General features: G+C 45.4%; 2 pseudogenes; both read right to left on the bottom strand.

The window, feature by feature from the left end:
• Positions 1-2,493: 2,493 nt before the first annotated feature.
• LOC121833760 lies at positions 2,494-40,599 on the bottom strand (annotated as a pseudogene).
• Positions 29,009-29,537, bottom strand: LOC121045791 (annotated as a pseudogene).
• Positions 40,600-62,601: the final 22,002 nt, after the last annotated feature.

Genomic DNA, 62,601 nt, shown 5'->3' with positions numbered 1-62,601 from the left:
TCGTGAATCTCAAACAGCTTCAAACTTTTTTGCAGAAACAAGGCAACCGACTTCTGCCAAGTACTAACCTCCAAAACAATGACGCGCAAAGGGCAATCTACCTTGTGCGTTTTTGCCGCGAAGAAAAGCTCCAAACTAAGCTGTTTTGCTACGTCGTGCTACGTCCGTGTCACTTCTTTGTCTGGTCCTCGTCTTTCCGCGCTGTTTTTAATTCCGGAATACATTTCAGAAAAGCAGGTAAGAGCCCAGACACAAGCTGGTCAACGTCACTTTTCAAATAATAGCACTGATCATCGTTCATGGCACATTATTTTCTAAAAAGTTCATCTGCAGCGTACTTGCGTTTTCTCCCCCCTACCTCCCCCCCCCAAAAAAAAGCGTTGCACACTTGAAAGGTTTGAGAGGTCGCACTTGTCGAAGTAAATAGAATCTTCCTGCCCCTTGTTCACAACAACAAGTACACCCATGAGCGATATGAAGGTGAACAGCCCTCTTCTTGTTTTTTGCACTCTTGCAAGTTTTGGAACAAGCTCTGTTCCAGAAGAGGGCTAGATTGCAATGTTTAGACCCCAAGCCACGTACCATTTGAGACGTTGAGAGTTAATATAGCTTTAGGGAGCCGTAAAACAGGCAAGAAACCAGGTAAGGTGTTCACTTTCATATTGCCGGCGGTTGTACAGAGTAATTTAAATAGGAACACAAGTTGGTCTCAACCAACTGACCTTTCATGAACCCATGCAGTACAGCCGTTAATTTCGGACGAAAATAAAACATATCACATTTATGCATCAGCTTTTAAAACGTCTTCGAAAACCCGCACAATAACGAAACAGGGCAATAATTACCGACAATGGAAATATCACCCCTCTTTAAAATTGTAACGACAACCGCCTTTCTCCGTAGCAATGGGAATGCACCAGAACCCAGCGATAGATTAAAAATGTGCTTCGAAATCGGTGCAAGCAAGTCACCACAACCTTTGATAATAAAACAAGGAATGAGATCTGCTCCAGTAGAAAAATTTGGCTTTAGGTGTCTGATAGCCTCTAGGATTTCTTCGTTATCTACTCTAAACCAAGAAAATGTGTCCTGGCAGTTAATATGAGCGTCACAGGGCTGTGCAACTTGCGGACCAATCATGTAAGAATTGCCGAAGTGGTCAGCAAAGACATTTGTGACTTCTCCGGGTGAGGTAATATAACCAGCATTTTGATCTGTACAATTTCGCAGTGCAATTCCCTATGCACCGTAACGAATTTGTTGCTTTGCAAACTTCCAAAAGTTTTTAGGGTCGCAATTTAAACTATGTTCGACTTCATCATTGTGTAGTTGTCTATCGTGCGGATACAATTTTTTAGCAAGACCACAAATAATACTAAATTGTTTATACCAGAGATTCAAGCCAGTTTTCCTAAAGCGTCTATGAAAATGATCTTTATTTCTTTGGCAATCTTTATATCTTTCAAAAACCAATCAGGGTAAATAGAAAAGCGTTCCGGAACAAAAATATTTATGCCGTCGTTAACAACTCCAGTAAACACCTCTGTTGCCAGATAGGTATCAACCATTGCTAGAACCTAATTCCAGCTGTAGTTGTGCAAGTGCTTATACATTCCAGAATAATTGCCTTTACTCTTACATTAAAATTGGGCATCTGCGACATGCGTAGCTTGCATGGAAAACGAATCTAAACCGCAAAAGGTCGATAGAACACATCCATTCGTATTAAAGGGGATGAAACTGTAGTAATGTTGCAGTGAACTAGAATAGGGGGTAGTGGAAAAAGCGGCGGCCTCTGCGTGAAGCACTTCGTGTAGAATCTACCATGTGGCGCTGGCACTCCATTCCGGAGCACCTCTGCCAGCGGCGAGCCCGTTTCAAGCGTAGCTGTTTTCGACCTTAGCGGTTCATTACTGTGGCCTATATGTGTTTTATGGGTGTTGCAACATCTCTGAATTGATGTTTAGTTTACTCGCGCAATGTAGCGATATTGTGTCTTTGGTGCGATGTAGTGTTTGCTCTGGCTGGCTGCGTAGCAAACGCTCCGGCATACGGGCCCGTCTACCTGCCTAGCTTTGCGAGGCACCCAGAGGATCTCGTCTTTTCCTAATAAGGACCATTATTTTTATTCTGCTCCGATTTTCAGTTATATGCCATAATAAATGCATGTCCCACTCGCCTTTATTAAAGAATGTGTCATTGTGAACAATATTTGTTGAAAAGCTACAGTTCGTTTTGGAACGTGCTGAACGCAGGAAAAGTAGGTCAAATATGCGTGCTTGTTGCGGCACTTTTTGTGGCACTATTTCTGGAGCGTGCAATATGCGTAGATCTTTTTAAACAAAAACCTTTGCAAACACAGTTTATTTCACAGAGCATGGTGCAAGACAAATCAAGCTATCCAAAGCATACCATTCATATTCTTTTTACAAGAATTATGAATGCACAAGGCCAGGATCTATTGTCGACTGACCTGTAAACTGCCAAAACATTCTATGTACAGCGGCTCATTGTCAGATACCTTGTAGCCTCACGCCTGTTAGCTCTCGCACGGTTTAGGGACTTGACAAAAAAATGTAAACAAGTAGTAACATAAAAAGCGATCATCTGAGCTGTCAATGATTGTGAATGGGGATCACATCCAACAGTGTCATTCTGTTGTTGAACAAGGGCGACTAGGTCCATTACACTCTCATGATGAAGTTCTTGCGTACTAAAACAGCTAGATAACAGAAAGTATAAAACGGAGGGAGGACGAAACACAGACGAGTACATTCTTTCAACTCACAACAAAGTTTATTCCATGGGGTGCGAACGCATGCTCCCCTGCGCAGACTAAAAGAAAGGGGGAAGGGCAGAGGCAGAGGGGGGGGGGAAGTAAGAGGAAGGAAGGGCGGGTGGGAGAGGCGGCTGGGTGTGTCGACCCGTTAGGGTCGGGCCGCTCACTGAGGTCGTCTAATAACCCCGGACAGCTCTTGGCTCAGATAATCTATCTCTCTATCAAAGAGGGCTAGCGAGGGGGAAGAGACATTGACTCCGGAGTTTTTTATCACAAAAGATTCAATAACTTCCTTGCCGAATCTCTGAGGATGGCGCCCGAGCACGCACATTTTTTTTAACCCTGGCTCACATCCTCCGCATGTGCGGCGATGTGCTGCAATCGGGTGCACAGTTTCCTCACTGGGATCGGCGACCTCTCGGAAGTGCTCCCTCAGGCGGTCATTTAGGCACCTGCCCGTTTTCCCTATATATTCTCCCCCGCAGGAGAAATTTATGGAATTGATTCCCTCTCTCCGGCAAGAGACTAACTGCTTTTCATGTTTCTTGGGAGAGCGATTTGCAGGGGAAGGATTATTGACCTGACGGCACATCCGCTTCAGTTTGAATTTGCACTTGAAGACGACTCCTACGTCGAAATGTGAGGCGAGCGCCTTGTGCGAGTACGGAATGACGGCGAAGTGTTGTGCGTGTAGGGAATGACGGCGAATTGTTTTCGGCGGGGTCGGGGTGTAGAGGGAGGTGTGTTGGAGGAGGTAATAAGCCTCTTTAGAGTATTCGTCAGAAGGTCTTCTGGATAGCCGGCTTTCCGCAGTCTATCTGTTTGGTGGATAACGCTGTTTGTGACTAGATGAGGGCAGGACCTAGATTGCGCAGTCTTCAGGAGGGACTTAACCAGGCCTAGCTTGACTGTTTTTGAGTGGGCGCTGGTGAAGGGGAGAACTGGTTTTTCTGATCTTTGTTTGAATTCCATGCACAACCCCCCGGATCGGAGACTAAGTTGAGTCCTAAAAATTGAAGGGTACCCCTTACCGGGTCCTCTCTTTTGAACGTGAGGTCGGCGGGGCTTGATGTGAAGGCTTTCAGAATGGTCTCAGGTTTGGTCTGTTCCTGGTGCAGCACAAGATAATCATCTACGTACCTGAACACCTGACACCTGGGTGCCGTAGACTCCAGTTTTGCCTTTGAGAAAGATTTCACTAAGAATGCTCGCCAGGCAAGACCCGATGCAGATGCCTGCCTTCTGGATGTAAATTTTTCCTTGTACACAACGAGCGTCGGGCGGAGGTAAAGGTCTAGCAGAGAAAGGAACTCTTCAATGGAGACTCCCGACGCGTTTTAGAACTTGCACATGCCGTGCTCATCTATGGCATTGTTCACAGACTGGAGCACGTAATTGACATCTAGATTATAATACAGGTCTTCAATATCTAACGAAAACAGACCGAGGGGAACAGGCTAATCATGGAGAGGGGTGAGGTGTGAGATTTGATCAGAAGAGTTGGTGATGTGGAAAGGTTGAGGGAGATTGAGAGAAATTAGGTGCTTGAGTAGAAAGGATGCCAGGCACTTCTGCCAACTGTCGTTTTTTGATATCATGGCTGCGGAGCGGAACATCGGGCTTGTGAGTTTTTGCTGAGAAAAAGACAGTCAGGTACTGTTTTGAGGGGGCGCTATCGCATTCCTCAAGGCTGGCAAGTCAAGGTTCGTGCACAGGTCTTTAACCTTGGATCTCAGAGACCCTGAAGGTCTTTTCTTTGAGCAAGATAAAGTTCTTATCTAGGGCAGCTCCCACCTTAACACCGAAGAGGTCTTCTTCCATGATGACAACTTCTGAATGTATCTGAACAGGTATCCAGAGGCACACAGCAAACCACCTTTATCCCGCAGCCTCGTGTAATCAGCTACCTTAAGCAACTCAACAGACTTTTTCTTCGTTAGCAGCAATGCATGACAGTTGTTGCAGTTTGCCTTGAGGACGAGTTTCCTGGTAACATAGCCGCAAAAGTAGTATATCAGCCGCTCGTCACTTTTGGCTGAAACACATGCAGCGTGGTCTGGAGCTACGTCATGTAGCTGCTGAATGGCGGGCTCTGCGCTAGATAGGTCCCCATCTTCAAGTAACTTTTGTATTAAATCATCTTTGCCTGGCTTGGTGTGCCCTGTGCTTAGCTCAAGGAGTGCCGTCAGAGCTCCTGGGCCAGCATTGCCATTTGATACAGACCTGGCAAGCCCATAAAAGCTTAAGCAGGAAATGGTGACCAGAAGCTTCTGGGGAGTTGGATGCGTATTACACCCAGAGGACTGCCTTGCTATACCAAAGAGATTTTCAACAGGGTCCTGACTAAGTTTGGAAGTCATAACATACTCATAGCTTACTTGCTGCATCAGGTAGTTGAGCAAGGACAAAACACTTGAAATGGTGACCCCAAGGCCAACTGCAGTAGACGTAGACGGGAAGCCACCCTGGTCCACCCGCATGGAGGTCCCATTCTGTTAGGTATGCCAAAAAGGACAGCAGCTTGCCCTCTTCATCAGATCCAGGCCAGAGGGCTTTGCGAGGAATCCAGGACGTCATGATTTGAACCAAGTCCCAAATAATCCTGCAATAAAAAAGCACAGTAAATCCCTATTAATTTATTTTAATTTGTAGACAGCAATAATTAAATCAGATTAGTTGTGATTGTTTCAGTCTTATTTTTGTATTACAGGATGGAATTCTTCAAAAAATGAAAAACATGACAAAACTCACAGCGCTCAAAAACCGAAGACTAAGAAAAGGCAGACATAAGACAACAAACGTTGCATGTTTCTTGTGCATGCCAATCCTCCGCAATATTCAAGCATCAAAATTTCTGAAGAAATCAACTTACTTAAAAAAGATCAGCACAGGTTCTATGCTCCCGTTCCTGGCTTCCAGTTCAGTCTTGTAAAAGCGAAGTTCGTTCAGAACTGTGTCCCCAAATAGCTGAAAAGCATAGCTAACACGCATCTTCTCAGAATTGTTTATGTTGATGTGGCAGCATGTGATCCCAGGCATGGCTTGAAGTGTGACATTGGAACCGTCAAGTTGTAATACTGCTCGCACAAGACAAAGCGAGACCTGAAATGCACAACAAACAAAAGGGTTCCACTTTATTACAGATACTTTAAGATACTTTTTATATATAGTCCAATATTGTTTGTTTCAAGCACTCTGAACACTAATGAAATAAAAAAAAGCTGCATTATTACCTCGCCCACTGGAGTGTTGAAACTTTGCTTCAGCAGTTCATTCCTCACTTTCGTGTTGAAGCCAAACCCCGATCTGTACGACCTGAGGTAGTTTTGTAGCGTGGCTTTTGTTTGCAAAACAAGGATTTGTTGCTTGCCTAGGTGTTCATAGAGTCTAGGCCCTTTCATTTTCATGATTATGCACTCCAGAATCCAGTTCCTTGAATAGGTCATTTCCTGCATGCCTTTGCGCTTGGCTGCTGCAAAAATATGGAGGGCTGCTTCTTTCTGCTTTGGTGACAGGCTTTCAATTCTAGCTCTGAAAGCTTCATCACTGACATGCGAGTTCTCTTCTTGCATTTTGTGAAGCTGCTGTGGAAGTGTGGACACACGAGAGAAAAGACGCCTTGTTTTTTGCCGTGAGAGCTTCAGACACTTTCAGAGATTCCGTTTCACCGGATTTAAGGCCTTTAGACGGGATCTTCTCGTCTGTAGCACTTTCCTCAGATACCGGCAGGCCATGCAGATGGTACCTGAAAAAGATCAAGGGATATACATGGGACAATGACTATGTACTAAATACTGACAAAAAAATCTAGTATTTATCATTATCTAGCAACAAGCAGCAACTTTATTGGAACACCCCATTAAGAAGCCGCAGGATATACGTTCACCTACCGCGGATTCCCAAAAAAGAGAAAAATAGTGTTCCTGAAAAAAGAAGGAATGCGTGCGAGGCGGCTTTTTTCAGTTCTGGAAGGGATGCACATGCACCGATGTTCACGCCAAGTCGAACGTCGGACGCTAGTTTGCTTGTACGGTATTCGTGATTTCCGTCGCTATTTTATCCGCTCGGGAGACCACTTCAGCTTGGGTGTGTGTCTGAGCTTTGGAGAAGCACGGTCCAAGGGGGATCCAGCGGGTCCTCTTCTCCTTCTCGAAGGTGGGCGACGAAGTCCCGTAGAGTAGGCGAGGGAGGGTCGAAGGGACATTCCCAAAACAAGTGTGCGATGGTGGCCTTGGTCGGGCCAGTTGGCGGTGTCTGGTGGCGGGCAGCGGGCGCACCTCCTGTCGAAGACGGTGGGATAGATATGCCGCAGAAAGGTCGGGCAGGAGGGGGCACGGGTGTGACATCTGCGCCAATTGCGCCATTTTGATACAAACCGAAATTTCTGCGCCTAGTTGTGCCAAAAACTCGAAATCGGTCTAAATTGCGCCACACTGCGCCAAAGTAACTCAAAACTAAAAAGGAATGTTTGCGGCGACGCTAGGTTTAGTGTGAAGCGAGAGCTTGATTGGCAACATTCAATCTCGTTGAGTAAAGTACATGGCATAGGTTCGGAGTGGTACAAGCAACCCCCGAGTTCAAAGATTTCAGCTGTAGTACCCTTCTGTACATATGATACATGGTCCTTTCCCTGATTTTCCTACTATTTTTCGGTGTCATTTGTGACTGCATGCTACAGGTGTGCTGTTACGCGGTCTCGCTGTCTGGCCACGCGAGGTATGACGCACAGGCTATCAAGATGAGCCGGTATTTCTTTTGTTCTGAAAGTAAACATTTTCTTAAAAGTGATATTGAGTGCCTCAATTGTGTAATTGTTCATTCGTGTCGGAACCTTCTCGTCAAAATGGATGGCGCCGTTGCCGTGAGTACTTTCAGTTACCTCACACGTGCTTCCAGTGCGTGAACAATCGAATGAATCGGTCACACATCCGTACTTAGCCAGCATGTGCTGCTCATAGTTTTCCTACCAATTCACTATTTACTTTGGGACTCACTTTTGTAGCGAGTTTTTTTCTATCTGCACATGCTTTCTACGAAAGTCAATGGATGTCTCGCTGTAGTAAACCGTGCTTCCCTGTTCATGCTCTTGAATCACCGCTTTAATAAGTTTTGCACTACAATTGCTCTTTGGCACCAGTTCGTATAAGCTTGAGGTACCTGGTTCCGACCTAAGGTTGCAGCAAGCCTGTGCTTCTTGTCTTCATCTGTGCGCATTGGACTCTGGTTTGCCTTTTCCGTTTTTTTGTTCTTTTATATATTATCTCCGTGCGTATTGGCGCTGATGACTTATTGACCAGGGTGGAAAAAAATAATGTATAATGAAGAAAAATTTGATTTATGTGATTTAAATCAGATTTCTTATGATTTCAGTTGCTGATAAGCTGCTCTAACATTTTCTGCTCCTACTCTGCTCCAAATTGTAGACTCTTTTGCTACAAAGTTGCTCCAAGATGCATAAACTGCTGCTTCAAAACGAGAATTTTGTGCTCTTAAGCTGCTCAAAAATCCAGATTTCTCTGCTTCAAAACCTGTTTCACCTGTCTCACCCCTGGCGGGGGGGGGGGGGGGTATTTGTCTGCAGCTGTCTCCACCTCACTGCTGGAACTTGGTAAGACTTTTGTTGGGTGGTCGATACACTCTGCGCTCTAAGCGATAGTGTTGCAAGATCTCTTGAAACACCGTCAGGCAGTCCTTGGACATCGAAAGGTGGTGGGATGCCGCCTCGTCGACACCGCTGAGGAAACTTTACAGCGTGCCGGCCGGCATTCAGAGGAAAGTTGCTCAAGTTGCCGTTGCTTGTGCCGTTTTGTTCCCCTCGTGAGTCGAGTGAGCGGGGACCTACACTGAGTTGCAAGTGTACCCTGTTTTGACACCTTTCTTATTATCCCTGTGTAGTTTTGGCACTTTGTATGTGATAACAGTGGTTGGCAATAGACCATTTCCAAAAACACCGGAAAGCCTAATGCTAGGAGTCTGTCTGCTCACCCCCTTCGTTGTTGCTACTACCACGTGGCACAAGTAGAGAGAGAAAGTCATTGCAGACAACAGAGGCTGCCGTGCCTCCATCGCTTGCTACGACAGCATATCCCATAATGCCTCTTGGTGCCTGAGGAGAGTGCCCAAGCTTAAGTAAACGGTAAAACGTTGATGGTGCTTGTTACGGATGGTACGGATGGTGGATATTGGCGAGGATTATGCAAGGCAGCTTAAAATAGTGTTTTCTGCCACCACCCAAAACGCAAAATTAGTGCTGCCATTTTCATTCACTGCTTTGAGGGCAGTCTCCCGGTGATTTGTTAGGAGTTTTAAAATTTGAGTAGCACTAGGTCCACCACTATAATCTGGACAAAGTTAAATTTAAAAACCTCACTATATAAGGGTTTATTTTATTTTTCTTTTATTTAAGAAATGCTGCAGACCACACAATTCTAGCAGGGAAAAAGAATACAATACCTATGTATCAGGTACGAAACAAAGGAAGTCTTATATGTAGGGTAAAAATAGTCAAAGCTCCAGAGTTTAGTTGGTCAGTGAAAGTTTCAAATTAAATTGTTTCAAATTAAATTTTGTCCAGATTCTAGTAGTGGACCCAGTAAATGATTGAGCACTGCAATATTGCTGCAGGATGATATTTCAGCATCAAATGTGATTAATTGTTTGTGGGTAAAAAATGTGTTCATTATGCTAGTAACTGCAGTACATGAGGGGCTTGCAAACATTAACAATTCTTGATATGAACGTCTGTTATTTTGAGTGGTGGTCAGAGGTGATAAGGACCATATCTTGTAGATTCCGGGTGTGATTGCCACCCTGATTATGAACACTGTCCATCATAACGTAGTATTGAAAAGGAGACTTACCCTGGCTATTGAAGGCAAAAGATGACGCTTTTGATATCTGTAGTAGGTGCGATTGGAGATGACTTGAATGTTAATGTGCCGCAGCATCCTCAGTGTTATGACAGGGCTTGCCCCACTAAAGAGAACTGCGGTGGAGAGAAGGGCTTCCCACATTCCTCCCTGACACACGGGGCTCACTTGTCCACTTCCTGACATGTCCATCTTGGCACTCTGTGGTTGCTGTCAGGCCAGTGCCGTCAGGATGCAGTTCCGCTGTGCAGGGCTTGTGGCACTCTCTACAGAACTTGAACAGCACCAACGAGGATCTTTCATAACTTATATACTTCCTTTCCTTGTCGGGTGTCGGAACTGTGCTTTCGCCTGCAGACCTTTAGAGAGTTTAAAAAAAAAGCAACATATAATGTTAAATGCTTTGTATGTCATGTTAAAACTACTTGCAAAACTATTTCTTTTTTATTTGCAATTTCAAATAATGCAACATCATGTATTGATAAGTATCTGAACCAAGAAAATGGGGGAACTACAGTTATGTGCCATGCAAACTAGTGCAGCTTAGTTGTCAGATTGTGAAACATTGGAAGTGGCATTCCGAAGCAAATAGCAGCATAACAACTGAGACAATGTATGAAGGAAACCAAACAGTTACGACGAAATTTGCAAATCACATAACTTGGAATAAATTATTTAGAGCTTCATTGCAGTATACCGAGCAAGGTGAACCTGTTTATTCTGTCTTGGTCCGAGGGGTGGTATGTGCGGTCTGTGGCACCATATGGCTCTGCTTCAGAAGGGGGGCGGCTTCGGAGAGAAGGTAACCTTCAGAGGGGGGTCTGCTTCTGAGGGGAGGCAGGGTTGGCTTCAAAGCAGTTATCTCCTTCAGTGGGGAGGTCATCTTCAGGCAGCTGTGATGGCAGTTCCATCTTTGAAGGAAGCTCTACCTCTGGTAAAACCTCCATGTCTTGTTTTGTTCCACAGAACAACCAGTCAATCTCTGTCAGTGCAGCTGGCTCAGGTTCCACTTGAGGCTGTGATTCCATATGAGGCTGCGGTTCCTTTGTGGGCTGAACCTGATATGCCGGGCCTATAAATGAAACAGGTGATGTCGATCCAAAGCCAAAGTCTCCATCTCCCACGACGAGTGGTATTCTCCTGACAGCCTTTTCATGGTCAAAACCGTTTCCCATTCAGTTACGCCACCCACACCAAATTTCCACCTGGTTTCCCTATGCCACCTCTTTTTGGTATAATAAGTGCTGTGTCATGTTACTCTCAAGTCCAAGCACCTGTGTGCCCAAATCTGCACTTTGCACAGCCCGCTATAACACAACATTTTGGGTCTAATATTGGATATTCCGTACAGCTTTATTTTTTTATTCGTTAGAAACATAACTTTCACACCTGCTGTCTTAATGCAACTGAGCGCACTTCGTGCATAAACTTAATGAACATCTCACTCATATCCAATTATCATTGTTCCAGCAGTCCTACGTTTACAGTGACGAGCGAAATCGATTTCTTACTCAAAGCAATTATGGTGGCGGCCGTCTTGCTTTTTGGAAAATTGCTCCAACTCCTTTTTCGGCCGCAACTAGAGAAATTACCCCTGATAACGACTCAAACTAAATATATAAGAAGTGGAGAACAGCTGAATGCCCTTCTGCCCCAGCACTCGTGCAACGTCACCCTCAATGTATCGGCCCAAAAAGCAAAAGCTTCATCCGTGCGCACTTCCGCCGCCACAGCTTGGCATGCGAAAAGGCGCCGCAGGCTGCTGAATGCACCTCACTGTCGAACTCCAGCTCTTCCGCTAGTGGCGCTGCGCGCCTTTTTCAAAGCGCCCCCTATAGTTCCCGCACGGAGTGTAAAGTCAACGAAACCAGACTGTGCTCTTTAATAAGCATGTTTGACCCAGGTTTCGGGGTCGCAGTCCTAAACAGATTGCACACCTCTGGTACAGATGATGATGCTATTTCAATAACCTCATCGTTCTTCCATCTTGTAGTAAGGGAGACAACAGGTGTTGAAATGTGTAGGCACAACTTACCAAGTGGATATCCTCGGAAGTAGTACTTGGAGATGTTATGTCCTCACGCCAACATTTCTGGAAGTATGAAATATCCCAATGTTTAGAATACGACATGGCGTCTATTTCAACCACTTTATTTTGTCAATTTGCATAATTTTTCGTGAAATTTAGATTTTTTTTGTCAGGTTAAAATTCTTTATTTCTCTACAAATTAAAGAGGGGAGGTGGGGAAGAAGCAACTAAGTTGTTTCAGTTACACCTCCAGGCTCAAAATATAAGGTTTACTCACGAAGAAAAGGGAATTAGTTGCATTACGCTTAATTTACCCAAACACAGAAAAATTCATTGCTGGAAGTGGTTAGTGTACTGCAACAACATGCTTCTTAGAAACAGTGCTTGTGGCTATCTAAATTGAAGGTCATGCACAGGATAATTTCTGGTCCACACCTGTCACAGATTTAGGTGATCTTTGTTTTGTTGTTTTTTGGCACTGACCACGCTGTCTGCAACAGTTGGTTACCCGCTTGGGTGGTTCAATCTTTCGATCTTTAGCACACCTTTCTGCCCCACCCCAGTGGGACGAGGTACTGTGTTTTGGGTCAGAAAGAGGTGTGAATTTCTGTCTGGTGAGGAGCCACAAAGATCTTTTTTTATGTATAGCTCTTCCGTCTTTGGGTTATCGTCAGGGACGGTTGAGTGTGAGAAGCATTCGGTCATGTGGGTGATGACCCTGATGTTTGTTTAAATATTTAGGAATGTTAGCTTCTGCCGAGGTTTTTCTCTGGCAAAGCTGCACTTCAGCTGCACTGGAGCTGCACTTCATGCAGCACAACCGTGTCTTGCGCTTGCAGCTGCACCGTGAACTGCAGAGGCCACGGCATCTGCAACCTCTAACGGATGGGCAGCGCTGTGCAGACAGCACAAAGTCGCATCACACAGAGTTTGGACAACTATTGAAGCCACTAGCACGCAGAGGAGCAAATGCCGTTCGCTGGATGCGCGACCTACGGTTTCACAAGAACACTAGCAGTGGCAAGCAAAATATATGAACCTCAGTTAGTTACTGCATTTTCAATTGGTTACTTCTTTACACCTGGCTCCATTGCAACCAGAAGTAAAGACCCTTCAGGCATCCTTCCAGTATCCTTCGAGAATCCAATTGTTTACTTCACGTTCGATTGGATTACTTTATTATTTCTGGCTTCATTGCAGCCAGAGATAAAGGCTCTTCCAGAATCCTTCCGGATTGATGCGATTTTCCCAGAATCTTGAGTCCTCCGCACGATCCATGACATCGCTGGACTGGAATCTCCTTCCCGCATCACCGGGTGCGCTGGCATTAGACGTCATTTTTTATTCTGCTTTGTGTTCTGATAAAGAGTGTTTTTTTGTTTGTTTTTTATATGTGAACTTGCTTAATATTTTTTTCTATGTACGCCTTTTCGACATACTGGACAGTAATGCCTTTGGGCCCCCAAAGAATAAATAAGTAAATGAATGAACCATTTATGCAAAAATGACCTCTTACAGACATCCTGGCCACCGTTCCAGGATCAGGCTACACTATAAATCGAGAATGAAATGCCTCGCATTTAACGTTTTCCTGGAACAGGCCGTGTATGCTAACGGATCTTCAAACCAGTTGTTCTCAAATGGGAATCCATGGATCGGGCCCGAAGGCCTCGATTGAGCAATAAAATTATTTTTTTAAATTGATGCCGATTGTTATTGTTGAACCGTGATGAGTTTGACCTTTTTCATTTTCTATCATCCGTGAAAATATATGAATTGTGTCTCTTAAATTTTCTATCTTGTTCTACCACAATAAAACTGCGAGGTTGTTCTGGGGCATGAAAATAGAGAATCGTTATAAATATTATGTACACCAAGTGAGTAGGGTTGATTATGATTAGTCTATGCCGAAAAGCTTAGAGGCATCCCAAAACATTAGTGGTTGAGAATCCCTGCTGCAAACGATGTGGACAGAATGCTTGTCCCGATGGCCAGGCGGAACCACACTCCAGGTTACCAGTAGGAAAGCTTAATCGTCAAAGCTGGAGGTGAAACTTCCGCATTGCCTAATTAGATTGAACACGGGCTGCTGCGTCTGCGTTTGGCCAAGATTTGTCCAATTGGCGAGGGCGCAAGTCCCGGCCAAACTCCGACGAAGCGTTTTGGTCTGCTAAATCTCCCCATCCATGGTTGACTGGCAGCAGCAATTCATCTTAGTCTCTGGTGGCTCCTTGTGCTCAGCCTTCCTCCTGCGGTTCGTCTGCGTGTAAAAATGAAACAAGTTTGAAGTGCCCCGATGCCACCAATCCAAGCGTCTGCAAGTCTCTCTGCCATATCGGAACTAAAGTCATCGTCAATGCCTGTGCGTCCCTAGGCAACAAAATGGCCGTGCCCTAAAGCCCACAACGCATAAAAAGCTACTATTGGCAACAGCACCAAAGTGAACGGTTCATCTTTCTTCTTTCCAGTTTCCTTTGTCGAACCTCCACCCTTCAAACAATATGTAGTTTGGTAAACAAAATTTCTGTTCTAGCCTTTTCCGGGACCATAACATGTTCCAAAATTTGTAGGTACATAAAAAAAGCGAGGAAGTTTATTCTCCTTCATATTGTTGCCTACAGTACTGTGCAAAACAAATGAATGTATCATCGTTGCGGCAAAGATTTGTACAATGGGGGTTTGGGCAGAAAGAGAACATGCTATACTACTCAGTTTCACCCCAAGCCCAGATGCAGCCAACACTACGAGTCAATGGGACAAATCAGACGGTATCAAAAATGCATCATCATGGTGTTCGTCATGCCATCGCCGAACCAATTGTGAACAAAAAATGCCAAGTGACGGGACTTGTTGCAATCGAGACTTATGTCTCGGTTGTAAGGTAGCATAAGGGCCCTCCGTGATGGCACTAAGCGGCTGATACGGAAGCTCCACGGTCACTCGATCGCCAAACTCACTCGTTAGCTCAGTCGTGGAGCCCGCTGCCTCATAGTCAAGAAGTAGAGGCTGTCGAATGACAGTAATGTTGGCCCCGGAGTCCACGAGTGCAGTAATGTCCACATCTCCACTTTTAAGCGACACGTTGTGTCCGCCACTGTCCTCTTTAATGCGCCGGTCGGGGCTCAACCTCGAATATTATCACATCAACCCTGGCCACCAACGTGCAATCTTTTTCATCGTTATGTTTTCCCAATCTGGTCACCACCGGATTTGGTGTTGCAGGTAGGGCAATCTTTTGCGATGTGACCCGGCTTGTTGCAGTCGAAGCAGCGGCGCCGGACGGTGCAGCTGACTGTCTGTCTTTGCTGCGTGCTTCTAGATTCGGCTTTTCTGTCGTACCGTCCTTGTCTTAACCGAACCCCCCTTCGGTCTCAGACTTTCATCAAAGTTCTCCGAGAGCTGAGTTATCGCGCTCGGGGTCAGAAAACCTTCCTTTTCATTGAATATGATGTGGGCTCTAGCTAGCGTCAGGTGCAAGACACTCCTTCATGTGGTCGTTAACCATTAGCTGTTCCAGCTCCTCCGTGGTCTGTACCTTGGATCTGTTCAAGTGGCATTGCAGGTAGTTTTCTAGCCTGACTGAGAACTCTCGGAGCCTTAGTGCCAACTGCTTGGTAATCATCCATGCCTTGCAAGGCTTGAAGCTGTTTCTCTGTCCCTATTTTTTCCGATACAATCTCTCGAAAAGACGTTAGACAGGTCAGCCAGGAACACCACGGCCTCTTCATGCTTAATGGGATTAGCTTCGTTCATTGTAAGGTTGAATGAGCGAGAGGTCATGAGTGAAAACTAGTTGTTCACGAGTTCCAAGAACCAGGCAGTGGTTAAAGCCTCCTCTGCCATTTTCCCCTGTAGAGCAACAATCTTGATTGCAGCTCCGACAGTGTGATTGAGCAAAGCATGTGCTCCGTACATTCATTTTATCAGTGTGTGAGGGGTTCAGATGTGCTTCTTTCAACTTGGCTACCAGTTTCAGGTCATGCTTGCTGGTGATTGCCACTAGCTCCTGCACATGCTTCAGGCAAACCTGTGAGGCCAAGGGTTTACATCATCGCTGGACAGCTTCCGAACTGGCATTTTCACCTGTTGGATGATCTCGAAATTCTGATTGCTATCCTCCTTATGGTACTAGGATAGGACCAACTGAACTCGGAAGATGAAAACGTGAAAAGTTCAGCTGGCCCTATCCTGGTACTGTGCACCAACTAGCTCAACTTAATCCCATTACTCCTTATAGGTTGGCATCACTTTTCAAGTTAATTGCAACAGACCAGGAACATGAATTATGAGAAGGAGGATGACTAGATGACAAAAGCACAGAAGCTTTTCAATGTCATACTCCAAAGAAGTTAGATCCCTTTCTTTCATCCACATTAGGATCGCATGTCTCTTCCCACAGTCACAGTTCATTTAATCGTTTGAAAAGTTGGTTCCCCCACCAATTTTTTTTCTCCATTTTCTAGGTCATTTTCTTTTAGTGCAAGGTGCTTAATGCTGCACCCCCACAGTATCTTTTGTGTTTGGGTACCCCCCACCCCCCTCCCGGGTCTTTTTTTGTCCGGGTACGGGCACGCTGCCCCCTTTCGGCCCCCTCCTTCTGCGCATCCCCTCCCCCTCCTTTCCTAGGATGCTTTGTGTACTCATCCGTGCACAAACCCCCCAACCCCCCCCTTCTTTCCCCCTGTCATCCCCTCATCCGCCCTTAAAGTTTATCGCTTCGCACTCACTCAGTTCTTCCATTAGCAGTTCGGCACATTTTTTTTTATCATTGTCAATCTCTGTTCTTGCCTCTGTCTTCATTGTTTAGGCTGTCATTGCAACTGTTTAGCTTGGTCAGTTAAGATTTACGCTGCCTCTCTTGGCGTTTCACAAGGTGTCCTCGAATGTTCTTAAGAAGGTGGGCAACATCCACTAGATAGAAAAGTTGCCTGTTCATGTCTCCAGCACAAGGATGCTTGCAAGAGACTGCTTCTGGGACTGAGCATGATGCATGTTATACACAAGTGCACCAAATGCCTTGGGTACCTGGGCCCATATCTGATACGACTGCATCGACCACTATCTGGAGGCCTTCAAACTTCTAGATGATGTCGAACAAGATGCCCCTAACTTCCTTGGGTTTGAAGGTATTGCCTGAAATAAGATATATTTTATGGTGTAAACCAGGGGTTCTCAGTCTGGTCTGTCTTAATGGACCTAGCTTTCTTGATTGGTAGCCAATGAGCTCCTCCCACTCTCGCCATTGCTGCAATAGGGGTGCAGGAGCTCATACACTTTGTAAACAATGATCCACGCACTAGGGAATGTTGGGCACATTGTTATGCATCAATGTACAGACCAAATACGTAGGATAAGGCCAATCATAGGAGCTTCCAAACTTGGAAAACCATCCAAGGTACTGCGGGAGCGCCTGGGTTCGTAGGAACGCAGCTTGAGAACACATAGTGTAACCAACTACATTTTATCCATTCATGGCAGACAGTGTGCCACACATACTATTAAGTGGCACTTTACAAGATCTTGCCTGTGAAGTGATAGCCGACGACCTCTTTTTCTCTTGGTGCCACCCTGGCCAGCATAAACACTAGGGCATGTGTAGCATATGGTGCAGGGCTTTCTTGAGCTGATGCAGCCCCAGGCTGCACACTTCATTCAGGAAGAATCTGTTCCGTTTGGGGCAACGCAGTCCCAGGCCGCACATGGCATTCAGCAAGGACCTGTTCCATTTGTGGTGACAGTACCAGGTTGCACTTGGCATTCACCAGTAATTTGTTCTGCTTCAGGTGATTCAGCCTTAGGATGCGCAACACTGGCTTTAGGAATCTTTCGTTTTCGGTGGTAAAGGCGGAGGTTTCACAGTGCAGGCACCAAGAATCTGTTTTGATGCTGGATCTATGTGATATCCTACGTGAAGCGGTATTCTACAATCAGGTGGATTTGAATTAACTGGCTGAAGCATCTAACGATCACTTCAGTTCACACCTCAAACTGCTGCACTTGCTATTTCTGTATTGGCAAACGAAGAGTGTAATTACTTTAGTTTTTCACTTCCTCTGAAGAATGCGAAAGAGCAGAGGCAGTGTTGCATCGAGCAAAGCACAGGGGAACATACAGAACTGTTTATTACAGAATCATGGTGGATGACAGACTGAATCGTGCTACAAGATGGCGAGGCACACAACAATGCTGCAGCTCTTTTTTTGTGGAAAAGTCCCCGGAAATACTAGCCTCCTGATAGCCTAATGCAGCAGGCAGGAAGTTATTAAAGGGTGACATATTGCTAGTATGGTGTTCACCTTCTGTTATTGAGCAAAACGTAACATTACCTTATTAATTTTGTTTGTACATCTGTACCATTTTACTTTTCTACCTGGTGTAACTTTCATTTCATTCATTCATAAGCAGAGCTATTAGAAAGTTCAAACACCAACCAAGACCCTTTATAGGGATCCTACGTTTGGAAGCCAATTCGGCCTTTTTTTTAGGGGCAACTACGGCTATGGCCGTTGAAAAGTGTCCTTTTTTTTTCTTCTGCGGTGGGTATCGGGTCTTCCTCTACGGCTGTACTGTTTCTATAAGGCGACGAAGCTCGTTCACATATGTGGATGGTAAAGCTCCGAGAGACCGATTGATATTCGGTGGCGTTGTTTGAACATGCCAGGATTCGAGAAACGCGACAAACAGAAACATCAGTGATGCATGTTTTGTCAAAGTCAATACAATGATCCTTGTTGTCGCAGTGCTCAGGGACTGCGCTACGCTCATGATCAAACTTACGCACGTCATTTTTGTGCTGATGGATTCTTTCTGTAAAGTTCTTTGTTTCGCCGATGTATGTGGCCGCGCAAACCCCGCAAGGGCGTATTTATGGAGTTGTGAGGATGACATGGCAAAAACAATCTTGTTACTGATTTCTCGTTTCACATCAGGGAAGCTTTATTTCTGTGCAAGTTGGCCTAATAGGGTGTAGAATGCGTCCACTGATCAGCTGTCGGGCTTGGCAAAGATGGTGCACTTTGCGTCTCCAGCTTTCTGTGGGTATAATCGTATAATGGAGTCGAGCTTTGCACCATTGACGCTGAGGCTGTTGTAATTGAGCCGGTTGAGCTTGGCAGCGTCGACACTGAAGCTGCGGTCGATGCAGATATTGGAACATCCAGAAGCGAGATGAACAGTTCGTGCACCTCCTCCCCAACTTAATGCATCTTGTACGAAGAAAACTTATGAGAGCTGTTATTCACACCTTCCCAGCTTTGTTGGTATAGCCCCAGTCGCGGCGTTTTGACGGGAAGGCAGGGTTCTTCCAAAACAACACAGATATGCCTCTTTTGTTAAGCGACTTCTGCCTGCACTCCGAGACCAGAAGTGCACCTGAAGCGCCACCGCCGTGGCGTGAAGTAAACAGAGTTGAGTTGGTGTATACTGGGAAAACAGATTCCAAGGTTGGCTGTGGCTGAAATTCATTTTGATATTATTGAACATGCAATTAATTCTGTTGGTATATGTGCACTTCTGGAACAACATGATAGCACCTGCTATATACCAATACACTGTAGTGCACTTTGTTTTTGTAGAGAACTTCAAACACCTTGTTGGTAGAATAGTGACAATATTTTAAAGGCACCTTCGGGGTTTATTTTAAGATGGAGCGTGCCAATTTAATAAAACCGTGCTGTAGAGTAGTTGCCACATAATTGCGTTGATTGCTAGACATGATTAGAGCAGCTCGAACTTGACAAATAAAAAAAGGGAATACATACGACAGGACTGGCGCTGACTTCCAACTAAGTTTATTGCATCATCAAACCAAGCAATATATACATTGCATGTGGACATAAAAAGCAAAAATAGTTTCACGTTAAGGTTACCATGTCTGCCACTCGCCTATCTTCAGATAAAACTATCAAGAAAGGATAACTATTTGTCAATGAGACACACCGACGGCATGCTGATGCACTTGTCTCCCGCTTTTTTTGATAAAAAACGCCTCTAAGATTTCCCTCTCTGTTTTGTCCTTTGCTCTCTTCAGGAACTTAGTTAAATTCAAAAGCGGTTTACATCCACATCATTTGACGTGCTCAGCAAGATTTTTCTCAGGAGAGTGCTAGGATGTATGTATATTATACCGCTTTTTTTTTCTTCATTTATCTACTTTCACATTTTTAGAGCAACCCTGTCACAAAATCATCTGATAAAAGAAGCAACCATAGAATATTTACTTTAAATGAATGGTAGCCGTTGGTTTCAAGTGATCAACTGATATTTGCTTGAAGGTAACGTAATAAGGCAGGTGAGCTGGTTAAAGTTAAACATTTCAAAACCCAGGACGGAGGCTACAAAGAGGAGACAAACACTAGACGTCTCGATTGAGACGTCTTGTGTTTTTCCCTTTTTTAGAGCCTCCGTCTTGGGTTTTAGAAATGTTTGATTTTTGCTGTTTTCTTTTGTGCTGGAATCTACTACTACCACTCTGCCATCCTTGGCAACACTGTTCATAGGTTTCTTCCTTCTTTTTGGCGGCGTCTTTGCGCTAGTGTTTGAGTTGCAACTCGCCGATACTAACGTTGGTGTCACGTGCATTTTTTTGTGTGTTGGACTTACATCCTTCTGCTGTCAAGGAAGTTTTCTGGTATTGGGTTCCCGGTGGCCTTCTTCATTAACCATCATATCCATTTCGTCTACACTCGTCGCGTAGGATTAGGCCCCGATGAGCGTTGCAATTTTTTGTCCTCCATGGCACACTTTGTCGGCGTGGGACCTGGCTGGTGTGCATGGGTAAAAAGTCCATTGTTCGCGGCATTTGTCGGCGATGAGAACGCGTAAAAGGACAATTATTTTTTTAGGTAATCCTTTTCAACGATCAAAGTAGATTTTTAAAAGGGCAGGAACAAAAGCATGTTTAATGCCTAAACAATAATTAGTAAGAAAAAAAATGAACAAAGCTGATAATAGACCTACTGCTAAATTACCCAAGCATCAAGAAGAATGCAGGGATTGGTGTTCTACGTGCCACACACGCACGGCTTCCCCATATAAAAGATTCAAAGTAAATGACCAAAATGAAGCATAGATGAATTTGTGTGCAAAATGTAATTTGTTTTAGGCATTTGCTTTAGAAAAGTTAGTACTGCTGAAGCCAACACGTGCAGCGCGTGGAACACCAATTCTTACATTCTTCTTGATGCCTGGGTAATTTAACAATAGGTCGATCTATTGGGCAGACCCTTCCCCGCCAGTTCCAGAAAGAGAGAAGTCCAAGTTCCTCATTATAAAGGCTGAAAAGCGGGTTCCCTTCTGTGTAATGTTGCTAAAGTTGAGGCTTGGGCTAGTTAGTATGACATATTTGAGAATTAAAACAGTGCAAAGGATGAGGGGCTGTATGAATAAAGACACAAACATGGCACTGACTAACAACTAAATTCTATTGATCGAAGCAGCACTATATATATCAGTGCAGTCAAGGACAAAAGAAGGAAGACAGGATCAGCCTATAAAAACACACATACCTTTAAAAAGCACTAAGAAAAACCATGAAAGATGATGAGCACAACACAAGCCATCATTGTGCAAGGGAAGCAGTCTCTTGAGAGTCGTTACAGAGTTATGGAACATCATTGTAGTCATTATGTGCTGCTTTTCATCAGCTAGCCAGCTCTAACCTTCTTAGTTGGAAGTGGCTCTTTGAGGAGTTGTGATTTGTAGGACAATGAACCTGAAATATACTTGGGAGGTCTTGTTTATCACGGTCACAGTCTGCTCAGCAAAGGAGGAAAACCTTTGTATATGAAGTCTCCTGCACGGCTACTTGGAGTTCCGGGCTTCACCTCGTAACAGAGACACGGATGGAAAACTGCTGTTGAACCACTTGGTTTTGGACTGTATTCCAAGCACTTTGCCTATCAGTGTATCGTCCAACTTGGCTACGCTTTCAGTATTGGCTCAGAGTTTTTCTGTGTTTCAACCAGAACCTAGAAAATATGGAAAAGGTTTTAATTGGTTTGACTATCTTCGTGGATCATTGATGTCATTATTAGGCCAAGGTCTGCAAGTGAGGCTTCCATTGACAGTGTCTTTTGTGATTTCTGCTGGTTCCCCTCTTGGTATGCGTCGTCAGGATGACTTCTGTTATAGAACACCATGATGCAAGTGTCCAGGTTCTCTGACTCCCAGTCCCAATCATCTTTAAAGATGGTGCCTTGATGTCTTCTCTTGGTGCATCAGAAGGAAACTGGTTGGGGAGTTTTCTGACGTGTAGCGGTGGACTGTTGTGGTGTTCTGGAAGGCTCTCTCTGGCTGCATGAAGATAATGGACGTCTTTGCTAGGCCTTGTCCAACTTTTGCCACACTTCTCTTGGACCCATCTCTCTGTCGCACTTGGTATAAGTGACTGGTCGGACTCCCAAGCTTCTGTCGCCTACCAAGCAGAGAGGGAACTCAGTGCTGTGTGCCCTGCATCTCCAGGTAAAAAAAGCAGCTGTGGTGAGGGAAGACATGCCAGTCTTCATTGTTGCCAGAATACCCTTTACTTGTGGCGAGGTTTAAATCTAGATGGTCATCTTGGCACTTCCCAGCACCTTTTCGCCAGCAGTCGCCACCTGAGTAACTCTTGTCCGTAGTAGCATTTTTGTTTTTCTTCCCACTTCCCTAGTTTGTTGAAGCTAGGCGAATGAAAATGGTGTTCTTTATAACAACCAGTGTTTGGATTGGGCTTTCCACCATTGTGGCAATAGGCAGTGTAACGGCTCTGATAACCGATCATGGCGCTGATGGGATTTTGGACTATGTGCTCCGAAGCCCAATATCTCGTTCGAAACTGTTGTTTGGTGCATCTCCTGCGTTTGAAGCTTGTAGGGCCCAATACACTCATTTTCTGAGCAGTGACCTGCGGTTGGCATTGCGATTGACCGAAGCTGAGTAGAGATACATACTCCACCGGAGCAATGGAAGCATTAGCATGCAAAGTAGAAATTTGGGCTAGTTGGTTCATGATCAGTATATACAGCGCCAAAAAACGACAGGACAAAGACGAGAGTAAACAGGACAAGGCGCACTCGCAACTAAAGTTTATTTAGGAAAAAACACATAATATATAGGCCGTTAAAAATGCCTATTCATCCCATCAACCCAGAAGACCTCTTGATAAAATCATACTCTTTCCCTGAGAGGGCAAGGGAAGGCTCGCTAACGCATTCATCTCCCTTTGCTCTAATCTCAAACGCCTCGTGCACTTCTCGGCATATTTTATCTTTGTATTTCGCCAGAACCTTCACATCATGCAGAACTGGTGAGCACGGGCAGCGACTACAATGAACAGCTAGATTGCCAGACGGGCTTGCTCTCATAGCTGACGCATGCTCCCGTGCACGATCATTGACACATCTGCCAGTCTGGCCGATATACACGGAGCCGCAAGTCAGCGGAATTTCGTAAACCACTCCGACGGCACACTCAGCATATTTGGTTTTGTGTTTTGTGCCGCACTGCTCCATGTCTGTCTGGGGATTATTGATTCTACGGCACAAGCGTGCCATCTTTTCCGGAGCTGAAAATACTACGGGTACTCTAAACCGCTGTGCAACTTTCTTTAAATTATGGGACATGGCATGCAAGTACGGAATAATTACCGGTCTCGTTTTTGGCTTCTCTCTTGCCCGATTGGTTGCCCCTTTGAATTTTTTTAACAATCCTTCCGCAACCTCAGTCAGGCATCCTTGTGGGAAACATGCCTTCTGCAAGCGTGAAATCTGTAGATTAAAGCTGTCTTGCACAGAATGTTCACAAGATCGTTTTAGGGCCATCTCCAAACACATGCTAGCAATGCCCCTTTTTACTAATTTTGAATGGGCAGACTCGTACGGCAGGATGGATTTCTTAGATCTTGGCTCGTACGCCCAACATATGTGACTCTCCAGAAAGCGTAGTTTTAAGTCAAGGAACTGCAGTGTCCCTTCTACCGGCTTCTCGTGCGTAAACCTCAGACCTCCAGAACACGAGGAAAACACATCGAGCATCTGGGTTACAACGCCATCCAGCGATCGCTCTGCCAATTCGCTGAACACAAGGTAATCATCAACGTACCTATAAATCTTTATGCTGTTGTCGTGCCCCAGCTTCTCGGCAATGGTGTTGTCACATTGGCTTAAAAAAATATCGGATAGCACCAGCGCGACACACGACCCGATACAGATGCCCTTCTTTTGGACGTACATATCACCTTGAAAGGAAACATACGTGTGCGACAGATAAAACGACAACAGTTCCAAAAAACTCTCCGCACTGATGCCACTAGAATTGGCAAATGACACCTCACCGTTCCGTTCTATGCATTTTCTAACCCCCGAAAAGAGATGGTCGTGCGGGATAGAATAAAAAAGGTCTTCCACATCCAAAGAAAAAGCACTACGCATCCCATTAGCGTCTCCCTTCAAAAAATCAATAATCGTTTCCGAATTTCTAACCAAGAAAGGGTCGTATAGTTCCAAGCACAACAGGTGTTTGGCGAGAAAGCTGGACAGCTGGGATTGCCAAGATCCCCTCTCTGTAACAATCGCTCTAAAAGGACCTATCTTATGCGTTTTGGCAGAAAAGAAAATGTCTAAATGGAGTCCCTTGCTAGATTGCACTCTTTTCAGAAGTCCAGGAAGGTTCATTTCACTGCAAAGTTCCTTAGCGCGCGTCTTGAGTTTGGTCAAAGGTCCCGGACATTAGCATGCCTCCGGGCCTGCGAAAAGTGGCATGTGCACCTGTGGAGCAGTACTGGCTCGCTGGTTACCTCTCGGCGACTGGGTTGCCGGGTCCGGGTGGGGAGGTGAACCTTGGTAAGTGGAAGCCTCGATGTTGGTCGTTTGAGAGATGAAGTGGCTTCCGTTGGCCGTCAACGACGAACATAGTTCTGCAATTTACTTTTTTACGAATAGAATACACAGTCAAAACAATTTGATGGTGAGCTCCCCAGCATGGTAATGGAAAGGTGGTGTTCTGGGTTATTAACTATACCCCCTAGGAGTTGGCTGGCTCGTGGGATTACGTCCCGATTACGGGGACAAAAGTGTCTCGGAACCCCACGGCCCGACTGGATTACGGAGCATTGGCTCTCGAGCCCCAGCATGAACTGTCTCTTCGTGGTCGTGTTTCGGTTTTCGAAACCTCTGGCTTTTCCCACTTTCCCTCTCCGGCATCCCTGGACCACCCGTGGGGCCTTGCCGATTCTCACAGGGAGTGATCAAACACTTCTGGTATACCTCCCTGTTCACATTCGCGACTTTATATTCGTTGTTAGAGTTCTGTCTCTCGATGGTCCCGTTAGCCTTCTGGACTGCCCTCTCTGTACCTACTTCCCGGCTGCTGACCTCCAGGACATTGCACATTACAATGTGTGACCAGCTCCCTTCCCCTCTACCGAGGACGTCACTCAATCCCGCTGTTGCAGGTTGGAGAAGATTAAAAACAAAACAAAGAAACAGCTCCTATGAAAACATATTTATATGTTGATGGGACCACTGATCGGGTGATAGGTTAGGGAAATAAACATTCTTTACTAAAAGAAGAAAAAAAGATTGATGCGACGCTCAGATCCCTAAAAAGTTGAACATATCACACAGAAGAAGAAAAAAAAGTGTGGAGAGCGTCTTTTGGTGCGGAGGTGGAGGGAACATTAATGCGCAGGTTGGCATTTTATCAGGCCCGCAGGAAATGTGAGTCGCATCAGTCATTAAGTGGAAGTACTCACACATCTTGGTAGAACAAGAGAATGTTTATCGGTATTGCATAGACAGGCGTACAAAGTCCTTTTCACCCGTCCGTAGTAGAGCACTCATCTTCGGAACTCATTTTTGCATCTCTGTCTCAGATGAGATCATCTTCCGTGCCATCCACCTTGTTGGAAATTCCAGTTACTTCGAAGCTTTTTTCCACGATATTGAAGGAAAGCCGCGTCCCGCACTTCGAGAATCCAGCCACACAAGGGACACCCTCTATAGCCGACCAGTCGGTGTTTTCTGGTGCATAGTCATTGCCATGCACTCGGTGTGCGCACGGCGAAATCCACATTTGAAGGGCCTGTTCACTGAAACGTCCAGTGGCTGAAGCATGCCGGTCATACCTCCAAGTATGATGGCCAAATCTATTTCAGACGCGCGAAGGCGTGCTCACATACCCTCAGTGAGGTGTCCCCTAGAGCTATCCAAGACGAGGAGCAATCGCGTGTTTAGGTTCGCACCTGGTCGCTTTTCCCAAACGCAGGTAAACTGGTTTTTCACCCGTTCGTTCGTCATCCATCCTTTGTCTTGTGCTTGAACAAATATGCCGTTAGGGAACGGCTCTGCGGGTACACATTTTCTTTTAAAAACGACAAAAGGTGAAAGTTTTCACCCGTCCGCTCTGATACAAAGCATGACCGTGCATCAAACCAAACCGGCGTTTGGTCCGCGTTGCCTATCTGCGACGGTATGTAGCCATGGTCTTTCTGCATCTTGAAAACAAAGCTCTGGAACGCGAGCAGCTTTTCTTCATACTCTTCTGGTAGACGTTGACACATCATTGTTCGACGGCGGATGGACAGGTTCTCTTTCTCTTCATTAAATGCTGAATCCACCCATTGCTGGCATTGAACCATGTCGCCAATATCTCCTTACTCCGTGCAATCTCGAGCGCTTTCATGCGCAGCATCTCTGTCAAAACCACATAGCCATTGCTCCGGGTTCTTTTTGCGAATTGAAGGAGCAAATCTTCAGCTTCAGGGAAACATGCTCTGCTTGCCTCGGAAAGCGCGCTTTGTTCTCTTGGTCCTCCTTAGTTCATCTTCCTGGGAGCACCACTGGCAGACACATTTGTTGTTGACACTGAACTTTCGCCTAGCCGCTCTTTTGCAATTCTGAGTTTTACAATTCTGAGTTTAAAGCCGGCCGTATAACTCACATAACCCATCCAGAAGCCTGAAGTGGATGACAGCGAGAAACCGCTGCATCTGGTTTGTGATGGTTCAAGAGGTGCAAACTGACAGGATAGAGTGCCTGAATATTGGTGCGTCCAGCCATTCAAAAATCATACTTGCGGCCTATACATGAGTAATTTTTAAATATATTTTTTTGGCTTTTTTGTTTAAAGTGAGGGGTGCAGTTATTACACGAGTGCGGCCATTACACGCATATATACGGTAGTAGTGTAAAAACAGTGCTTTGGCCAGTCTAAACAGTAGCCATAGAACATTAAAAGAAAGCAGTCATATTGAAATAAAATTGGAAAGAATAAACATAGGGACGGTCAGAACAGCACCTCTTTTGACTTTCAACACAAACAGCTTTATTAGGCACCGGCACCCGGCCCAAGAGACCCAGAGGCGGAAAGGGTAGAGGGTGAAAAGCGGGAAACGTGAAGAGGTGAGGGGTGGTAGAGAGAGGATAAATGCGACACTGACAGGAAAATTGCTAGCGGGGAAGAAGAAAGGCCAGAACAGAAGCCACAAAGAAGTGAAGCCGCCTGAAACGACATCACCCGACGACCTATGCCTGCGGGGTTCTTGTCAAGGCCATCGACTGCAGGCAAAGGTAGGCCGCCTCCTTCGTGGAGAGAGAAAGAGAGGTCGCCGAGACATTTCGGGATGCGTGCATTATCGCGTAGGCCTCAATTATCTCACAGCCGTAGCGACCTCGGTTCAAACCTAGGATTCTTGCCGAAGAGAATCCAGGGCGACATGAGGAGCAGGCCCTATTGTGAACGGCGATCGAGTGTTGTGACTCCCTCCTATCGACCTCTCTCTCATGTTTGCGTAACCTGTCGTTAACACAGTACCTTCAATCCCTGTGCGTAAACTCACCCCGACGCACAGGGATTGAAGCTAGTCCCGTGCTTTTTGGAACATCCGGACTGGGAGGGTGGGAGTTCATTTACAAGAATACACATAGAACCCAGCTGAAACTGGCACGAAAATATGATATTGACGTTATACCTTCTGGCGACTGCCCTGAGGCGGTTGAAGTGTTGTAATAATACGGCGTGACTGAAACATTTTTGGGCGGGGTGGCAGACTCGGAAAATAAAGCCTTTAAGGTGGTTGCAATGAGTTATGCGTGTAACAAGCTTTTTTGATGCGATTGATTTGGTTAGTTAGGCTTGCATGGGAAAGGTGGGGGAATGATTTCAAGGAGGAAGAGGATAGAAGGCTATTTACAATGCTCGACTTTACATATTTTGAGTGGTTTTTGGCGAAGGAGAGTACCGGCTTCTGGGATTGCTGTTGGAAGCTTCAGTAAAGGCCGCTTGGTGTTGGTTGTAGGCACAAATCAATTAACTGCAGTGCAGGCCATTCGCGGGACGCTCCTTCTTCATGAAAATAAGGCCCCGGGAGTGGCGTGAGAACAATTGCTCGATGGGAGCAGGAGAAATGTTCCGGTCATGTATAAAATGAAATTTTTGTACAATTTGAAACATTTTTACTGTATTTATTAATTCATCTCACTCCAAAACGCAGTCTCAATGAAATGGAACACGAAACAGCATGGTATTATCTTCAATGACAACACATAAAACGAAGCATGAAACAGAACAGAATGGTTCGGTGCAATTGAGGTAGTGATTATTGAACATGCTGAACTGAACCCTGAGACTCGAAGGAAAGAAAAGAAGGGCAACGAAGGAGAGGAAGAACGGAAGTCTTAAACACAGCTGAAGTTTATTGGCGAAAATCCTGTTTATATAGGATTCAGACACCTTCGCAAACAGAAAAAAAACAAGAGAAAAATGCAGAACATCCTTTCCACAAGCATTTGTACGCAAAACAGAGTAACATGAAAGCAAAGGACGAAACTGCAAAAATCTAAATCAAAGAACGAACACCCTTTTTACAAGCCTACGTATGCAAAACACAGTAAGTGAATGGAAACCTTTGTAAGTTTTTGTCCTTTTGTAGAGTCGTTCCCATTCATGTCATTTTGTTTTGTGCACATATACTTGAGGAGAGTGTGTTCATTCTTTGCATAAGATATAGTCTTTTGTCCTTTTGTAGTTAGTCGTTTGCAGTCATGTTACTTTGTTCCTTACACATACATTTGTGGGAAGGGTGTTCCTTTGTTACATTCTTCCCTTTTCTTTTTCTCGGTTTGTGAAGTGCCTTAATTCTATATGAACAGGATTTTCGCCAAGAAGTTTCAATTATATTAGACTTCTTTTCCTCTCCGTTGTTGCCCTTCTTTTTTCCCCGAGTCTCGGGGTTTAGTTCGCCATGAAACAGATCTTGCAAATTGAGATGAGTGTCATGGAAGTAAATTTAGAAATGCACATAGAGGCTAACAGCTTCGTACTTACACCCAACAGGGACCAGTGTTGGCAACATTTCTACTTGAATAGAAAGTTGTCTTCGCTAAACAAGTGCTTTGAAAGGTTCACCACTCTGACAATTATTCTAAAGATTTTGTCTATGTACGGCACAAGATCCAGATCAAACTGATTTCTCAGAATACGGGAGATCTTCATTCTTTGAATGGCTCTTTCTACAGGCACACGTGTGCTGGCGATGGCTGATTATCTCTGGCTTCCTCTGTTGAAAGCTTTCTTTTCATGAGAAAGGGGGCCTGATCATCCGTACATTCTTTTCTCTGCACAGCTCGTTGATCAAAAACCCTTTGTCTACCATTATGCTATCAACATGTGCGATGCATCTGTCCAGCAACCTGGATTTCTTTGCAATGAATGCGTCTGAAGCTTTACCACCCTAGGCTGGGCTTATATAACTGATTAAGCCTCCTGGTGTTTTGCTCACTAGGGTTTTTGCTGTGTAAGTTTGTTTGTAGTGACTGTACGTGAGCAGCCTCGACTTGAAGACCCTTGGTCGCTCGACCTCGATCTTTGTGCAGTCGGGCACCATACTTGTCTCCTTGTACTGCCAGAAGAAAGTTGTTAGGCAGCTGACCGCAGCATCTTTTTCAGGCCAGAAAATAGCGTGTGCAGTGAACACCGAACAGCACAGCCACCTGTGAAAATGGTACAACTTCATCATGGTACAAGTTCATGAAGGTGAACAGCGCAGCATCGTCATCACCTAAGCAGAAGCTGCGAGATGTTTGGAGTGTGCACACTTCTGTGCATAGTTCTGTGATGTTGTCGAATATCTCAAACGAGCACACTCCAGTCAGCACTAGCAACCCATTTTCATTCTTAACTTTGAAATAGTGATCAGCTGGTCTTGTCTGAACAGTCCACTGGTGGTGCCGACTTGTATCCCAATCTCTCGTTGAAACTTGTCCAACTCTGCAGTGACCGCTGCAAAGAAACCAAAGCGAAGTGTTATAAAAATAAAACAATTTTAATAGTTGTACCGAGGGAAAATGTTGTAATGGTATAATTCCCGAGTTGACTTCTAATTGAGTAACAGAACAAATTTATTTCTATGCCAGGATTAAACAACCAGAAACTTTTGGGAAAGCCCAAACATTAAAAGCCCCATTTCAAGAAAAAGCCGCTATTGGTGTGCATCTCTGGTGTCCTTCCCACCATAGGGAAGTATGTCGTAAACCATGCCGCAAATCCCAACCTGCATGAAAACTTTGAAGTCTTTATGTGGTTTTTGTTGAACGTACTGGTGCAGGTTTCCTGCATCAGTACCCTTTTATGGTACCATCATTTCGTCGATGGATTGTTTCGTCTCGCCCTCGACTTTGAGCAGATTTTTCCGCAACTCATCGAAGAGCTGCCCCACTTTTGAAACTTTGTCATTTAAATCTTCCTCTCACGCAAAGTGGATCATCTGGCAAAGCTTTTTGAAGTGGTTCAGGGGCATGACATCTGCCACAAAGGGGTACCCCAGCTTTTCTGGTCAATAGTGTTTGTATGTTAATGATTTTATTATACCCATTGTAAGTAATATGTATGCCAACCCAGGTAAAGGTAACCATTGGGTCCAATTGGTTTCTGACAATTGGAACCAATGGGGAAAACTATTTGTGATTTTGGACTCATCATTGAAAAAAATCCCAATTCCAATTGTCAAAATGCAATTGGTTCCATTTGTCAAAACCCAATTCAGCATTGCCAGTTTGAACCAATTGGACACAACCAATTGGGAATACCGTTTAAGATTTCAGACTCATTGAAAAAATCTCGATTGGTTCCAATTGTCAAAACCCAATTGAGCATTGCTAATTGGAACCATCTGAGCACCACCACGTGGGAAAACTCATGGTTTGTGATAACTGGACAATGAAACACTAGTAGATGATTTTTGACATTTTTATTGAAATCAAGAGATTCACTCATTTGGCCTCCCCTTGCTTGGCCGTCGTCCTGTAGTTCTGGCGTTGCCCTCTGGTTCGGTAGTTTCCTCCTGGTCCAGTTTTTCCTCTGCAGCTTTCCTAGGAGCACCAATATGGGTTAAATTACCTACTTCATGGGATGTAAGTGTTCATATTCAGCTTGAGATAAGGAACAATAACTTTTTCCCTTCATAAAACATGACTGTTTATTTATTGGCTGTGGCTAGCGTTCCGTCCAGAGGGAACGATAACCCACCACTAGAGTTCCGTCCAGACGGAACTATACCCGCCACTAGTGTTCCGTCCAAACAGAACGGTAGCCGCGTAGCCACCTTTAGAGCTCCGTCCAAGACCAAGCGACGCCCCGGCTGAGTGTCTCATAGGAGCTTGCGTTGAAACTAGGGCATATATTTTCCTTTCGCAACTTGCCGCTTTCGCATAGCAGCCTGTGAGCAAAGCCAGGAAGGGTAGCCTCCGTTTAGCGGTAGCACGGCTTCTATTTTGACGATTTCAGATGGGTTCCGATACACAACAACGCAGTAGGTGCAGTCTCGTCCGTTGTCACCACGTTTTTTTACAGCTTACGGAGCTTGTAGCCATCGCCTCTGCACCTCCAAAACGGCTCGGGCCAATCACATCATCTCCACAGTTTCTTGGAGGTCGTTCTTTGTTAGGGGCTTCAGAGAGCTGGCCAGGCTGCCGAGATCCTTGAGCAGGACAGCACTGCCCGTTTCTTGCTGGATCCTTTGCTTTATCAGCTTCTTGTTTGCTTTGAGTTTTATCAGCTCCTAGACCTCACCCTTCACCTCCTCAGGCAGTGCTCGTTGCTTCGGAAGTTGCTCGTAGGTGGCCTGGAACAAGAGCAGCATTATGATATTGAATGTACCATGAACATGCAGCAGTGCTTGTGGCCAGTTTGTCTATGCGCTCAGATAATGCGGAACATATGCTTCAAATCATATCTAATCTATGTATCGTGGAGCATACCTTTGATACGGGGTGATTGTGTTCTGTCTTGCTCGACATCCCCTCCAAGTGTTCCATATCTGCGGACACGGAGCATTTGAAATGGGCCGGGCACCCATCGACAAAGGTTCTGCGAAAAAATGTAATGCACGATAAATCAACATAAGCATTACTAATCGTACACACAAGTGCTAAACAGATGGAAGTGAAAAGGGATACTTACTTGGTTTCTCGCTCTCCTTTGCTTCGGCTCTTGAAGTTGTGGCCGCCTTTGATACAGTGATAATGCACTTGGTACACACTGATGTTCTGGTTAATGTGGCGTCTAATGCCTTTCTGTTTCGCTGCGGTTACTAGCCGTGATTCTCGCTTGTAATACTGCACGTAGTTCTCCTTGCTATACGTTCTCAAGACATCTTCTAATGCCTCAAATGTCGCAAACTTTGCGCCCGCCTACATGGTGTTTGCACGTGGTAGCGTCGGGCACCGTGTGAGATGCGGTGATCCGGCTGGTCGGGCGTGCACTCTGACTGGTGCATAGGTCCTCGACAGTCCTCGAGGTGGCGCCACAAAAACCGGAACCGGAATTGTGGACGGAACTCTAGTGGGGGATATAGTTTCATCTGGACGGAACTTTACTAGATTTTAGTGTTCCGTCTAGACGGAACGATAAACACTCCTTTATTTATTTAAAAATTGAGTCTTTGAGCATACAGCAGAAGGTGGCCAAAACCACCCGACTTGGCTTTGCTGGCGGCATTTTGGACTGGTAAGAAATATGGATCTACTAACATTCTAGTTCGCTTGAAGGAGAGCATTCGGCAAAATGTGCTGTACTACATCCATAATCGATGGGCAAATTCTGGTAAAAGAATTAAGAGCATGTATTTTTATGCTGCAAAGAAAAAGAACTGTGGCCATGTTGACTACGCCCGATTCTATACTTCAGATACTCACCGATTAGCTGTTTTCTATGAGCCAGTCAACTTTCTGAGGGAGGGGGGCCGGTCAGGATGGTAAAACCAATGATGGTGTTCGGCCAATGAAAGCCCCGGGGAAGTCGTGGTTGAGACCTGTAGAATGGAACCAGGACTAGAGTTCAGTTTGCCAGTGAGTCTGGAACCGCACCTGGAAGCCGTTATCGGAGCGAGAAGCAACGGGACATCCGACACCCCTTGGGCAGCACTCAGTCGCTGGTGGTGTGACCCCCCCAACTTGACAAGGTGGGCGAGGTCAGCTGAAATACCGTGTATGGAAGTCTCCCAAATAAAGTCAGGACGAGACACAGAACATCACATTTGGCGCTCAGAAGTTTCGTCCGTATGTGGTCCGTACAGACATGAAAATGATTTATGGCAGCTAGTGTGGGTGGACAGTGTCTCCCGCCTGCCAGTCTGCTGTGATGGATTGACAGCCGTATACACGAAACTGTTTTACAGCGGCTTCCAGTTAACTAAATGCCGCAAACGTGTCCCAAACTTTTATTTACCGACAGACGAGGCAGGCACACGACGTGTGTAGCCTAGTGTAGTATGTCTCTTATACATACACGGTGGCCGCCATGCGTCTGCTGAACGTTTCTTTTTTTTTTGCCTTGCTTCACTTTACTAGCCACTCATCTCAATGCAAGTGCATAAGTGCATGAGCAGAAGGCGCTTTTGGGATACTCCTACACCAGCAGGTGTGGCTGTCTGTACAGCGTATCTTTACTGCGTCTGACATTACCATGATCCGCGCTAGGACGTCTGCCATATCTTCAGAACTTGTACCGGATATGTTCACCATATAAATAGGTACAGCGATGTACGCCGAATCTTTAGCCTTATTGAAATCGCATCACCCCACCCTAGTGCTAGCAGAAGCTGCAGGTAGGTAGAACGTACACGTGCAATACACGACGTCATTCGTGGCCATACCGGTATTTCACGTGCCACGAGCGTTGAGTTCGTCATGCGAGTTCCACACCACAGAGCTCGTAGTTCAAGGGAACGGGTAAATAGAAGCAACCTTCAGTATTCAGCATTGGCGACACTTGCAAGCTATGCATGGTTGTTAGCCACAGCTAACCACACATACCAAGGGTGGGAAATATAATTTTCACTTATTAGGTAATCACAGCGTATGCAACTTCGTAATTGACACTTACCTTCCAACAGAAATATCCTGGTTCTGTAGAACTTGCTGTCGGCACCATCACCGTGCCATCTTGCGTTGTACTTTGCTGTGTCGCTAAAGTCGCTAAGCCCACTCAGGTGGAAATCTTTGATACTCAGCGGCACTGTAGTCAACCACTCTTGAAAGCGACTCCCAGCCTCCTCTGCCCTCACGGCTCTACAGCACGATCAGCTGTATTCTCACAGAACCTGATTCTGCCAAAATGTGCACGCAAAATGGAACATTATTAATCCGTTGAAACGAAACATGTTTCTTTTCTCACAAACTGACAGTTCGGGAAGTTTTCGTAGTGAACACTTGTGTGTATTATGGGCGCCAGCACGAGCCTAATCAGATAACGTCGCACCAGTAACTCACTTATCTCAATTAATTAGGGAGCCCTTTTCACACTATAACTGACGTGCATTTGTTCTTCACCCCTGGCTGGTCTCATGAAAGATAAATGCAAAGAAATACACATTTTATTTATACAAATTGCTCACACTTTTTGAGCCACACTCCAAAACATTTGGCAGGTCATTTTTTTTTATGCACGACTCACTTTTAAATGTTGCCTTGCCTTCCTTTGAGCGAAGTCACGAGACTTGTTCATTCACTTCATGTAGAAGTGCATCCTTGTTGTATGGAAACCCAATCAAATTCACAGTTAGGGACTTGGAGTGTTCACCACAACCAACGCCGCTCATGTTTTTGCTATTAACGACAGCTAGCACATCCATGACACTGCTGTGGTGGAGCTTTTGGGTGCCAAAGCTGCCCGTGAATTTGTCCTCAAGATCGCTGACAAACGTAAAAAGAGTCGTTGACAGGTACAGCAGGCCACCAGAATCGCAAGATTTGGTGAACACAGTGGCATTTGAGGTCTTTTCTTTGGAAGCAAGAAGTGGTAGCTGATTTATACAGACACGGCACTTCGTCTTCCAGGCGCACTTCCTTGCAACATACCCAGCCACATAGTATGGTTAGTCTTGCGTTGCTCTTTTGGATGTTGTGTGGATGTTTGGGTGAGGACATAATGTTGCTCTCAAGTGCAGCTTCCGCTTCTCCAAGGTTCCGATTGTTGATAAGCAAGTCAATGAGGTGCCACTGCTTGCAGGAACCTGCCGTTTGGTCCTTGATGGCCAGGAATGAACTGATGACATCCTCGCCGACATTTGACCCAATGACGCTCTTTGAGAGCTTGTAATAGCTAAGGCAGTTGACAGTCATCAGGAACTGAGTAGGGTGTGCGTTGCAGCCCACTCCACAGGGGTGAAATACATTGTTTATTCCTTAGAAAGACTGTTGTCTTCAAAGTGCACTCCATATTTGTGTGCCTTTAGTGACGCCAGCTGCTGCTTTGTTGCCAGCAGGCCCTGCCTGCGCAGTAACCGAGTCGAGTCTCTTCAGTATCGCTATCTGTGACTTCAGGATTTGTGGCCGATCTCTTTGTTGCTGCCTGACGGGGTAGAATAAGGATGCAATTCTTGTTAACAGATTGCACATATGTGACATGTATGCATAGCATGTACTAGAGACTCTTAGCTACCAACGGCACATTGATACTTTTGCCCTATGCTGCAGGTGAAGAAAGACAGAGTCTGAAATGCAAAAAAGACTACATTTTTATGTAAACTTTACCAAAATATTCGGCCTGGAGAAAATGAGCCCTCATCATGGCATATTTATCGGACTGTTTTTGTTCACGTTCATCTCATCAGTTTGGTTTGCTCATTGCCGCCATAGACACATGCCCAAGCCCATCACCTGAAGCGATTGAGGGCTGACATCATTTGTCTAATGGACTGCAAATGGCACCTAATGCTTCGTTGCCATGATGGTGACAAACCAGGCAGCAGACCAAACTAAACTTCACCGGCAACATGGGGTGGAAAGTACCAGCTCGATAGTACCGAAGAAAGCTATTCTCGAAGAATAGCTTTCTTCGAGAAGTGGTCATGTTTAAGGTTGAAAACATAGAACAGGAATAACCATCCAGCTTTCCTTGCAAACCTCGTTTGCAATGCTGCATGTTAAATATGTGCTGTTTTAAGCAAACTCACTCTGTGGAATTGTCGCGGGAGTGCTGGCAGATTTCTCCGCTGCGGGCGGGGCTGATCCAGGTCGTGCTGACGCAGGCCGTGTGGCCGTGGCAGGCACAGCTGAGTTTTCACCTCTGTTGGAGCCTTTGAAATTAGGGGTGTGCGAATACCGAATAGTAGTTTTCGAATCGAATACCGAATCGAATCAAGAAAAAAAAGCCGAATATCGAATCGAATATCGAATAGTGATTTTATTTGTAGGAATTCTTCAAAGTGTGCTGCGAATTAGATTATTATATGTGCAGAGTATGCACCTGTTGCAGAATATGCATCTTGTGCAGAACAAAAGCTAAAATGTAAAAAAATTCTGGTGAAAAAAGAAATTAAATAGAAGCAGTTGCTGTTGGATGTTGGGCACTAAAGATCCAATTTTATGGCACAAATATAATCTATCTTCCCTAAACGTCACAAAATACCCAAAGTTACAGCCACGCATGCCTTTTTTAAGCCCAACCTAACACCGCGACTTTTTTTTATGAATGTTTGCATATCTCAGAAAGGGGGCATTTTGCGATATTTGGTTTTCATATTAAGGAAGAAAAAGGGCACCCGGGATTTTATTTCACGTAAATAAACAGATAGGTGTTAAATCTTAGTGAACAGGCTTAAACAATATAATCTGAAGTAAGAAAGAAAAAAGCGTGGTTAGGTGGCGCAAGACACCGTCCAACTGCCGCTATGCATCCATTTCTTAGTCTATCTATCCTGTTTTAGAGAGCCTTGATTTAAAAGAGGGAGCAAGCGGAACTGAAACCACGGAGACGGCTCCAGTGCAGATTGGTCGTAAGTGCGCATGTGTTGTGTTGTCGCGAGGAAAAAGGCGAGCAAGCAGGAGGGCGACGACGCCTACTCTCCCTGCCCTGCCTGCGTGCCCGATCCCGATCGACGCTTTCGTTTTTTCGTCACCTTCTCGCAGTTCGTAATTCAAACGCGGCTATCGAACGGTTGGAAACCCTCTCAAATCTAGGCACACTATTTTCCCGTTCCGTTTCGTTCCGAATCAGAATTTGTGGCTTGAGGTTCCAAAAAAACGACGACGATAAGACGATAACTCGGCTGGTTTTATCGCCGTGTTTAACGTGGTTTTCTTTCTGTGATCGTGCAATCGCCGATTTCTGTGAGTGCGGCAAGTGTGTTTTACATCGGTGCTTCAATTTGAAACGAGGGGCTTTACTCGTGAAAAGAATTAGGCATGGCGCGGAATTCCGGCCTCCCAACAATTCCTCTCTGGAAGCGGCGCAAACGGGACGTTTCGGTTGTGATTCAAGGGTAGGTTGTATCACGATCGTGAGTAAATCTGCGTGCTATAAAGTTCGTGGCATTCGTTACTTTTCTTTTTTCTAACCTGTGCGTTAGATTTTTGTGGAATGGTAGGGACCAAGAGCTGTTTTTCGCATGGTCTGTCTCGCATCACGGCGCTTACATCGGGGGAAAAAACGGCTTTTCTTTTTTTTTTTGTCAGCTCCGCGGCGACCGCGCGTCTTTGGGCGAATATATTGAATATTCGAGTGACCGAATACTAGGAATTCGATTCGCGAATCGAATTATTCGGGAACTTTCTATTCGAATCAAATTCGTATATTCGAGTATTTGCACACCCCTATTTGAAATAGACAAAGAATGATTGGCCCATTATGTGCTCTGATATATACTACTTTGTAATTACCAAAGTGGCACTGAGGCACTATCCTAAATAACCTCACCATTCTATAATGCTTCAAAAGTGGAAACACTGCAAAAGTTAACAAAGGACGAGTACAAGGCGTGCATGAACACAGTGCTATTGAAGAAAATGGACCAACTTGCCCAACTTGCGGCCTCATTAAACTTAATTCTATAATGCGCCTGAAAAAGGTTAGATGGGATTGTGACCTTGGTGTTTAATAACAGTGCACACCAGCAAAGTAGGGTTTTCTGGCATTTAGTGATATCCTATGTATCTGTCTGGCCATTCAGTTTTGTTAGTGTGATCAGCAAGACGGTATTTAAGTGTTGACAGAATGTCCAAACGCATTATCCTAAATATCCTCCTCCATTTTTCCTCTCTCCCTTAACCAAAATATCCTTTTCCCTTGCTACTCTCTCTCCAAACCTAAATATCATCCTCCCTCCTTCCTTCCTCTTCCTGTAAGCCCAGGGAAGGACAAACGTTGTTCGTAACTTGGGTTCACATTGGATGTAATGCTAGACACTTTGAAGTTTGCTGCAATGTGAGACTTAAAGATAACTGGAAAAGACTTCAACAACACCGTTAGTCTAAAAATAGTCTTTTGTTGCCACTGACAACGCTCTACTGTACGAAAAGATACTAGAAAGGTGTTCGACATGCCCGAAAGCTATGTTTTTCTTCTAACATCAAGTTATCTATGACTACACTTTCACATTTATTAATATCCTTTTGGTGGGCTAGACCTCAAGCACTGCTCTGAATCTAATTACACACTAACCACTGTATATTTCACATGCTAAATGCAAACATTTATGCGTCAACCCTTGACATTATTGTGGCTCATAATACTCACTCTGGTTGTAGGGTTGTGCCACATCTTCCACGCTGTGATTGGAGAACACAAGAGCGCCTTTGACAATCATTTGCACTTCCTCACTGATCAAAATAAGAACTGACTGAGTGCACTGGCCAACTTTGGTATGGAGCGCTGCTGGGTCCCGCTCCCAGATCCGCGACAAAAGCTGAGAGTACCATAATTATTTCAGGATTTTGTAACAAGCTGAAATATTGTGAACTTACAAGCAGGTAAAATAAAAATCCGAGCCGCGATAGAAAGTTCAAAAGCAAATAGGGTCACTCTGAAAACGTCGCAGTTTTCAATGGCTCCTAATGCCAGCAATGAATGTCAATTGCATAACGAAGCCTACAAGTGGGGGCTCGCTTTCAAAAGGGCAGTAACAGAACAATTAATATTAGTAGACCTTTCTGCAGCCGCGCTCTTGAACGCCAGCACCTCGGGCATTGATGAGCATTTAGAATTTTCCAAACTGGCATGCTGTTTGCACCCCTATGTCAAAGGCCCCTTCGGCGCCCACGAGGGTATCTTCGCTGAGGGGGCCTATCACACGCTCCTTGGCCTCCGTCAGATCGGGTTCTCTCGGGCCGCTTCTTGTCGCGTTCTGGCTGCGCCGGACTGCAGCTCCTATGAATTGCAACAGGCTGGAATCACAGTCGGCTCTATGCTACACACGTAACAGAGTGGAAATCCACCTTACTGCAAATTTTGTTGGTGCTCTTGTAATCTGCCCACTTTTTTTTTTACGTTGGCAACCTCACATTAGATTCCTGACACCGCGAACAGCGTCGCCGTGATACGTTCCCACGCCCGCCGCTTGGCTTGGGAGCTGTGCGGGCCGTCTCCCTTCGTGTCGATGACTATCTTGTGCTCTTCATAGCCGTCCACCAACGCATTGATTTCTGGCTTCATAAAGTTTGCTATCCGCAACTTCTTAATAAACTGTGGGGCTGACATCGTGCAAGCTCGTAGCAGACAGCCTCTGTTTTGTGTCAGACACACATGCTCTGCAGTCCACCGTGAAAACGAGCTCTCTGATTGGCTGATTGGGTTGTTGCAGACGCTGTGGTCATAGAAACACCCCGCTCTCGCAGTGTTTGGAGATTGGCGAAACACCGGAAGTTGCTTGCATGCAAGAGGACGTCACTTTTCTTCTCTCACTTAAGAACACATTCGTGAATAGCAATTTCTTTTCTCCTTACGTTTTTAACTTATGAACGTCTTAGTTAAGTTGCCGTAGCTAAGAAGCTCTTCATGAATCTGACCTCAATTACTTAAGATAATTCCACACAGATTTATTACAATCAGTCTAGAAAAGCTAATATAACCTCTGCCAGATTTAAACCTTCATTCAGCTTTTGACGTGCTAATTGTGTTCCCTCGAATTCCAACCAGTTGACGCACTACCACAGGTATAATAAAAGGTGCCACTAAAATATGCACTAATTTATTATGGAACGATTGATTTATTGTTCCACCTGGTGTGTTGAAGCATGTTTGGAGAGGCCTGTTGCGAAGGTTTTTCACTGGGTGAGAGAAATCTGGCACCAAGTAGAGGAACCTCTTGTTGTTCAATGGGTGCAGTCTCCGCAACTATTTTCTTTGGAGTTGCCTTAACACCCATCATTTGCCTTATTTTTTGATTCCACGAAGCAGCAGCATCATATGATATAGTCAATGAACAGTCTTGCTTTCTCGGCTAAGACTGTAGCTTTAAGAATGATCATTGCTAGCAGCTCTCCTTTGACGTTCGCTTCAGTGTAAAACATGCCTAAAACTTGAGTCCTGTTCCCCACCAGAGGCAGAAACATGACTACAAGGCCTTGATCAAACAGCAGGCGCTCGTCTTTTTTTATTGTGTAGGGGCCCAAGTCTACAAAGCCAGCAACTTTCTCAGCTGTGTTAACTGAAAGGTTCTCGGAAAGTTTCATTTCGTCAATTACCAATCCAGCATGGCACTTGAAAGGCTTCATTATGGAAGTTTTCTTCTTCAGGATTCGCTGAATTTTCGCATTAAATCCAAAGCTCCCGGTAACTAGACATGCACTTTTGGATTGTGCTTCGTCCTGGAATTACCAAGATGTTCTGTCTTCGGATGTAGTCATAAAGTTTGGGGCTTTGCATTTTCAGCGGAATGAAATCAAACATCCACTCATTGTCATAAGCCATGCCTCGTGTGCTTTTTCTTTTTGCAGCTTCGAAGCATTGCTTTACATTGCTTTGGTGAAAGGGGTTGCAGCCTCTGCTGTAGAACATTCTCTACAGTTGCAGCTGTTGCACTGCTCATATTGGCAAAGTTGATGTTCAGTCTCTTTACCTTAAAGGGCAACTCCGCTTAATTTCAAAAATTTTGAGATAGTGGCTGATTTTGCTTTTTGAAGCACTCAAAAACAATCCCCACTCCTTTGTTTCGCGAAAAATAAAATATTTTTCGTGTAATTTTACTCTAGCCATGATCACAACCGAAAATGAAACGGTGGCAAAGCCGGACAACATTGTATATTCGGCATCACTAAGCATGTACACCCACGTGATATACAAGGGGAAGAAGGAGCTCCCCTCTTATCAGGATCCTCCTTTGTGCCTCCTGGATTAGCACAGGCGTCGCTATTCTCCTCCCAGAAGATTATAGAAGATTAACCTGTCACTCAAAATTCTTACAAAAGCAGCTCCCCTCTCTTCCTTTTACTTGGTGTTCAAAAGTATGCGATGTAACACAAGCCGCGCTCAACGAGGCGATCGGCTTATCAGTAGTATCAATAGTCGAGCGCCGGGCCGGCCGAGCGCGTCACTCACGTCTTTCACGGCGCTGGCGCCACCCGTGCTCTCCCCGGGAAAAAAAACAAAATTGAAAAAAAAGAAAAAGAAGCTGTACATGTTTGATGACGTCGCGGACGTGCCGGGAGAAGGAATTTGTTGGAAGCGGAAACGCAGCCGGGCAGTGTTGTCTGGCCCGCACGTCTCATCCAAAACCAGCGGATTCGTGCTTGTCAAACTTTGACAGCGATTTTAATGAACTTCTAGGCGGAATTCCGTCGTAATATTTGCCATGCGGGTTTTGTAGATGATAACAAAGAGAACTGTATAGTTTTGCACTACTGGAAAAGAAGCGGAGTTACCTTTTAAAGGGGCGGTGCAACGATTTTATGATTAACAGAATTTGCATCTCGTCATTTTTACGTTGTTTATCGTGTCCCAGAGGATAGAGAAAACACTTCCTTCATTAAAAATGTAGCAATTCCACTGCATAATCGCAAAGCAAAAGTCGAGCTTTTTCCCCCACCTGCAGCCCCAAGTGGCAGCCGAAGGAACTACTGCGGAAAGATTACGTGACCTCGCTGGACTCTAAGCTGCAGCATAGCGCCCACTAATTTACGCAGAGAGAGGGAGGGGAAGCGTCCTTCGAGATAGCACACGGGAAGCTACACGGCACTCCGAATGACGTCACTGGGAGTGCGACCAGGTGTGACCCTGAAGACTGGGAGTGAGTTGAGGGGTGCCCGAAATTCCAATCTTTATCTTTTTTTTACGCAACAACTAGGACACGCAGGCGAAATCGGTTTTCTGTTCTTTACTTCAGAAGTGTCAGGGGGCAACTTCCAGAAATCTTTGACCGAAGTCCGAAAATCGTTGCACCGCCCCTTTAAAGGGGGACCAGCAGAAATATTTTTTTGCCTGGCGGAAAGTCCTCCTCGCCCTCTTTCTTTCTTGTATTGTAGCACCGGGAGGCGAGGGGAAAGGTCCCCTTTTGCGCCGGTTTCTTCTGAGAGGATAAGCCGAGAAAATCCCCTTTCTGAGCGACGGGCGATGGTGCGGGAGCAGCGACCTCGTGACTTTCAGGTATCTTTAGCTCCTATCGCGTAATCTGCCCTATTTTTTTTTGGCTCTCGCCAAGCCTAGCCCCTCGGGTGTAGGTTTTACGGAGCTGCAAGGCTGCGCCCTCGCAGTCACCGAATTTGAGCTGTCGAAGTCCTTTGGTTTAGCCCGTGGCAAAGTAAACGCATACTTGGAAGCTGCGATGCATCCCCGGACCCGTTGAAGGAACGTTTCATAAATATTCTCGGTTGATCAAGGAGCTCCAAACACATGCGCGAGATGTGGTGACTTGAATATGTAAAGATGACATACGTCTTCACAAAACATTCCATCATCAAAAAAACGGCTGATCACGCTCAAACCTGCCTCAAATTGGGATAGATGGAAAAGAAAACAATGTACCAGGTGCGGGCATCTTGTAGAAGGTCTGTTTTCTAGCAGCGAGCACAAATTATTGTGTGCGTACCTCACACTATATGATGGCCAACGAATGTAGATGACATTTATATTTACGCATCCCAACAACCACATGAGGTGAGAAGGCAGCAACGGTGTGTGTCGATACTAAACATTTTTAGTGGACCGTCTTTAGCTCTTGGATAACCGTACCCTACAACAATATATAAGCTATAACGTTTCTGTGAGCATTCTTTATCGAGTGCGGCTATCGAAGCGTGTCGTGTTATAGTTCAACACTGCTTAAATCAGTGCTATAGCACAGGCTGCCCCTTTAAAGTATTGTTAAATCATTAAAAAAAAAGAATCAAATGTAGCCGATTTTTTTTTAACATGAAACGCGTTTGTAATTTGTCGTTGCAAACACATTTTAGGTATATTGCCACACAGTTAGCACGGACAAACTATCGCCGGTCTTTCTCATCTTGTTTTCTTAGAAGTGAATGATGTTTAAAAAACTGTTATGCAACTATCCAACCTAAATGGCAGAGCTCAGTGCTAGACAATACAATTGCTGGCAGAAATAGCAAAAAGCGCCGATATCGCGTTCGGGCTAACAGTGCCACGTAATGCACGCATACCGCTACAGAATCAGAGCAATTAAGCATAATATGGTAATGGATTTACTACATGCCTTGTTTTAATAGATGAAAGGTTTCAAGAAATCGCCGCAGCGCCTTGATTATCACAACTGACAACGAGTCACACTTATTAACGGCTTTGGCTTGCTTTATCAAGTCGTCAAAAGCAGTCATCTCCGTGGTTTAAAAAAAAGTGAGGTTCAGGCTTGGTCGGAGATTGCTACGGTTACACTCGTATGCTTTTTCAGTTCTATCTCGTATATACACGTGTCTTGCTCAAATAAACATTGGCATCTGACTTTTCGTTCATCTTGGCCTTTAGCGCGACTTTTAACAAGTTCTAAAACAGACAAAGCAAAAATGATTTAATTAACTCAGCATTAGAGGTTGTGCGAAATATTTGCAAAGTTTGAGGTTCCCTAGAGTCGTCTTTTGTATTCAACTCCCCCTCCCCTCACCACCACTTCCTTTCCTCCATATAAACAACGTAGATTATTGTATGAACCACCAGTAATAGAGCGTACTCGCAAAATGTCTATTTGGCGTAAGAAAGGCCTTGTTTAAATGTTCGAGCAATGAACTGGTCTTCTTACCGTGCGTGAAACAGCCAGCACGAACGCAATATTGACATTTTTACGCAAGGGCCATGCAGAATTATTTAGTGTATAAGAACAAATTGATGCCTTGTAAGTTGGTGCCCAGTGGAAGCACTCTTTACGGAATTGCTTGTATAAAAATAGCAACTTTTCAACCATAAAAACCAAACAAAATTACACAACTTTTTGGGGGCCACTAAATTTACTGATTCACTCCGTTAGCGTTGATTGTGCAGCGATATGCATATATTATGCGACACTGTTAGCGCAAACACGACATCGGCGCTTTTTGCTATTTTCCCCAGCAACGTATTGGCTTGCACTAAAATCTACCGCTTAGGTTTGATACTCGCATTAACAGTTTCCTGAACATCATTCACTTCTAACGAGAAAAAAAAAGTGGGAAACACCGCCGATAGTTTGTTCGTGCTAACTGCGTGGCGTAGGGCAGCGGCGTAGACTTTCCATTTTCCCGGGGGGGGGGGGGGGGGGGGGGGGGGGGGGGGGGAGTGCTGCGCGTTAGCTTTTCGCCAGAACTGGAAATTGAAGCTAACGTAAGAAGCTGGGATTCCATTTCCCATGTATTTTGTCAATAAAGGCAATGTGGGCATTATTTTGTTTACATGCAACTACTAGAAGCTCGTTACATGGCGCGAAACAGCATGTCGGTCAGGATTAGGGATGCCGCGAACTTTTTTCGAATCGAAGTTTCGATGATCGAATCAAGCGGTTCGAAAGGTTCGAAAGATTTCGATTTTTCGAATTGTCTATATCGTAAAATTCGACGGAGGTCGAATTTTCGAACTTGTTAAGCTGAGAAGTTCGACGCTTTTCGAACCGTCGAACTTATTACGCTAAAAAATTCGATCTTTTTCGAACTTTCGAACTTATTGCGCTGCAAGATTCGATGCTTGTCGAACTTTCGAACTTGACTGACCAAAAAATTCGATGAATTTCGAACTTTCGAACTTATTTATCAAGAGAATTCGAAAAGTTTCAAACTTTCTGATTCTGAAAAGTCAGAAGTTCGACGAACTTCAAACTTTTAGGGTAAAAGTTCGACGTTCGTCGAACTTCGAAAGACCGGCGGACGGTTTCATTTGATTTCAAGTAGTGGGGTACATTCGTAATTTTTTTTTCTCGAACTTTTACACGCGGTGCTGCGTTCCTTACGAAAGACAATGTCGTTTATTTCAATGTTCTGGCATGCTTAGGTTTAAAGAAATAAATCCTCGAAGGGGCGAGGAAGGACGACGGGTTTTTGACGATTATCGTTTGTGCCAGATTTGAAGCACGCTGCAGCCGGAGCTATTTATGGTAGATATGTTATACTTTTTTTAAGAATGATCTATGTATAGCCTAGGTAAGTGCCGTCTTAAGATGTGATTATTGTTATTCAACGTGAGTTTCGAAGAAATGTCCAAACATGTATCTGCATGGAATTATAACCTAAACTTGATATTTATTTTCGTCTAAGTTGTTTGAGGTATCGCATTTAAATTAACACCACAGACAGTACATATCATTGCCATCTGCAGAATACGAAATAATATATTTATTGTTTTTTCACGTTAAGGAATAAATTAACTCATGGGAGAAGATTCCTAATAGTGTTCAAGTTCAGCACGTCATTAAAAGAAAACTTTTTTTTTTTTTTTTCGCTTCACGTTCCTGGGACGTGTTTCTTTTAGCCTGTACACATTTTGGTAAAAGAAACTTGTTTTGAAGTTCTGAACCTCTGAATATGCAAGAATAGAACACTTCCGACGAATTCTTGATAGTTTTTTTTTTTCCTGCTTTTTATTCCCGCATTTATTCTTTTTTTTTTTTTCTGTTACTATCGGCACAGGTGTTTAGGTCGAAAAGACAGCTTTGAACTTCCGAACCACTAAGCATGTGACGAGCAGTGCCTTCTGACAACGAGTTTCTAACAATGACCATCTACGCAACCTTTTATGCAGTGAAGAGCGACTGTAGCTATACATATGCATAAATAATTTCAGATTAAAATAAGCTCGACCACGCCCTCTTTCCCCATATTGTTTTCTTTAACAGTTCGAAATACCTGCAAGGGGGAGAAGGAGGCTGAAGCCCCCCCCCCCGCTATCCTCTTTCCCCCCGTTTTTCCTCTTCCGACGCCACTTGTATGGTAGAACGCTCCTCGACCTCGAGTTGTGTCGGCTTTTGTGCTTTTTGCGAGGCGATTCCTCCGTCCCAGAAAATAAACCTCCAGGACAATTATAAACTTCACCGGATCGGATTACTACCAGCGTGCAAGGGGTGGCGAGGTAGTTTGCCAGGTCGCTTCGAGGTTTTTCTGAGCCTCAACCTCCTGCTCGCCCCTGGCCGTTTCGAACTGGATGAGTCTCGTAAAACAGTGTGTTCGTGCAATCACTACTGCATGATGCAGGTTAAAGACCCCCCCCCCCCCCCCGGGGCTGGCGGTCACAATTCTGCACTGCAAATATTCTAGCACGTCCGGGACACTCGTCGTCTCATTTAATTGCCTGACCAGCTTCGCAGAATCTAGATATCACACCCTAACTTTTCTAAACTTGATTTCGTGAAAACCAGTGAGTCGTGAAAACGTTATTTGAAACTGAAACTGTGAAAACTTGAAAATCGGACTTCGAACTTTGAAAACTTGGATTAGAAAGAAATTCAAAATCTTCAAAGTTTTTTTTTTTTTTTTTTTTTAATTTAGCGTTAAAAGAGAATCGAAACCTTCGAACTTTTCGAACTTTATGCAAAAAGAAATTCGAAATCTTCGAATTGTTCGAACTTCATGGCTATAAAAATTCTAAGCGTTCGAAGTTTTCGAATTGTTTTTACAAAGAATTTCGAGATCTTCGATTTTATCGAACCTGAAGTAAAAAAATATTCGAAATATTCGAATTCGAAATTTTGGAAACCGTGAAAGCTTCGAAATTTTCGAATTCGAAACTCCGCTGTGGTCAAAAGTTGTGAATTTTTCGAAAGCGAACCTCGGTCGGTACGAAAATATCGAAATTTTTCGAAATCGAACCTCAGTTCGCTTCGCAAATATCGAAACCTTTCGAAATCGAACCTTGGGTGGTTCGCGACACCCCTAGTCAGGATCATGGTCGGGGGGGGGGGGGGGGGCACGAGCCCCGATGCCCCCCCCCCTGTAGTCTACGCCTATGGCGTAGGGTACCTAAAAGTTTTTCCCAATCTTAAATACTATTCTGTGTCACGTTAACAAAAAGTGTCTGCTGTTGCTTTAGTTTCTTTGAGACACCACAAATACTTCGAAGTGGCGGCCCGTGCTATGGTACCAATACAAGCAACGTTGAACCATAACAAGACACGCTAGACTTGCCAAAAAGGGGTTTAATATTGTCTTTTCCGCTCCATAGCCGTACTCGATAGAGAATGTAAACAGCGAGTCTAGCTTACATTTCGTTGTGGGGTAAGACCGTACGGTTATCGAAGTGGCTAAAAGCGACCCACTAAAACTTTCTAATATTGAAACCACCCTTGATGCCCTCTTACCTCAGGTGGTTGTTGGGAATGTGTAAATATGAATTTCATACATTTTGCTGGCTATCATGTTGTGCGAGTTAGACACACAACAGGTCATTTTATTAAATCGTTTTCAAAGGCCCGCTGGCACTTCAGGCGCGCGCATTCAGAGAATGCATCGAAGTCGCAACGCGAGCTCCCGCTAAATATAGCGTGGCATGAAAACATAGTCTGCTAAAGTTCTTCAATAATGTGTGCTCACTGCCAGAAAACAAAGACCTTCTACAAGATGCCCGCGCCTGGTACATCGTTTGCTTTTCCATCGATACCAATTTGAGGTAGGTTTGAACGTGATAAGCCGTCTTTTTTTTTTCTGAGGATGGAATGTTTTGTGACGATGTAAGTCATCCTTACATATTCAAATCACTACATCTCGCGCATGTGTGTTGAGCTTCTTGATCAACCGAGAATATCTATGAAACGTTCCTTCAATGGGTGCGGGGATGCATAGCAGCTCCCAAGTATGCGTTTACTTTGCCACGGGCTAAACCAAAGAACTTTGACAGTTCAAATTCGGTGACTGCGAGGGCGCAGCCTTGCAGCTCCGTAAAACCTACACCCGAGGGGCTAGGCTTGGCGAGAGCCAAAAAAAAATAGGGCAGATTACGCGATAGGAGCTAAAGATACCTGAAAGTCACGAGGTCGCTGCTGCCGCACCCATCGCCCGTCGCTCAGAAAGGGGATTTTCTCGGCTTATCCTCTCTGAAGAAGCCGGCGCAAAAGGGGACCTTTCCCCTCGCCTCGCCGTGTTACAATACAAGAAAGAAAGAGGGCAAGGAGGACTTTCCGCCAGGCGGAAGAATATTTCTGCTGGTCCCCCTTTAAGTAGCCTTTTGAATCAAAGTCTTGCCTTTTGAATCAAAGCACGGAGTCTACGGGCTCTGCTGGAGACTGTCTAGAGCAGTGGTTCTCAGCCATGGATGTGTCGGGGACCCCTTGCGGACCGCTGGCAGTGATGGGGGACCCCTTCCAGCGCGGGGGGGGGGGGGGGGGGGCGTTAGTAAGTTAACACATCTGGAGCATGAAACAGGTGCCTTTTATTGCTACGTAGCAGAAAAACATAAATCAAAGGTGCCACATCACTTCATTTGGGTCAGTTCATCAAAAACGTGGCAGAGTCGCGCTTAAACAGAGTTGCATATCTGCAGCCACATTCCCAATCCCGCTGCGGGGCACGTGCGGATTGCTGCCGTAGTTCTGAAAGCAGGTTGCAAATCAGTCGTGGCCGGACTGAACTACAAAAAACGTGCCAACTAAGAAGAAAAAAATTTTTTTTTGTTGAGCGTTTTGCGGACCCCAAAAGTGGCTTCGCGGACCCCCATTTGAGAGCCACTGGTCTAGAGGGTTCCCCTTTTTCAAGCGAGACTTCCTCTTCTGCAAAGCCTCGCGAGCTTCCTCGTCTGCAAAGGTGTTCCTGCACGAATAAACGAAAATCAGTGAAAGCTAAGTTTGATTTAATGCAATGAAAGTTAATACAAAACTACATATCTCAACCTGTGTATCAGAATCATGGCTATTGAATGTGAGGTATTACACTATTCTCTTCACTTCATGAAACATTCGGTGCATTTAGTTAAAAATCTAGAAATATGTGGTGATTGTTGAAAACTGGCTTTGATATTAGTGCTGCTATCTGCCACTATATTGGTTGTTAATGCGAAATATAAGTGGCCTTCAAGTTGTGTTTAAGGGAATGATTGTGATATTTCACCACATTCTCACCTTCCTTTAATGACTTCCCTGAGCAGTTCACACTGAACACGACTCCTGCTCCTGAATGCATCTGTGCCTGAAGTTCTTTTGTCAGCTCAGCTGACAAGACTGACAAAGTCTCCGCCGCTACACAACAAAGAGGAATCCTTACAGCTTGCTGTAGTAGATTCGTGGCTTCTTGCACGGTTACCGAACAGGATTCCTGTGTTTTATTTCTCTCTCCTCTGTTGTGCACTGTAATTTTTACTTATCTCTGCTTCGGGACTCGTTTCACAGGTATAGTTTTAAAATAAAACCATTGATATTGATAGTTTTGCTTAAGACGGAGGCTGTAATTCTCCGTGACGTGCGCGACTAGGCTAGATACTCAGATCCTGTGCGATAGTTGTTTTTTTTCTGTTCAACAACACCCAGAATATAACATGTGCATTACTTCAAAACAGTCATCCTTGGAAACATTGTATCGCTGGTGTCTGGCATCTTGTTAGGCGCGGTCCAGTCGCTAACCCAGCGTTAACTTGCACGATAACATGTGCCACTTGACACTAACTTTTGATATTTCTGAATGTCAACGCCACTTAACGGTGCTGCAGCATGCTCGTGAACCAAAATATGGCCGCAGTCGTACCTCCGAAAAAATTTGCGATCAACGCCTTGTCGTTAAACTTGGGTCTCTTGGAAGGCTTCCCCCACGCTTACGGCACGCTAGTGCAGGTGCTGACTTCTTGCGTGTTAATGTGGTACACTAGAACGGCGCTCTGCTTGCGCTTGCCGAGGACACCATACTGGCAAGTGCAGGACCCGGCGACGAGCTTTCGAGAGTCTTGGTTTAGCTGTGCAAGGAAGGCATTAATAAATCACCCTTTTGTCCATGTAAATGTCAATAATAGATCTATTGCTCATCGCTTGCACTCACCTGGAGTGTTATGTCGTATACGTGTTTCGTCTGCTGGGAATGACACTTGGCCGCAATGTCCGTGCCATTCTCTTTACGCACACCATACACTTGGTTGTTCTCAAACAACCTCTTTCCCTTTTCCAATGCCTGATTGCACGAAAAGTTGCCAGTGTCTTCAATCGGTTTGAACCCGCAAAATAAGTTAACAGGTGGCATCTCACACGTGTATACTGGCAGTTTCGCCGATATGGGCCTTCTCAGTAATGCGGCATTTGTCCACGGTGGCACTGGTGATCAACCGACCGTGGTGCGCCCTACTGGGGGGGGAATCCGAATTCGTTCGTTAAACAGTGTTTCGTAAAATTGACTTTCAACTCTACCAGAACAAAGTCGTACCAAAATCCCATTCTTCATGGTAATCTGTCCAAACCTCCCACACGTCTCTTCGATGGAAGTAGCTACACACCGAGCTTGGACAGCGCGATGCCACATTTCTGCATGCTTAAAAAACACGTCCACTTTCTCTTGTACAAAATAGTAGTTGGTCTCAGTCTCGAGCATAATCGGTGTAGAGGGACGGATCTCCTGGACGTATTATTATGTCCCTTGGCGACTGGTCACGCTGTCTACCATTGTTCCTTGAAGCTGGGCAGGTGGATCTGGGAGCTAAGTCGAGGACGAAAAGAGTCCGAATTTTGTGCCTGGGGCTCTAGCTGGTGTCAGTAGTTGATGCAGTACTGGAATGCGCTTCGAAATGGCGCGTGAGAAATTTGGACTCCACACTCGTGCCAAGAGGGCACGAGTGTGAAGTCCCTGCTACAGCATGCTCTACACAGGAACAAGTGCGGTGCGCTTTGCGTTGCGCGCAAGGTTCTTCGAGCGGTGCGAGAGAGAGCAGCTCGGGCATTCGGGTAACCGACGGGCAGCGTTGGCCAATTCTTTCTCCACCAACGTCCGTTTACCATTCAACTGGCCCCCACATAAGTGGTGGTCCGAATGACTGCAGCCATGACAATGGAGCCAGGAGAGGGCATGGTCGCTCCTAACCCGACGCAGCCCGTGGCGATTGGTCGCGCTGTCTACCAGCATTCCTTGAGGCTGGACGTCAAGTGAATCTGGGAGCCAAGTCGAAGGCTAAAAGAGTCCTAGGCTTTTTTAATGAGCTTCCCCAATTCCATAATCCCCCAGCAGAATCTGAGTGAAATAAATAATTTTTTGCCAAGAGCTATGCGTTCCTTTCTCGCGTTCATCCAGAGACAGGGGACTGGGGAATCGTCTTAGAACCCTGCAAGGTGGATACCGAACTTGTCTTACAGACAGACCTGGACACGATCAGCGCCCCAGCATATCTGTTTGCCTGCCCAAGAACAGCACTTTGACGGGGCTAGATACAAGATGTGCATTCCGCTCAACTGGCAAATACATTTGGGACAGTACGCATACTTCCTAAAACAACAAACTGCAAAATGGATTCAGTTCCTTTTGGGTCTCAATAAACTTTGTCATAGATGTGTATTCGTTTTCGAATCATTAAAACTTTTAATCTTGCACGAAATAATGCTTTATTGCAGGCACGGTTCACCCAGATGGCAAAACCCTACTTTGTTTTTGCGGTAATTTTTCTATGTTGAGATGGTCGCAGTGGCCATCGATTACTTGTCAGCACTCATACCAGCTCCTTTGCGTGTCATTAAACACAACTGAAAACTTTTCCTTTTTCTTTTGTTTTCTGTATAATTTTTTTTCCATTGTAGTAGCTTATTTGCGACTCTATCCACAATGTCCATCACCAGCAGATCTCTCCGTGTCGGCATTTCCAGGTCTTTTATGATTTAATCGCCACAGAGGGAGGCAGCACTAACAGCTTCTTGTCGTCGTCGATGACAATCTATAGAAATAAAACATGTACATCTTTTCTGTAACAGCGACAACTACTACAACAAACCTGAAGAGCTTTTTTTTTGGCTAGTTTTTGTTTAAAATTTGGTATCACGACATAGCTCTACTCTTGAGTAAAAACTGCAGCGGTTCTGTATTTGAGGAAGAACACTTAAATGGTCTTCATTTGGCCTTCAGGATCATGAATATTGAGATTATGTTTTAGTTTGGTGCACGGAGGCTGCAAAAAATCATTTTCAAATTACCGCTGAAGCCCCTCCTTCCCGAAGCATGGCTTTATATTTAGAATTTTTGGAATCTACGCTCTCGCGCATCTTCAGCGCCTGTCAAAGCTATGCACGTGCACTCTTGCTTTTTTCAAGGTCAGAAAAATATGTCATGACTGGTGTCAGTGCGGGCGTATATATTTGGCATGCCTGCAATAGACCCTTTTCTAAATTCACTGCCATCTGGTGGTTCGTATAGCAGTTTATGTCTTGCCATATCAATGGCGGAAATTAAATTGTATCGGCACCGTCCCTTTCGCCGGTAAACGGCACGCGAAGAATTGTTCAGTGCGAGTTCTTTCTCGATCACTTTCAGTTTGATGGTGACCAAGAATCTGCAGTCAGAACAAAGCTCCAACCCGCACCGATGCCTCAAGAACATTCTATACATGTTTGCAAGTCCGGTCTCAGGGCGCTGCCATGTTCCTCAGTGGGGTGCGCTCTCGGGAGCGGCCATAATTCGATTACGACGCCTTAGCAAGGCTTCGTAATCGTATTATGACTAGTCCAAGCGCACCCCAGACAGGCAAGATGGCAGCGTCCTGAAGCCGGACTTGCAAACGTGTATACACCAAAAGCCTTTAAAGCCGATTGTGTGCCGTCCTCAGATTGACTGAATCTGAGTTATTAGAAATGAGCGCTTACGTAGCTCTTGTGTTCCATTCCTATGTTGCGTCGTACAAACCTCCCGATGTACAGGCCTCACATCATCCGCTTAGGAGTACCATCAACGTCTTCTTTTATCAGCAAGGAGGCTGTTTATCAGTCACTAGAAGGCCGCCATTGGTATGGCACAGATGCCGTCCCACAGATGTTGATAGTGATCAAAGTGGCCAGACTGAATTTTGGTAAGGGTCTACAGTCGAGACCGGTTATAACGAAGCCAACGGGAATCGGAAATCACTTCGATATATCCGCTATTTCGTTATAACCGACTTCGGTCATAACGAAGGGCGAATGGAATGGGAAATTGTGATTGCTTCGCTATATCCGCTATTTCGTTATAACCGACTTCGTTATAACCGGTCTTGACAGTATTGCCGTGCTGCCCACACGAGTGACACACGTTTGGCAGCCAAAGGACCTGGGTATGACGTAATGACTGTTCGGAGGATTTTCTTGTTTTCTCGCGTTTAGTCACATCTTTGAAGACAACAAACATGAAATCCAGATTCATGGGATAAAAATATTGCAGAATTTACCTGTAACTCTTTTTGTCAAGAACCCCTTCTGCTTTTCAGCTTCCCTTTATGCTTTCCTGTAGTATATGACAGGTGCCCTCTGCAACGAGATTTGGAAGCTGAAATTAAAATTTTCCATTTGCGTTCAAAAAAGCTTTCTTGACAGCAGTTTCGCTTTTTTAAACAGAGGTGGTGCTTGTTAACCAAACATTCAACATGAGATAATTCGGCTACTGCTAGTCTTACGTCCACGAGAATGGTACCATTAATACTCCTCTTGTCAATTCCCCTTTCCAACAATGTGCAACATAACCCGAAAACTGGCAAAACATCTTTGGCCAGGTCCAACTGCCAAAACAAGTGTGCAGCACACTTGGCTACATTGCGCTGATTCTAAAAATGTACGACATGCTTATGTTTAAAGAAAAACAAATTTTGGACCCCCGAAATGCTCGCATGGTTGGTCACAGTACCACATTCTTCTGTGGGCTGGGTGCCGTTGGAAGCCATGCTGTCCTCGTCCGTGTCGTCTTCTTGACTGTCACAAGAGGCTTACATTCGTAAGCTTTGTGAAGGCTTACGACCGGCTGCGCAGCAATACACTCGGTAATAAGCCATTGCAAGAGGTTTAAAAACGGGTTGTGCCTCGGTAGGTCGTAGTCAAGCATGAGTGTGCGAACGGGCCTTGATAGCCAACACTGGAACACATAACCACAAAAGCCAGTCACAGTCTGTGCGCGGGACTTGGGCAGTGAGGTAGTCACTTGATCACGGCTTTGCCGTGCCTGTCCATGTCACCCGGGCAAGCCAGTTGACTGCAGTAACCCAATAAGCCCCAAGTACAGCCAGAGTCCTTCGATACTTTTACCGTGTGTAAAAAATGGGCTTCGTGTGGCGAGCCGCAGCTAGTCTTTTCCCTGCGCTCGGTCTTGCTGCTACGCCGCCATCGACGACTGTTATTTCCTCTTAATCTTATTTTGTTTGAGCTCAAGTTTGCCCCATTTCTCATAGAGTTTTATTCAGTGATTTGTCGGTTCATCGATTGTCATTCGTGACAATATATAAATTGACATCTGGAAGCGGCATACAGAACTGGCAAAGCTGGTACTCTGTGATGCCTAGGGTTTTGCACTCTTGGGTAAAACCAGCAAGGCCTCGATCATTTGCTAGTGAAATTTCATACAATTCGCTTGCAGGGCGTACCACTCGTCTGTACTTCTTGAAATCAGAGAACAGGCACTTGACCACTCCTCGACCTCTTGTGATGCACAACATGCATGCTCTTTCAGCTTTTACTTGAAATGGTGGCAGCAGAGGACAAGAAATCTGCACCTCAGGATGAGCCAGCCAGCGAAATCGACCCATATTGTCACGGGTGGTGACCAATAAACAATAATAAACAGAAAGAAATAAACGTTTAATGTGGCGAACTTGTGCCAAAAATAAAAGGGTACAAAAGATAATAATGGAGCGTCGCAGGCGTCGAAGTCGGCGTAGCAGCAGAGTCGAATACTGGGCGAAAACTGACTCCGCTCGCCTGGCGGAATCCCTTATGTACCCTCGTGGGTTTCTGGATCGTTCGGCATAGAAGGTTCGGCGCGTAGAACATTCTAACCTCGAATCAGCACGATGGTTCTCGAATTTACCAGAACATTACCTTACAGAGTCAACAAAAATGTGCCTCCGCGGCCAGGAATCGAACCCTGGCTTTCAGCGTGGAAAGCAAGCGCGATAACCGTTAGGCCACGCGCGCACTGCCTACTTGGCCAGCTGCGCGCGCGGCAATATTCATCTGGGCCACCAGCGCCGGTCGACGTATCATCTCTAAGGCCTTCCTGTGAATCTTCCACACCAAGAAAGGACGCAGAGCACCACCACCAGCCACCCAAGCTAGAGAAGTGAGAGGCATCGCACTCTGCTTTCTTGGCGCAGCTGCTCGAGGAGCAGACGCAGATGTGTTACTTGATGGAGAAATCGAGAAAGAAAGAGTTCATGCTGGCCTGAACGGCAGCTGAGGCTGCGAAAGCAGGCTGGAGGGAGGGAGGACCGCCTCATTGCCATGCTGAGTAGCTTTATGAAAAAATAAAGCAGAAATCTCACACCAGTCCACAGCATTGTAAACTTCAGTTTATTTATTTTTTCGATTAGATATGGTTTTACTGGAGTAAGACACACTATTTACAAACAAGGCAATTCATGATGCATTCATGACTGAAGTATGTGGAATTCACTTTCAAAAGTTCTTGGCCAGCACCTTCCTCACTTCATGGCCTCTGCTAACAGACACGGCAGTATTATGCGACGACTACTCGTAGAGCTTGTCGAGCTTCTTAGCTTTGCTGTCTTCTTGCAGCTCAACATTATCTTGGGATGCCTCAGAGACGTTGTTTAGGATGCATGCGGCCCTGATTGCTCATTTAGCGTAGGCTAAGGTGCCTTTCATTCGCTTCATTACAAAGCGAAAACAAGCTTTAAAGGGACACTGACAGAGTATTTATGCTCGCCGAGGTTTTTAGTTGTACGTGACATATCAGAGTCGAACTACCCAGAACAGAGCTCGAAATTCGATTTTTTTCCACCCAAAAACCGCCAATCAAGAACTGGACGGTTTGAGTCGCGCTCACTTTCTTTTATGTGATCACGGGCCGTTTTTTAAGGTTTAGACATAACCACCAAATTTGATCAAAGTCGTTGGTCATTGAAGGCACACACTCGTTAATAAAAATAGAAAAAAAATATGAAGCCCAGTTTTTGTGGCTTTTAAAAAGCTGCAAATAGGTTGATTGAAAAAAATTGCATAGAGAACCAGAACCATTCTGTGCGTTCACTGCGTAATTCTCAACATGGCGTCGTTCCGCGCATCGTGGGTCTCGCGGGGACGGTGATGGCAGCGGACAACGGGCGTGGGACCTGTACTTCAGAACTGTCGTTCGTGGTACCGGTGAATTCCGTCTGCCCTTGAAGGAGAAATTTGGGACCGATCAAAAGAATTGGTATTCATCCTGTACGACACGCCCGACCACCAAGCCGATTTGCACGAAGACGTCGCCGAGCCGTTGCCCCCTTCTCGTGGCTACATCACTCGCGCAAACGTCACGCACGAAGTGCGTACTTTGAGTCGTACGATTTCTTTACTGTGTGCGAATGTGGCTAGTGGATGGTGCTGTCCGACTTTAACCCGGGAGTGCTTTTGCTAGAGGAAAATTGGCAGCAAACTTGCCTACCTACAGTTGACCGGCTGCATTATTACCTCAGTAGCTCAGTGGAAAGATATTCGCTTTATATGCGGCGGAGCCGGGTTCAATCCCCAGTGTGGGCGTACCGTTTTTTTTTCATCTTTTTGTGATATTTACATTTCTTCTTTTACGATTATCACTGAAAAAAAAAAAAAAATGTAGACAAAACGGTGCTGAACTAAATGGTATGGGATTTCCTTTTTGACACCTGCGAACTCAATGTAATCACTTTCCACAAAATGCAGGGAGCATATAAATCAGGTAGCGTCCGCTTTCCGAGGTGCCCATAAATGATCTACAGGAATTGCAGCCAGCCATTGGTCCTGATCCCGTTGATCTTTTGACAATTTGTGCACTCTGCCGCACAATGCCACATTGTCGGATGCAGGACGTGTGAGCCAGCTCTTCACGCAACATCTTCGTGGTACTCTTTTTGGAGCTGATCACGGAAATTCACCAGGGGCGTTCACTACTCATCTCCAACTCCTCAATGTACAAAACAACTCGCCTTGTTCATTACCATGAATCACCACCAGCTCGGTTTTTTTTTTAAGGGGAAACACGGGCCTAAATTTTCAAATTTTTTTTTCAAAATTGCATTTTTAAAATTTTATTTTATCAGTTTTAGAAACTAATAGTGCACCTCTCCTTAAGATTTCATACGCGTACGGCGGACATTTATGTCTAACAACATATTTTCGAAGGGGCGGCGACGCGCATTGCACTCCCGAGCCGATCCGGTGAGCGCCAAGGCTGCAATGTTTGCCGTTTTCAAATGTCGATTGCTTCGCGCTCGTTAGGACTACGGTGATGTCTATACCCTCGATGAAAACATGGTTTCTTCGAAATTTTATTGACGATAATAATCTTTGTTCGAGAGTACAGATGGACAGAGAAAAAGCCCCCTAGATGTCGGTTCCAACCGACTTCAAAACGAAACTGGAGCCTCTATTGGCTCGCAACACGTCACGTGATCCAAGTGCGCGGACACTTGTGTTCGCTTTTTCGCTTTCGGTTCAGTCCTTTCATTGAACGATTACTTACTCTTTTTGCTATTTGTTTGCGTGGTTGTTTTATTTCCGCTATGCCGGCAGTTAAACGGCACGCTCGGCAAGCCTTCGGAGCTCGCTGCCGATCGATCAAAAGAAGAAGCACATCGGGCGGGCGGAGGCCGTCTCCTAAGCCTAATGTGACGACGTCGGCGTCTCCATCTCCGATTCATCCGACTGCATCACAGTCTTCCAGTTCGTCGCTTCTGGACGTGACTCATGTGCAATCGGTCAAAGTTCCTTCGTGTCTTCCTGACGGTCTCGGAGAGTTAGAAGAGCTAACTGCAATAGAGCACAAGGTATCGCTGCTACGGGACAGTGACGCCGCCGGAGATCTAGCAGACGTTCCCGCTGCTTCCGACACACCGCTCGACGGTTATTGCCTCGTTGGCGTGTCTGCCATCGAGAACTTGATTAGCGGTCTCCAGTGCCCAGTGTGCAATGGATCGGACCTCCAACTAAACGAGATCGGCAAAGGAGCGCAGGCGGAGTTCTTTGTTGTCTGCCCCGAGTGCAGGGACATTGCTCAGGCGCCTCACTCATCGACTGTCGACCACTCGCGTCAAAGCGAACTGGCGGTGCGTATTTGTCTCGCATCCCGCGAATGTGGCATCGGCTATACGAAGCTAACAAACTTCTTTGCCGGCATCAACGCTCCCTCGCCCATGCACCTGCGATCATTTCAAGACCTCGGAGAAAAGGTGCACGACGCGTCAATGGAAGCGGCGAGAAAAGTCGTGAGGAAAGCCGCAGAAGCGGTACGCCAAGCCCGCGGATTTGGTGACGATGGTCTGTTGGACGTCTGACTTATGACGGCACTTGGCACAAGCGCGGCCATACTTCACACTTCGGTGTTGGAGCGGCAATTGAGTTAGAGACAGGCTTAGTTTTGGACTTCTCTGTCCAAAGCAATTATTGTCATGGATGCAGTCTCGGACCTACAGAGAAATCCAGTGGCTATGAAGACTGGGCCAAGAGTCATGCACCAATGTGCCAGAAGAACTTTGGCGGATCTACACACGCGGTGGAAGTGCAAGCGGCTGACGAGATCTTCGCCTTCTTTCTGAGCTTCGTGAGGCATGTGACAATCTTGTCGGTATAATCTACGATTTGCGTGAACTGCATTTCCACGTCTCTTTCGGGAATCAAAGGCTCGATCGCGGCATCTACGTGGCCGAGTTGATCCCGAGAGAGGCTTATGCACTCGATCAAAATCTCTAGGTCATCGATGACTGCCGGAGTCAGCTGAAATAATTCTTTTGCCTCGCTGAGGAGTTTCGTTACTTGTGTTCGCAGAGTCTTCCGTTTCTTCTTGAGAATGTCCATGATCTTTCAGTCTTGTCTCAATGGAATGTTGCTTCTGTCGTTCGATAGGAATTGCTTCGGTCTACCAGATTCCCTTTGTTGAATCGTTACGTAGCGGGTTTCCGCACCAAATGCAGGAACTTCTGGTGGTCATTGTTGGTTACGTTGATGCAAACATTTATTTACACTATGCACAAGCAACAAAGCAGTTTGATCTGACGTGTCAATCTCATGTGTTCCGAGCACAAGCCCTGGGCCACGCGCTCCCAGGCCACTAGCTCCTTGCCATGAGCTCCTTTTCAAAACGTCTCTGGCCCATTTCCTCGTCTCCAGTCTGTGATCGTTGGTACCCATTGTTTGTAAAGTAAAAAATTGGTTAGTTTGCAATAAACAGTGAGTTTCTTATATGTCAAATATTGATCTCTTTATTCTAACATTAATTATGTACTGCTCGTGCAAGCTGCATCTTTCCATTTTTTTTTTGCAAAACACCGGAAAAAGCAATTCATTGATTTGTGGAAGGAGCTTGACAAATGAAGCCCAAAATTTAATTGGACTATTTGTTCTGGCAGTGAGTATGAGCATTCTCATGCTTAGATCGTGCTCATTGCCATGGCAGACAAAATATCTTAAGGTTTAAAGATATTTTGGGCCTCGTTACTTGTACAGTGCCAACAATAGGTTGGAGCGACTGTTGCTCCCAAGTGATTGGTAGGAAAAGATACGTATTTAAGAGGTTTGAAGGTAGATAGCATGCAAACTTACTCAGCATTACGACTGCTTGAAGCCCGTGCAGTCTGCAGGGTTCGGGCGGGGAACTCTTCGCGCACCCTGGTCACCACGCAGCTGGGCAAGGGGACCCGGTTCTCCTTTCCTAGCCTTCCGTGCACCCACCAAACGAATTGGCAGTACGCCGTGTACCTGTACTTACTGCAATGATAACATACTAAAGTTATTTAGTTACAGTGCCAGGTATCCACTTGGAACTAGAAGGCATTCATTGTTTTTAGTTCGGTGGCCAGCAGCAAGACGCCACAAGCTGTAGTTTCATTAAAACATGCATATTCGAGCGAGCAAGCATGTAATGAATGGTTTGCTTCTAAATATTTGGGTATGTTTTTCAGGCCCCCAATAAAAACCTGCCTGTGTCGGAAGCTTCAATTGCCAACATTGAGGCACTGCCTTTTCTGGTTCATCTAATGCAAATCTCGCTTTACATCCTCCCTTTATTTACAAAGCGGTGCACTTGATAGTAAAAAGGTATAGTAATTTAGTTTCACTGTACGTACGCATTTATCTCCTTTTTGTTTCTCGTGCTGAGAGGCCGGCAGACTCTCAGCTTCCTGTACTCGAGGTCCAGGATATCCCGGTTCAGGCAGTATAGCTCGAAGAGCCTATGTGTTGTGATGCAGGGAAGGCTCCCAGCCTTCTCTTTGACGTTGTACTGCTCCTTGCGGCCCACTTTCCACTGGTGTGGACATGATGCCACATTGGGATTCGCAGCAGGACCTGTTTCCCAAAGTTAAAAGCATGAATTGGTGCATATGTCAACATTTCTGTAATGCTGTGTGGGCACTGGTGTGGCTACACAGTTTGTCTCTTCCTTTTCTCAATCAAATTGTGTCACCCAAACACTGCTCAAGCCTCAGATGCCTTTTGGGAGTATCCACAACCGCGATGCAGTCACTATACAGCAGCTACATTTTTGTGTATACCGTAATATCCCGAGTCATCGCCCACCCCCCTACCGCCTGAAATTCATTAAAAAAGTGGGGTGGGCCATGTCTCGGTGGGTGAGCACAAACACTTGAAAAAAAGCGGAAAAAACCGCCTATTTTTCTCTGCGTATCTAGCGCTGATGCACAAGAGATACATCAAGCTCAAAACTCGATTTAGTTTCATTGTTTTATAGAAAAAAATGCTCACGAAATATTTTACTATAGCGAAATCTGTTGCTTGCATGCGCGCTAGAAACACCGCCGGTCTGCATATAGCGCGAACGTTTGTTCCGTGAAAGAATGTCACCACTATGTTCTCCTAGTTAGTAAAAAAAAAAAAAGAAAGAAAAGTCTACAAGGAAAAAGAGAAACCGACCAGGCGCAACGAGCGAGCGAGCGAGCGGACCAAAGAAGCGACCAAGAGCAATGCTGAAAAAGCAGGAAAAGCGGCGGTCGCGTTGGCAAATACTTTGGCGTCGGGCCAAGTCGGGCGCCTTGTCAATTGCAAGCTCTTGCGCAACTTTCTTGTTTGGTGCGTACATACGTGCGTCCGTGCACGGCGGGCTATCAATGCACGGTTGGGACGCTCTGCAAACGTCTGTGTAGGGCGTTCCAGCAAAGCTTTATTTATGCGTTGGCTTTGCCTAAAATATTGCACAACTGCGGTCGCGGCAGGCGGGAAGAAGGAGCGGGTTCGTGGTGACCTTACTTCGGCGGAGACAGACTTTGACCTAACACTCCGCAGTTACATTAACAAACTCTTATTTTGTTATCTCCATTGTTTTCTTTTCGCACGAATACACGACCACTTTGGGGTCGCTCACGGAGGAAATGCATAAACAAAAAGAAGTGTCTTTCCCTCCTTCGTTTTACTTTTTCACGGATGTCCTCCAACTGTAAGGCCCGCGGCCGCGTCATTCGGGTAGGATGAGTGTTCGCGGATCGCAGAGTCCGCGCTGGGGTATTTGAAGGGGTGGGCGATGACTCGGTGTTTTTCGGGAAATCGATATTGGCCCAAAAAATGGGGTGGGCGATGGCTCGGGGATGGGCGATGACTCGGGATATTACGGTAATAATATAGTAATAATTTATTCATATTCCGGAATCTTTGACCCAGGCATAGAGGGCCGCAAAAAAGCAATGCTGCCCGTGCCACAAGGGCCTGAGTGCCCAACCTGGGGCACAGCATTGCGCAAACACATGCATAAAAAAAAAAAGAAAAGAAAAAACACGTACAGCGCGCACGTGAGTACTTCGACGGTGTATCGGCACTACGTGCAGGTTCAAGCCCGCACGCGGCTGATGCATCTTCAATTTCTGACGCGCCTACGCGGGACAGGTGCACGGGTAGCCCTGCCTTAGCACTGACAGTTTTTAGCAATAGGAGGTGCATCTTTCTGTAGCCCAAACGATGGAACCGATAAGTTCAGGTTGGAGCTTACTCGCCGCCGCTCGGCGATACCAAGAGCATGTCAGTCGCTAGTACACCTGATAACATAATATATAGAACCCCATTTATCATCCGTTCTTTGAGGCTGCAAGTCAACTTTGCGCAACCCCAAAACAATCGGTTCTTTGAGGCTGCAAGTCAACTTCGCGCAACCCCAAAACAATCGCTCTCCCGGGCCTATGCAAGACATACGCTGCGCCATGTGTGCGTGTTCTTACCAGCGTGT

Source organism: Ixodes scapularis, unplaced genomic scaffold, assembly GCF_016920785.2.
Source record: "Ixodes scapularis isolate PalLabHiFi unplaced genomic scaffold, ASM1692078v2 PGA_scaffold10__122_contigs__length_95168666, whole genome shotgun sequence".
Taxonomy (NCBI): domain Eukaryota; kingdom Metazoa; phylum Arthropoda; class Arachnida; order Ixodida; family Ixodidae; genus Ixodes; species Ixodes scapularis.
Note: the sequence above shows the minus strand (reverse complement) of the source record. Positions and strands in the feature narration are given on the sequence as shown.